General features: G+C 46.1%; 1 protein-coding gene and 1 long non-coding RNA gene across 2 annotated transcripts; both read left to right on the plus strand.

The window, feature by feature from the left end:
- Positions 1-7,369: 7,369 nt before the first annotated feature.
- LOC149337679 (uncharacterized) lies at positions 7,370-10,942 on the plus strand. Its single transcript, XM_089554486.1, has 3 exons — positions 7,370-7,549; positions 8,348-8,693; positions 10,929-10,942. Exons 1-3 carry the CDS (start codon positions 7,370-7,372, stop codon positions 10,940-10,942), a joined length of 540 nt encoding a protein of 179 aa, XP_089410612.1.
- A 22,071-nt stretch (positions 10,943-33,013) lies between these two features.
- On the plus strand, positions 33,014-44,887 carry LOC149337680 (uncharacterized). Its single transcript, XR_016284649.1, has 3 exons — positions 33,014-34,199; positions 35,309-35,382; positions 44,740-44,887. It is a non-coding gene; the product is annotated as an uncharacterized LOC149337680 (long non-coding RNA).
- Positions 44,888-72,089: the final 27,202 nt, after the last annotated feature.

Below are 72,089 nucleotides of genomic sequence, written 5' to 3' on the forward strand. Positions count from 1 at the left end.
TCCCTAACGCCACACATGCTATCATTTTTATTTGCAGAAGCGGTGTGCTTTGCCGACTAGCAGACGGAAATTGTGTTCTGGGCTCATTCGAAGGCAACTACCAGCATGAAAAGGCGGTGAACACTTCCAGCAAAGAACCCGATGACCTGTAATCCCTCATGGAACCAAACTCGTTCGGGCAAGAGGCACAGTATTGAAAAGAGATTTGTTCAGCTGCCCCTCCTGCGCCTATGTTTCAGCGAACTTTTCCGATGTCTCGAGGCACATGCACACTGAGACAGGACGAGAGCCATTTAAATGCTCCAAGGAAACTGCGGAGTTTGCGAAGTGCGAGGGTAAGAGATATATGGGGTGCCACACAGGAGGACGACTGTATTAAGTGTCTCATGTTCACTTCCGCAACTGAGGACTCTGCAACGTTAACTCGGCACGAGCGTACACACACTGCCGAAATCCCGTTCAACCGCAACACGTCTACTTTTTCCCCTGCAGAGTCCAGATATGTCACTCCGCATGATAAGACGCACACTGGCGAAAGCCCCTTCAATCACGACACGGGCAATTTTACACCTGCAGAGTCTAGATGTGTTACTCCACATGATACTGTGCACACTGGCGAAAGCTCGTTCAGCCGCAACACATGCGGCGGTACATAGGGAACAGCTGCAGTGGCCCCTGCATTACACCACTACACCATCGCCGCACCTGCACATCCCGCGTGTTTCGCTGCCAATCTCACGTGCCTCCGCGGTTTCGATGTCGCTGTTTTCGTCAACTTCTATCCGCGCGCAATGGATCCAGAGCACACCGCTATTGCATTAGGTTGCGTTAAACGGCCCCATAATTTTTTTATCACCTTGACTCTCCGTTTCGCAGCGTTTAATGCGATTATATTAGCTATCTCTAGAATATTTACACGTCCACAACACGCTGTAGATTTGGTATGGCTTCCACATAAGAAAACTCACATTAGATGTCTAGGTAGAAGGGCGGACTTAAAATAAAGCACTGCGATTTATATGTCACACCTACTGAAGACAGGTAATGGTATCTAACCTTTTCAGCCGCTCTGGTTTGCCTACCTTGGAATGCCGTCTAAGAAAGCATCGTTTTATAGTGTTCTTTTTATTTTTTTATTTATTGCAAATACCTACAGCGCCCGTGAGGCAATATTGTAGGGGATATTACTGCATAAAATAACACATGCGAATCAGATATTGGCAAACATGTCAGCAAGGAGAACACAACATACTAAAAGAAGACTAAATGACTTCACAAGTAGTATGAGTGATAACACCTCGGCACTGCGCTGGTAAACGAAGGAGACCTGGAAGAAATACATCACATTATTATTTCAACAGCACTTTCGAAATCAGGTGCACAAACCGCATCATTCGGAAGCTTATTCCAGTCTCGGTATTGTGTTAGAAAAAAACGAATAATTAAATACATTAATGCGCCATCATCAATTATCGCAGATAAAAAAAAGAATTTCAGGCTTATATGAAGTATAACAGAAAACGTAAGACCATTCCTACGCACATGACAAAGCAATTGTAATCCCTCAGTGCAGAAACAATTCCATATGTCGTTCTTTTGAGTACGATAGTGTACTCGAATTGGCCACTCACGATGTAGCCACCCCATCATCACCCGAAGCATTTTTATTTGCAGTCAGATCAAGCCAGTCGGTTTTAAGTACTTAGTTTCATTCTCGGAAAGGATGTTTTGGATGCTTCTTGCCCTGAATGTAAAAGCGGCGTTTTTTGTTTGTGTTTGTGGGCTGGTTTCTTGCGCATAAACTTGACCTTATGCCCATTTCCTTTCTTTTCCTGATGTTTCTTATCTGTCAAAGATGATTCATTTGTTACACGTTGCATACACGCTCCTGCCTTGGCTACTAAAATGCGGGGGGCAGAAGTGAATAAAAAAAATAGGAAAATAAAACACTGCGCAGCATTGTTCCTCGCGGCTGCCACATGATGGCGCCACGATAAAAACATCAGAGAGCGGGGGCGGGGTTTTCAGACGAACAGAACGGTGTGCAACAGAGAACCAGAGAACTTTTTAAGACTTGCGAAGCTGTCGAGCTGCTGCACTGGCTGCTTAGTGATGCAGTTGTAGCACGCTATATAGCGTCCACTTTACATGGAATGACCAAGCAGGACGTGTACGCCGAAGACCCAAATCTAGGGAGACCGAGCGTGAGTCTTTTTCGCACTGCGCGCCTCCTTTCTTTCGTGCTCGGGTTGCGTTATAGCTATGTTCCCAGCGCTAATATCTATTCCAGATGATATGAAATTAATAATTTGGGGGAACACAGTCTTTCTTCCGTCTATCTGTTCATATGCCCGTCGTTTTCGCTCTGGTTTATCAAAGAGTACCAGCTGTTCCTGCCCAGTTTACGTGTGCAAACCGAGCTGTGGCCTAACACGCGCCCCGCAGTGTTGCTTCTTGTTCCTTGCACTTGGTATGGCACAGCACTCAAACTTTTTCGCTCTGCCGCAACTTGTCTAGATGCTCCACAATCCGCGAACTCAAGCTATTCTACCTCGATCTGCAGCGCCTACTTTACCTTGAACGACCAAGTTAGACCGGGACGCCGACAACGCAACTTCGGGAGACCGTGCGTGAGTACATTTTTTGTCAGCACATCTCGCGGAAAGCCGCATGCTTTCCTGCCTGCCACATACTAGCAGCCCGCGTTCTGTCTGCACATAGGCAGCCTTCATCAAATATCACATTTTCTGCTCAAAATATACCCGAGAAGTCCACAGCGGGAACAGAAGTAGAAGTAGAAAGTTCCTGGAATGTGCATTTCCTCACCTGAAGAACTGGTGCATTAGTTGTCACTCAGCGAACCGATTCGAGAGATGAAAAGACGGCATACATTTTTACCTGCGGCTGGCGGAATTCTAGAGCGTGAAAACAGGAGAAAGAACCTGTGCCATTATTAGTGTGCTGATTGTATTACCGTAAATTTTTGTAACGTTTGTGGGTTCTTAACCTTGGTACGTGGCTTTATCACTCTGTGACGGTAGAGCGACGATATTTATCTCGAATTTGTTTATGCGGCTGACGTCCCAAGACCTCTTAGTCTATAGGGATACCGCAGTGAAGGGCTCCGGAAATTTGCTCCACCGGATGTTCTTTAAGGTGGATTCACACGACGGACCGAATCGCAGATCTCGCGAAACGAATCCGTGACGTCACGTCACGTCAGAGGGTCATCCGCGGGCGAAAAGCATTCACACGAGGGAGGTGAATTGCAGAAGACAGAGTGGACCGAAACGGAAGTAGCAGCCAAGCTCTTGACACCAGGTTGACGGCGAACGGCCGCCGAGACCTGTTTCGAGAGTAACAGTCAAATATTGAGGTGCTGCGGAAGCGTCGGTTCGCAGTGATCGTGGCAGTGGCAGTCAAATTAGATCAGTTGAGGTGCGTTCGCACTTGCCCGAAAATCCGGCGAGCGAAGCGGATGCGGCCGCTTTTGACGCCGATCGGGGCGGAAAGCGGCGCGGCGCGGCCGATCGGTCCAGATCGATTTCCGCCGCGCGGCGACAAACACGGCTGCGCCCTTCGAAGCCGTACCCCTCGCTTCAGACTAAATTCTAGTTGTTCCCGCCTTTTTCAATGCGCCAATGGTACGTAGACAGCGTAAATTTATGCTCTGTTCTCACTGTATCTGTGCACGCCGCGAGCGGCGATGTGGTGTTCAAAAGCGAGAAACAGCAGCGGCGCGGCTGTTCCGCCTCGCCCGGGCGTCAATAGAGGAGAACAGGTCCTAGTTTTTGCGGCGAGCTAATCCTCTACACTCGCCTGATTTCTGGACAAATGTGAACGCGCCCTTACATGATGACTTAAAGATTACTACACTAAACACTGTTACTGGCAAAGGGACTGGATTGTCAAAGTAGCCTGTATTACAAAACTAGTTGTACGAGGAGCTTTTTGATGCAGATCCAGCAGAATACCGCTGGCTGCTCCGCGTAAATGAAGAGCAATTCTTGCAGCTATTGTCACGCAAGCAATGTCGCAAAGTGTTGGGAACTGCTCGGCAAGATTAATTAAAAAAAAACGCCACGTCATCACACAGCCATGTCTCGCACGTGGAGGCAGCAGTACGAAAACGGCGAACGACCACAAGTACACAACTACACGTGCCCACGAATGCAGACGTTTCGCTTGTACACAGTGATGTTCACTCCCATGCTACTGTCGCAAAAATTTGCGCAAAAAGTGGCAGGGTGGCCAGACATTGCGGTGTTTCAGTCTGAATTCGTGTTGGTTCCCCTCCAGAATCCCAAAGCGAAAAAGCGCCTCGCATTTCCCGACCGCGTCGCCCGCGGACATGAGTCGGTTGGCCTGAATCCGTGACGTCAAGTCACGTGACGTGCGGTTCGTCCGCGAGATCTGCGATTCGGTACGTCGTGTGAATCCACCTTTAGCGTGCGCTGATATTGCAGAATACACCGGCCTCCAGCATTTTATATCCATCGAAATTCGATCACTGCGGCCGGGATCGAACCTGCGTCTTTCGGGCAGCAGCCACGCGCATAACCACTGAGCCAACGCGGAGGCGTTTTTCCTGGAATTACCGCAGTTACGTGCTACTGCTTCACCGTTGTGAAAGATAGTAGGCCTACCATTTGTACTTTGCCTCGAAAGTTCATTTGAAAGCATTAAATTTAGCGCGGCTGAGAGCAGCTGTCGGTTACTTTTCTCGACTACCATGAAAAGCGTTAGTTGCTATCGCTTCCGTCAGAGTTGTATCAGATGTGGCTATCAAGCAAGCGGCCTGATAACATGTCAACGCCCCTTCTTCCTTTCCCTTTCCCTCGCTGCAGCCGCAGCAATAAATCTATGCGCAATAAAGGACCGGGCGTCTTTTCTGGCCTAGCTACTGATGTGTCGCGTCTCTGCATGAAGCGATCGATACATGGTGTCAGAAGTGGCCCGGTGTGCCCAGCTGGATTGTTCAAGCAGACGAAGCAATGGACATCGTGAAACCGCCGGGACCACTTCAGTTGACTGGGAATGTCAGAAGAAACTGGCTAATATTCAAGCAGAAGCTGCAACTGTTCCTGACAGCGACGTCGACCACCACCCCAAAATCAGGAGCAGTCAAAGCAGCGATCCTTCTAAGCGCTGCCGGCGACGAGGCACTGGACATCTACAACAACTTCAGCTACGCGAAAGATGAGTCCAAATATGATTACGACACGCTGCTCAAGAAATTTGACAGTTACTTCGACGGAAAAGAAAACGAAGTCTACGAGAGGCATGTATTTCGTATGCGGGTACAAGGTGAGTCCGAGCCATTTGAGCCCTTTGCACGAGACCTCAGAACGCAAGCTAAGCTCTGCAATTTTGGTGGCCTTGAAGAATCCATGGTACGAGACCAGATTGTTTTCGGCACTAATAGTACCTCGCTCAGAGAAAAAATGCTACGAGATAAGAGTCTCACATTGCAGAAAGCAGAAGAGATGTGTAAGGCAGCGGAGACTGCCGCGCAGCAAAATGCTACCTGGTCCAAAGGCGACGTCCACGTTGACTACGCCGTAAGAAACGAGCCTGGTAAAGAACGGCGGATTCGATGCAAACAGTGCAACCAGGCGCACGCGCCGCGACAGTGTCCAGCTTACGGGAAGCGCTGCTACACTTGCAAAAGAATGAATCATTTCTCTTTGTGCTGCAGAAGTCGCCAAGTCAACCAAGTACAGGAAGAGGTGGAAAGCGATGAGAACTTCCAAGTTTTGGACGTCAGCATATGTGGTGTCAACAGGCAAGCAGGGCTAGATTGGACAATGCAAGGCCAGATTGCCGGATGCGTCATCAGTTTCAAAGTTGACACGGGCTCCCAGGCAAACCTTCTTCCCCTCAGCATCTTTCGACGCATCTGCAGTACAACGCCCCTGCGCAAGAGTACAGCGGTTCTTACTGCCTACAATGGCAGCGTTATCAAGCACGTGGGTGTCGCCACAGCATCAGTGCTCCTGAACAAAGCGAAGCACGAGACGAATTTTTTTATCGTGAAAAAAGGCCGACAAGCAATCCTTGGCTTTAACACATGCCTGCAATTTGGCCTCATTCCATCAGTTGTCGATGCCGTATTTAACATGCAGGATGGGCATGAAACACCAGAGCAAACGGCCCCGCACCTTTTCAGTGGAACCGGCTGCGTCAAACGACACTACAAAATGGCCCTGCGGCCCGGTGCGGTTCCAGTGGTACAACCAGCTAGGAGGGTACCCTTCTCCCTAAGGGAACCACTACGTGAAGAGCTCAACCGCATGGAGAAGGCGTCCATCATCAAAAGGGTAGACGAGCCCACCGAATGGGTGAGTCCCTTGGTCATAGTTCGCAAAAAGAATGGAAGCCTCCGGGTGTGCATGGACCCAAGAGAAATTAACAAGCACATCATGCGTGAGCACTACCCTATGCCCGGACGTGAAGACATTGAGTGCGAATTGTCAGGGGCGCGACTGTTTTCCCGCCTTGACGCAAACTCCGGCTTCCACCAAATACCGTTAGATGAGGCCATGTCGCGAATATGCACGTTTGCGACTCCGTTCGGCCGCTACAGATTCCTTCGGCTCCCTTTCGGTATTTCGTCTGCTAGTGAGGTCTTCCAGAAGACGCTCGCAGAGATCTTCGACGGCGTGCCAGTGGTTCATGTATATGTTGACGACGTGCTAATCTGTGGCAACAGCAAACAGCAGCATGATGAGCGCTTGCGAGCAGCACTGAGAAGGGCAGAGGAAGCTGGTCTTACGTTTAACCGTGAGAAGTGTGCCTTTGGTGTGAAGGAAATAACATTTCTTGGAGACGTCATCAGTGAACATGGCATACTGCCGAGTTCTGATCTAATTTCAAGCATTCAAGCTATGCCACACCCGAATGACAAAAATGCAGTACGCAGAATGCTTGGAGTCGTTAACTATTTCCGCAAGTACGTGCCTCGACTGAGCGATAAAACGTCCCTACTTCGCAGCTTGGTGAAGGAGAACGTCGTTTTTGACTGGAGTTCGGCTCATGAGCGTGAGTGGAAAGAGGTCTGCGAAGCATTAACAACGCCTCCTGTGCTGGCCTTCTTCGACGCGAAGAAAGAAACCAAAATTTCGGCTGACGCATGTGGGCTAGGGTTAGGCGCAGCATTGTTGCAGAAGCATGGCAGTGAGTGGCGCCCAGTCATGTACGCTTCGCGAGCGCTCACCGATAGCGAAACACGGTACTCGCAATCGAGAAAGAAACCCTGGGCATTGTTTTCGCATGCGAAAAGTTTCACCAGCTGGTACATGGCCGCAAGATTGTCATTGAAACGGATCACAGACCTTTGCTGGCAATCGCGAAAAAGGCAATAGGAGATATGCCACCAAGGCTGCAGCGTTTCTTTATTCGTCTTCTTCGTTATGACTACGAACTACAGTTTGTTCCTGGCAAGGACGTGCTGTTGGCGGACATGCTGTCCCGTGCTCCTGCCGTCCGTGCCGTCCTGGAGTCAACCGAAGACGTCGACGTTCATGCTGTACAGGTCCTCTCAAGCATAGTAAGCACACCAACAAAACGGCGCCTGCAAAGTGAGACTTTAGCGGATCCATACTTGAGCAAAGTCTTGGAGCAGGTGGCACAAGGAACCAAGATTGAAGGAGAGTTAAAGCCATTTGCAGCAGAACTATCGGAAATTGATGGAATACTGCTGAAAGGATGCAAAATTGTCGTACCGAAGACAATGAGAGTGGAGATGCTGCAGAAGTTGCACGCGGGACATCTTGGACTGAATAAAAGTAAAGCCAGAGCTCGGGGCCTGATCTTCTGGCCAGGAATGGGCAGTGCCATTGAAACGCTCATTCGCAAATGCAGCGCATGCCAAAAGTACGCCTACAAGCAAGCTTCTGAGCCTTTTATTTTGTGGCCAACACCCAAGGTGCCATGGCACCGGGTGGGAATCGACCTTTTTCATTTCGCTGGTGACATGTACGTAGTGGTGTTTGATGCGCATTCAAACTTTCCAGACTGAGAAACTCGCCGTCACCACTGCGCGCGAAGTCGTTACAAAGGTTGCGTCTATTTTTGCGCGGTACGCAATTCCTGCCCAAGTGTGTACCGACACGGACCTCAGTTTGCTTCCCAAGAGTTCGCGGAGTTTGCACGGCGCTATGACTTTGTCCATATTACTTCGAGCCCTGAATTTCCGCGGTCTAATGGTTTGGCCGAGAAAGGAGTACAAATAGTGAAGCGCATTATGAAGAAAACTGCAGAGTCTCGTGACGACTTCTGGATGGGTCTTTTATCATATCGCGCGTCCCCATTAGAGGACGGACAATTACCGGGAGAATTCTTGCAGGGTCGTCGGCTGCGCACTACTCTGCCTGAATGCAGCGTCGAACAGGAGCGCCCGGTAGTCAAGCACCGCCAGTCGTCCAAGGGCAAACTACTGCCTCCACTGCAGCAAGGAGACACGGTGCGAGTTCGGGACGACCGCCAATGGTCGCGCAAAGCGATGGTTCTCCAGAAGGTGGCTCCACGATCCCACATCGTGAGAATGGACAACGACCGTCTTCTAAGGCGTAATAGGCAACATCTGCTGCGAACCCAAGAGCACTACAACGTCATCGATGACAGCGACGACGACGCGGACATCCGCTCCGAGGCTAGAAGAACTTCAAGTCCTGGTACCGCCGATGGCCAGGGTGAGCCACGTGGACTTGCCACAAGCACTCGGCTCACAGCATCAGGTGCAGCTGGTGGATCAAGCATGGACTTGCCACGTGATGGACTTGCCACAAGCACGCAGCTCACAGCATCAGGTGCAGCTGCTGGGTCAACCATGCCAGCCATTCCACGCAGGACAACCCGGCCACGCATGGAGCCTAAACGGCTAACTTATGATCACAAGTTTCGGCAAATTTCTTAGAGCATTGTCAAAACTGATCTTTTCACAGAGGAAAGAAGATGTATCAGATGTGGCTATCAAGCAAGCGGCCTGATAACATGTCAACGCCCCTTCTTCCTTTCCCTTTCCCTCGCTGCAGCCGCAGCTATAAATCTCTGCGCAATAAAGGACCGGGCGTCTTTTCTGGCCTAGCTACTGATGTGTCGCGTCTCTGCATGAAGCGATCGATACAAGAGTGTTGAGTACTGTAGCGATCCCATTTGTCTCGAGTGGACTTGCGAGCTCTGCAAATACACACTTTAGATCCGAATTGTGCCTGCGATGTCTTGTGGCAGTCATCGGGTTCGAGTTTGCTTGGTCAAATGCGTCACAAAAGTGGATGCTACAGCACTCTCGGCGGACCGTGATACAACCTTGCATGATTTGCGACTTCCGAGGACTGAGTATCCTAGTTTCTTCACCAAGGAAAACGAATGGCGACGCCTGATCCCACTGCGATGACACCGCACACAGTTTAGCGTGAAAGCGACGTGAGGCAAGTCTCAAATGACGCAAACAAGAAAAACTACGACGACATGCGCGAGCCATATTTCGATACGCGACGCAGCACTGACTCAACTCAGAGGCCAGCGTGCATTTTGATGGCAACGACCCACACTGAAGTAGAATTTCATTGCTGGAAGGTTACCGACTTCGTAGTAAAGAGAGACGACACTGCCATCAGTGGACTCTCTGCAGCCACCATGATTAAACTTAGGTTCATCCACGACGGGCTCCGAATCCACACTGCAGGAAGGCTCCTCATACGCATTAAAGGGCAACTGCACCACATCTCGAGAACTGCCCGATATTCAAAGATTCAAATCTTTATAGGCTGTAGGTAAAGCAAGCCAAGAGCTTTTCCGTTTGTATTTAAAATAGTGACGTAATCAACGGTTGGATTTTAGGCTTCTCCTCATAGCGCAGAAGAAGTGCGGGAAACTCGGTGTCACGTCACGGAAGGAAACATTTCAGATTGCCGCTGCCGTCAACCAAATGTTGCCGTGCTTCGTTTGATTCTGGCAAACAACTCTCGGTGTTGCTTGGTTGGTGTATGGGGTTTAACGTCCCAAAGCGGCTCAGGCTATAAGAGACGCCGTAGTGAAGGGCTCCGGAAATTTCGACCACCTGGGGTTCTTCAACGTGCACTGCCATCGCACAGTACACGGGCATCTAGAATTTCGCCTCCATAGAAATTCAACCACCGCGGCCGGGATCGAACCCGCGTCTTTCGGGTCAGCAGCCGAGCACCATAACCACTGAGCCACCGCGGCGGCACAACTCTCGGTGTTCTTTGCCTTTTTTGGCGTTGGCTTTTTTATTTCAAAGCAAGCGCTTACGCTTTGAAATGTACGGGTACCTTCGATGACATCATCATGAGCCCTCCCATTTGGCGCTGTGTGCTGCGGAGAAACTTGAATGCCACCGGGATTTTAATCAGCGTTTGCGTCACCATTTCAAATGCTAGCCCTAAAGAATTTAGCATGAATTACCTGAAAGTGCATGCTAAATTCTTTAGGGCTAGCATTTGAAATGGTGACGCATGCCCTCACTGTGGGGAGACCTGTGATATCTTCCACATGGTGTGGGCATGTACTCAAAATCCCCACCTCCCCCCTTCCCCTACCCCTTCCAGAGAGGCATGGGAGACTGCCCTCCTCAACTGCTCCTCGCATGAGTCCCAAAGGGCTCTGGTGAAACGGGCGAGAGAGGGGGCATTGTCATGCGGTGTCCCGGACTAGGGACGCCGACCATGTAGCGGGGCCACTCTGTGGCTCCCAAACTCTATTTCAGAAATTAAAAGTTTTCACTACCACCACCACTTGAAAGTTTCAGGCATTCGTCCCCATAAAGCTCGTCGATTTCTAAAACTTGTGCAGTTGCCCTTAAAGGATCATGTTTTGCTCGAGTGCTGCTGAACGCACGTAGTATACTTGGGCTGTCACCTTCGTAGTCCTGCGGCTGTGTTCTCAGGACCTTACCATATTCATAGGCTTCCTGCAGTGAACATAAAAAAGTCAACGACCTCAGATCCAAGCACTTCTTCGTTTCGACGGCGGACTAACAGGTGTGTTCTCTGGCGACCCTGCAAATAACATTGCTGAATTGTGCTCGATGATGGTTTATGGTTTATTGAGGTTTAACGTCTCAAAGCGACACAGCTATGAGGGACGCCATAGTGAAGGACACTGGAAATTTCGACCACCTGTGGTTCTTTAACGTGTGTTGAAGAACCGAATGATGGATAGACGTATCTCGGTGACAGCAATACAACGTTTATTTATGGGCGTACCAAGCACGCGGAGAGAAGCGATGGTCTCTAGGGCTCGAACAAGAGGAATAAAGACCACATTAATATAATGTGGAAGTGAGAACGGAGCCCAGGGGTTAGAGGTGAAGTTACCAAAGGGCTTGCTGTAGTCACCTGCAATGAAGGTTCGACTTGATAAAAAGTCCCGATTGGAGTGACGAAACCGCTTAGTGAGACCAAGAGTTTGAAGGAGGCAAGAATGATGTATCAGACTATGTTATCACATGCCTTTGTTATGTCTGTAGCGATCACGGTTCGAACAAGGAGATTCTACGAAGAGTGGTCAAGCACGTCAGCAGCCAGAGTGGCAGATCGCCCTCCACTACAATTTTTCGGCAAAAATCTATTTCGGATTCTGGGTAAGAATCCGGAGATTCCAATCACCAGGAAAACCGAGCACCGCCCGAGTCACACTCCGCAGCAATCTTCTGCGCTTGACTATATTGGAATGAGTTCGCTACCTTAGTCGCCTATCATTCATCTTATTATCACGTTTCATGCCTGCCAGTGAGCATTTCTTCTAGTTCACTTCAAGTAGGATGTCATTAGGATGCGATTATTCCCGGACCCATTCTGCCCTTTTAGAGCAGTTGCCCCACTCAGAGCAATAGTCGCTAACCATTCCATGCCTGATCTGACCTTGGTTTAATTTTGAGCAGTGCACTATAGCAATAGGTTTACTTTGAAAGAATGACACATTCAACCGATTTAGACCAAAATTGATGCCCAACCATATTCGACCTTTCCTGACATGATTTAAATTTGGCCCGGCCAACTTCAAAATTTGACCTTGGCAGATTTACACGATAGTCGATGCCCAAAGATAAAGTAAGCGCACCCACCGCAATGGCAGCCTAGAAATTTAACTCGTAAGATTGCCTGAATTTGACGTCAGCCATATCCGAAACTTTGCCCTTGCCGATTTAGACTAATTTGGACCAAAATAAAAGTCCAATCATAACTGACCGCGCCCAACACGATGCCCAGCTCCAAATGTGTCCGTGTTATTTTGAAAATTTGCCCGGGCCACTTCCCAAACTTTACCTTAGCCGATTTGAACCAAAATGGATGTCCAACCATAACTCAGGATGCCCGGCATGATGGCGACCCCGAAATTTGCTCCCGGCAATTATAAAATTCAATCGCTCGACCTTTGTGTATAACTGTAGCTAAACCTTGCCTAACTTTATTTCTGCCTGTTAAGATTAAAGCTGCTTTCCGTTAATTTGCTAACCATTCTGTCCAAACCGTTTCCAAGCCTTTTCTTTAGCGTCCATGGATGGATGGAATACTTTATTATGCAAGCGAATTTGTACCCTTCAAGGGCTCAGGGCCACCGCAGAGCCCTGCCATTACGAGCATGCATCCAGGCCACGTAGGGCCATCACACTTGCACCCCGGTTCAAACAGCGAAGATGGGAAATCCCTTCCTCCCATGTTCCCATGGCGGGCTGTCTCTGCGGGGGACGATTTGCAGGGAAGCCGAAGAGGATGCACTTTGTCGTGGCCTGTGATTCCCCGCAGAGATTGCACTCTGTGGAGACAGGGCGGAAGTAGATTAGAAGCAGTATACTTAGAAGCATACTTGTGCACATACGGCAAATTTTTTTAATGCGGCTATTTTCAATAAATTTTTTATTCCCAAATACCCGCCGCGTCTTCAATTTTCAGTTTAGATAAGCATCCATGTGCTTCAAAACTATACCGCGTTTTATTGGTATAGATTAGATGGAAATGCAAGAAACGTCCTAAATGTGACGTTTCGGGGTACAGTAATGTTCAAAAATTAAAGAGCACAAAAACCCATCCCGCTTTTCATTAAAGCTACTGAAACAAGTCTCTAGAAAGAGGCGTAAAAGACTACAAAGTAGCTTGTTTCATTATGTTCTTTAGGCCAATGCCATGCTAGCTCAAACCTGTAGCTTCTCGAGCACCCACCGGCAGGAGAGCCCAAATGAAGGGGCGGCAGCAACAAACACGCCATCCGCTGTTCTAAATTTTCCCAAAATCCTAAGTCTGAGACCTCTTCCGTGAAGAAAGAGCATGCCCGATTACATTTTTATGAACGAACACTGATCTTCTCTGGCGGATTTGGTGGCTCTGCAATCGCCGGGTGCGAATAAAAACATGGAGTGCCGACAGTGAGGCGCCATTGCCTCGTCGCTTAGATGCTAGACCGCTGTTTCTTCACTTTTATCACCCGATCAGCAGGAGATTCTGTATCTTTGTCATCTGCCTACAGAGCACACAAAGTAATGCATGCATAGGCGGAACAGAAAAGAATTTTGTTAATTTCTTGCTACCTCCACGATTCACCGGTGTAGCCTGTGCCATCAAACCACACATGGCTTAGCTATGTAATTGTTAGAATTAAAGTTTTACTTTCGTTTCGTCTGTCAGATATCTCATTTCTCTTATATTACTTTGCTAATTACTATTATATTTCTGAGCTTCTACAGGCATACATGCACAGATCCACTAAGGCTGCCATTTACACTCTAAATATTGGCAAAAAGATAGCACTATACTGACCGAACGCGGAGATATACAATATAAGTGGTTTTTAATATACCATATTGGCGCAGTAAATCACCGAAAGACATAGTTCATTCGCCGGAAAATAAACATTCGCCGTAGGAAGAGAGGTGCAACGCTGATTGCAAACCAAAGCAGCAAATCCAACATGCACCTTTGTATAATTAAAAAAAAGGTGTAAAAATGAAGAAACGAGACTGAATTGCTTTTGATATAAAAGTGCATGCATCTTCATTTTTCTTGCTAACTTTTATAATTTCCTCGCACCTTTTCTAAACTTTTCATTTTTTCTGCTCTGCTTTATGTAAACCTGGCAGTTGAGTTGCTGCGAGCTGTAGCCACGCAGTGTGAGAGCTGCTGCTTTGGATTGTTACTGATAGGACAGTATTGACCAGCGCATGACTAGATATATCAAATATGGCCTATCTGGCGTAACTGAACAGGTAATATCGAAAACGGCAGGATAAGACATATGCAAGGTCAGCTCTCCATTTCAACCGCCTGAGCAACATTGAGTTCATGGTGCATACAGTGTTGGGATATGATTGGGACTCGGTGGACGGCATTGGCCAATATATGGCAAAATGTATGTCAAGTTACCTACCCATTTATGCCGGCAGGACATTGTCGGGTGACGTATGCCAACATATACATTACCAAAAAGCCATTATGATCGGCGGGGCAATATCGACCAATGTAAGCCAGTTGATGTTCAACGCCCAGGAGCCATCAAAATTCGTGGGACAATATTGACCAGCGTAATTCTCAATGCCCATCGCAATAGGCAGTACAATGTACCAAAGCTGCACAGATAATCGGCGCAATATTAGAAATGAATGGCTCTAATGTGGTACTTTCTAGGACCAGCCTTCGCCAGTACATTTCCGATATTGGGCCGGTTAGCTGTGTTGCTGGGGTATTCACAGGGTATACAGGGTCTACAGGATACTTGTCATGATTTCTGACCCCCATATCCCATCATGTAGGCCATCCTGGCTAGCCTTGGCAACTGCCCGGACAACATTCCTCAACGTATGCCATGATCTAGCAATCCTGGCTAGCCATCAGAAGTGCCCAGACAGTATTCGCCAACGTCTTCCAGGTCAAACACAGCGTTGGTCAGTCATTTTCTGATGCTCTATTGCCAATTTTTGGAAATCAACGTCAAGACAGGGCTATTGCTGGATATGGTGTCCAATGGCATCACCAATAATTGTAACCCCTTGCGAAGAACCGACCATTCTCGTCGCCGAGAGTAGGTGATAAGTGAAAATAAATTATGGGTAAGACGGTGCATACGAACGGCTTATAGATGGTGACAGATGCACTCATTTTTCTGACAAACGATTATGAGCGTCCCATTTATACACGCTTCTTTTCATTGAAATGTATACTGTTTCATTCTGGTTATTTCTCCACCCAATTCGCTTCCACCTTTACTTATGGCTGGAAACAGCACACTGCATCCATCGCGGATTTAGGCTGTTTAGAGCCGGTTGCACAGCCCCCTGAGGTGTTGGTTCGACATCACTTTCCAGACAGCACGAATAATCAGCACAATATTGGCAGCCTGTTGGCTATGCCTGGCCTTATATAGGACCATTAATGACGTGATTGTCAGAATATCCCAAGCATGGCTACGCTTTGTTGGCTGTTTCCCCAAACTGGCAACGCCATATTATTGAACCTCGTGCGTTCGCCATATACTGGCGAAGCCATTTCACTACACCCCTGACGATAGCGCCACTTTTCCGCTGTGGCCTCATAATGGCAAAGCATATGCTTCCAACGATGACCTTATTATGTGCTATTGCCCTCACATTGGCAATGCCACCTTATTAGACCTCCGGCGATGGCCCCACTTGTTCTCTATTGCCCCCATATATCCAATGCCACTTCCTTACGCTTGCTATTATGGCTACTTATATGTTGCCCCACCATATTGGCAATGCCGCTTTAATGCTCCTCCAACAATGACCCTATATCTCCGATGTTTTCTATGCACTGGCCATACCACTCCATGACATATCCAATGATGTCCCTGCTATTTTAAAACTTGGTATTTCTTGAAGCATCTCTTTTGAATATTTGTACTTGTTTCGTTACTTCCAATTAGTTGTCTTTCATAACCAACAACCGCATCAAAGCTTGACACGAACTTGCTGAAAACTGCGATGTAAACCCGCTAAGTTATCCAAGCATGAGCAGAGGTAAGATGCGTTCACCAAGGCAGCAATTTTCAAAAGCGGCGTCTTTGCTCAGTATTGTATGTCCTGCACGATGCAGCGAAACTTGATGCTTAGAATGCTCTCGCCACAGAGCCCAGAGAAAAAAAAAACAGAAACGATCTTTTTCGTTTCCCAGGAAGCTGCATCCCTGTTTCGTTCTTTGTCCTTTTTTTCATGCAAGCTGACAGCTTGCACCATTCCTTCAATTACTGATGTCGCATCACAATGCAATTTGCTATATATTTGCAGAATGCACCGACAATTATAGGATGGAATTTTTTTATTTTTGTAATTTGTACCTCTAAGGCCTGCAAGGGGGCATTACATTGGCGGAAATGGGTTTTCAATTTTTACAGCTTTTTTAATTCGATCTAAAAAGGCATTTGAAATAGTAATATTTTTCTTTTGTGAAGATTATCTATAGTATACTTTTTTCTGTCATTGCAAAAAAGGCGTTTTCAATGAACAAAGTTACGAACTTTTCCCCATTTTCCAACTTTTACTCTGAAAATAAATAAGCTCCTGCACAGCCCTTCTTTTAAGACATTTCGTTTGAATCAAGCAAGATCCACTGCAGCGGGCCTGTCAGGGCGCGTGTAATATTTCCGTACCCTGTCCCTTTGCCTTGGCCACTTGCAGGCAGACCAGATAATGCGGAATTCCTGTTTCCAATAGATTTCACCCCAAGTTGCCCCTGATTAATAGCCCATTGACTATCAGAAGAGTGCTTTCATGTGAATCACAAGTGACTGTTCCATCTCCCATGTTAAAAAATGGCGAAGCAACGTAGATGAAATGCTTACTTTTTTCTGTACAAAGCTGCCATTAGTCACCTCACTTCAGCGCAGTTCGCAAAACTGCAGAAGCCGTCTTTGCATGCAATATTTTATCCCATTCAGAAAAAACTTTCTTCCAAGTTGTATTCACGTCCATGAGGAACATATGCTATCGCCTGTGCGATTATTTTACTTGAATAAAAAATAAGAAACCAGCTCGTAATTTACAGTAATAATTTTGATCTCAATTCTAAATATACATTCATTTCAGTAAAAAACTAAATTTATCACCTTCTGTGACATTTAATATGTGCATTTCAACTGTGACACGGCCAATAAAGATTTTAAATCAGCCATTCATTGGAAAGCAAATTTGGCCAATTCGATTCCACATTTTGCAACTATTGTGGCGGTAGTTACTCAGCACCATTTACAAATTATTTTATGAAAATGTTTTGCGAGTATCTGATTTTGCACATTCTGGGACACAAATTTCACTGTTATTAAAAAGTTTTCGTATTACTCCTCCGATGGCCGTACTTAGCTCATGATCACATCATGCATCTTTGCAGCTTCTACGTACCGCGAGGGCGTCGTGCAAGGGCTTGGCGAGCAATTTTTTTAAGACACTGCAACAATTCTCTTACAATAAGAGTGCGAGAATAAGTACCGATGTCACTCATCACTTCGATGCCTCCAAGTGCCGTGCATCTTGCTATGTGCGGCATCATAGATGGAATAAATTTTATTCCTTGAATCTCTTCTCGTCTTTTTAGCAAGTGCACTGGCTTCTTATATGTAAAAAGTTGCATATACATGATCCTGCTGGTGGAGAACAAGCTGAATAAATCTCCATTGCTGCTTATCAGTCCACGTGTGCCAAACGGCTGCTTGCAGTCTTGCAGGGAAGCCTGGCTACTGTGGCCAAAAACGAATTCCAGAATACACAGCCAGAGATGTGGAATAAAACTCGGTGTAATTCCCCATCGCATACACTTTCCAACTGGCGTTGCAACTAAGAAGCCTCTAGAAATGATATTAGCAATCCATTAGGAATGAATGTTAGACCAGGGTGAAAAAAAACGGGAACACGGGCCTAGTCCCGGTGGTGCGGACAAACACGGTTCAAGGCGACTGGCAGCGTGTGTGGCCAACTTCGCTGAAGTTCTCTGTCGTGGACATTCGGTTTTTTGGAATGCAAAAACTGTTCGCAGCATATTTTCAACAGCAGTGTGTTGTAGTCTGGTAAGCAGGATGCTTTGGAAAACTTTCCTCGACTGCACCGGACAGCCTGACGCAATGTAAAGTTACCACGGTGAGTGAGGTAGCAGAGGCAATACAAAATTGGTTCATTGAAGACGACAGGTCGACACCCCACGCCACGACACCACCACGTATTTCCATATGCATTCGTGCACCCCCGAACGCTCGGGCCATCTGCATGTTGAAGATCACTGCGCAGCGTCGTGTTCACATTTTCCCGGTCGCGAGATTTTGTCACCCACCCTTCAGACACTTCATTTCGATCTTGTGACCAGTAATGTTTTTCTAAAATGCTTAGAACTTGCATGAGATCAGCTGTGGCGCCTTTTTCATGCTACGGACATTTCCTGCAAGAATGGACAGCTTGTAGAACTTTTGATAATTTGCAGTGAAGAGGTCGGGTTCTGCTTCACTGCGTACAGCGCCTAGTTTAGCGGGTTCGTCACCTTAGAGGCGTACTCGCGGTTTATGTTTTCACTTTTAAAAAGCGGTTGTGCCAGCACACTTTCCAAAGCCGCTCGAAAACAAACCTTTCTGCAGAGAAAATTGCCAAGTGGCTTCAAAATAAATTACGAGAGATTGCGCGATTACGAGAGGATTGCGCGGTCGCAGCAGTAGCCAGCTGAATTCCAAACGCTGCTCAAGTTGGTACTCAGATGTTGAACCTTGTGGCAGACGTATGTTATATTAATGATATATGCTTGAGGCAAAAATGGAGACAACATTGTTTCAACATGACTAGTGACATGAAAATAGGCCCTGTTACGTTGACTGCAATAGGAATTCCATCAGCCTTTTTAAGCCACATAGACGACCGCAAAATGCGGTCAAGCCGCGAGCCCCTCCTAGATCGTCTTGAGGAGAGCGAACCGCCCTTTCGGCAGGAGCCTTTACCCACCATGCCAGTGAAGTTGCTTGACATAACGCGGAGCCTGGCCTTAGTCTGCGGAGGACGAGTGCGCAAAGAACTGAATTGAAATAAGAGATAGTATAAGTAAGGCAACATAATTCAGCTCATTTCAACAATTCTAACAGGTGAGCTGTTTTACCGTTTGTAGGAGTGAGCTACGAGACAGCCCAGCGATCATTCAGGCATTAGGCAAAAGAGGCCTCATTATCATACTCGTGTTTCATACGGCGCGCTGCGTTCAAGGCCCCAGATAGGCCTCTCCGTGTGGCCTAAGCCTTGGCTGAGTGGCTTTCGTGAGCTCAGGTGTTAAACGTCGCAGGCTCGAATCTTACAATAAGCGGCAGTGTTTCCCTGGAGGCGCAACGGGGAACGTACGTGTGGTGTGTGATGCGAGTGTATGTGGAAGGCCCCACGTCATTGATATTAATCCAGAGTCCTCCGCTACGGCGTCCCCAACTAGCCGCCATGCAGCTTCAGGGAGGTTAACCACTAGAGACCATACCATACCTATGCCCGAACTCTTCACATACCGCACCATTTGGGACTACCGTACCATTTTAGACATACCGTACCATTTGGTTTGCTTGCGCCCAGTATCCTGCGTGGCACTCGGAGAGGCTATTATTATAATGCTTTAGGCATGGCATGCCGCGCACGTCAGCATTTTCCTGCTATGAAATCCGTTTCAATGCAACTTGATGCAATACCAATGTTTGTGCAATATTCTCTTTTTTTTTTAAGCGTGCTCGTGCAGCGGGTGCGATCAAAAACACGAGGAGCCGAAAATAATGACTGAAGTGTGATGCGAAAAGCGTTTCCAATTATCTCCGCTATAGTCCGACAACATTTATGTAGAGCTTCCAGTGTTCTCTATTCCCGTTCACGTGCTCCTACAGAGCGTATTGGCTGCTGGAGTATGCTATACATGTATAGGATTGCAACTTAATAGGATCCAATAAATAGCACTGCAATCTGGTCTGCGCTCAGTTCTAGAAGCATGACGAACTTCGGCAAGGACGTTGGAGAGGTATGGCTTACCGCAGTCACTGATAAGGACAAGAGGGGCTCCATGGTGCAGATGTATGGCATTCATAAAGAAATGGGCAATTTCAGAAGCAGAGCCGAAAGGAACGGGGTCCGTTCCAGCGTATCTGGTTAAGTCGTCGATGGCGGTGGCGATCCAATGCTTTCCTGCTGTAGTTAACGATAAGGCACCATAGGGGTCAATTCAACGACTTCTAAGGAAGGAGAAAAGACAGGGTAAAGGATGGAGGAGGCCCGCAGGAGGAGACGTGACCCGTTTGCGCCCTTGCCAAGGGATGCAAGAGGCAATATATTTTCAAACAGAGGTTGAGGCGTGCAAAACTTCATGGCGATGAGTAAGGGATACGAGCGGTACCGAGGAGTGACCGAGGGCGCTATAATTGCGCCACAAAAGGGTGCCGTAGGCCAGCTTGAGTTTAGAGGGAGAAAAACGGGGTCGCAGGATCCCGTCGCCGGTGCACTTGACCTATACTAGGGCGGCGCCTTTAGCTGTCGCGGAAGAAGAACAACTTGTGGCAGCTGCGTCGCTCATTTTGCACAAAGAGCACCCAGAGATTATTTTTGAGCGCAGCTGCTAAATTACTAATCATTTGGGACGAGCGTCTGTTTTGAAGTGCGCTGTTTCCTCAGTCTAGTTCCGCCCTCCTGTTGCAATTGCCAGCCTAATCATGGAGCTCAGTCCGTTTAAGAGGCTGCACCTGAAATTGTGGTACAAGCAGAACACCAAACGGAGCGTGAACAGGAGCCATTGAGTCAGCTCCATTGGTTTATGATGCACGCAATAATGGTGAAGATGCTAGGTTAGCTGCCTTCTGCGTACTTTCCATAAATGCCCCTGAAGTAGGCGTCGAGTTCATCCTAAAACGTTATAATCTTGTTTATACCATGGTTGTGCGTCAGATCTTCCTTTGTATAATATAGAAAACTTCTAATTCAAGTCTTCGTGTTTCTCGCCTTAGCATCCTCGCCTACACTTCTTGCATTGCTCTGAGCAAAAATCAAAAATTGTAGCGCGTCTTTTAAAAATGATGCAACAAAGCCAGAAAAATGGCACCAATTAGTAAAACAGAACAGAAAGAATTCGTCATAGAGAACCCTATATTAGTAAAGTGTGGAAAGCGTACCAACATAACCTGTGCGGATCATGCCTGTGACACTTTTGATTATCCATTTTCGTCTATTTGCTGTTGTGTGGCGCCACTGGTGCGCCGTCTTGTGAAGCGAAAGAGAAACGAACAACTACTTCGACTCTTTCTCGGCGTTTGACGCTAGTAGTGGCAGGCTCTGAACCCCTTACAGCAGGTGCCGATCAGGAACGGAGACTAGTGCGCGAGGAGAGCAGAATAATGGGCAGTAAGAGGTGAGCTTGATTGTTAAATCACACATCTGGCTGGCATTGAAATCGAAAAGGCGTTTTGCACAGAGGAAAACTTGCTATTAAAGCGTACTTTCGATAAATGAGAAGTGCTGGGTACATGTGTGACCTTACCATCAGGTACCTGAGATCTGCGTCCTTTAAAGTGTTTTGATGTTCTATATTTTCGACGTTCAGCACCCCAAAGTGAATGAACCGGGTGCGAAACAGCAGATCCATGGAGGCGATGAGTTGCAACAGCTTGTCCTGCACGGCACCGATTATCGATCTCGTGAAAAAAGGTGTGTGAGCATTCGTATTCTTATCTATTAGGGTCAGGCTTCCAAGATTATCAATACAAAACTAGAGACCTCCAAAGAACGTGGTACGATAAAGTGTCAACCCATAAAACACAAAACGTCTTCTAAGTGCTTTAAATCAACTCCGAATAATTACAGCCGTCTTGCGCTAGGTCGAAACGTCTCACCGGTGTCGACAGACGTTTTCTAAGAAGCTTCTTTAAAACATCATCGAGAAGACGTCTCCACAGAAACCCATCTGAAATCTCTGTAGCAAGACGTTTCCTCGGAAATGTTACCAGAACGTCTAACTGGAAGCCACGCCGAGGAGACGCCCCTATACGACCAAGAAATTAGCCGAGGGGAACAACCGCGATATTGTCACGGCTTGACGTACAGGCCGGCGGCGAGAACGGGTGAAGACAGAGAGCACAGAACAAACAGGCAGGTCCACCAGCAGCAACGTCGTCGTTGGTGCGCCGCAATCGCTACTCGTCTTTTTCTTCCACTCGCGACACTATCTCCCCCTATAAAGAAGCATCGTCCCGATGCTAACACGGAAGCAAGAGCACACAAAGGAAAACCACACACGCGCCCAGCAACTCCTGCTGGCCAGTGTAAAAGGGAGTGGGAAAATCAGTTCGGGTCCAGGCGATCATCGCGCGTAATACGGCTTAAGCCGCACTACGTGCATTATTTCAGGGCGGGGTGAACGACGTGATGACGGTCGGGTTTTTTCAGGAGTCGTTTGTCGCTCATGCTGACTTTGGCCCTGTGGAGCGCTATTGATGTCCACAGATGGTGGAGGAACAGCCGAAACCATAGAGGACAAGAGCGGTGCGGCGTGCGCTTGCAGCAGATTAGTCATCTGGGTAGCTACTACCTGTGAAATGCACGTGGATACAGTTTCCATAATGCGTTCCATTGCATTCGCCACTGCTTTTTCAACCGCAGCGGTAATGGCTTGTGTCTAAGAGGCGTCCATTGCAGGTGGACATTTGGCAGCCGCACTAGAATAACATGAGGCTCATTCTTTGACTGCGGCAAAGGCCTCTCGTCGCGTGCATCGACGTTTATCTATTATCTCTAGAACTTGCACTTCTTGAGCTCGTGCAGGACAATCAGGGCAGTTGGCAGAGTGGGCACCACCACACAGGCAACATTTTTCTTGCTGTTCAGGGCATTCTTCTCTAGCATGGCTTTCACCGCATGCACAGCACCGTGAGCCCGATTTGCAGGCTTTGGCGCTGTGGCCAAATCTCCAACAGTTCTGACACTGAAGGGGACGAGAGTTAAATGCGTCAACTCGAAACACTAGTGGCCACACTTTTATCTCTGAAGGGCACACTACACCTGCGAATGTGGCTATGACGGACTCTATAGGTATTTCACCCCCTCTACCATTCTGCTGCAACGATGGACCGCAATGACGCCCGCAGACGAGAGGTTCTCCAGTGTTTCCGAAGGGCTCAATAGAGAGTCAACACCTCGGACTAAGCCCTTGGAACTTGCTAGATGAGGCGGAATAAATGCGCTCACCGGGTGGTTGGCGAAGGAGGTACACTTCAAATGTCGGCGACACAATCCTTGTCCGGTGACCTGCACAATATCCCACCTTTGCCGAACTGCCGCACATCTGCGATTCGCATGTAGTGAGGCGATGTAGTCTGAAGGGCCACCTGCACTGCTTCCGGGTTGCTCAAGCGAATCGCGCCTCCATCAGCAGGCACTAAAGCCACAGGAATGCTGGTTACTCCACTGCGAAAAAAGACATCGATTGGGAGCTGGTCCTGTGGAAGAGAGGCCGACCAAGGGGAAAGCCCTTGGCCGGGAGAAGAGGTAGATATTAAGCCGTCGTCCCGCGCCCAATCACCCTATAACAGGAGCAGGCACAGAAAACAAGGCGAAATTCCGCAAGCTAGCACAACACCGCCAGATACTCAGCCGCTACCCCGCAGCGGGCCGCTAGCGCCGCCCTTAACGCTCTTAGCGGACCGAAGGACCACCGCGCCGCAATCGCTACTCGTCTTTTTCTTCCACTCGCGACAATATAACGATATTGGAGATCGCGACAAGAGTTATCAAGCTTCGCATATACGAGACATTGAAGAAAACATGCACTATATAAGTACGGTCTACACGGTGTTACTGCGATGTTTGCGCTTGGCTTTTCCAAGAGCAGGCGCATGGAGAACAGACAGCTCTTTCCACTGAAACACTGCAAGCACGCTTTGTCTTACACAGCCCAAAATCATGTTAATCACGGGCCACATCGAGCGCAGCCAACACATCACTCGTAATGCTGGACTTTGGCAGCATGCGGTTCCTGAAAACCGGCAGTAATTACTTGAGCGAACCAATTTGTTTAACTTTGGATTTGACTGGAGAAACTTTATTGACCTAAAAGGCCAATGGGGTGGGATGAATGGCCCCCTAACGGACGATGACCTTTCCCACCCAGCCCGCAAGCTTGGCTTCCGTGTTCTTGTCAGGCTCCTTCAGGAGCCTAAGCCAGGCCTCCCGAGAGGGAGCCGGTAGAAGGTCTTTTGCAGGTGGATTTTCCTTACAGTCCAATAGGATGTATACGTCTGCTGCTATGTGACCACAATTGAAGCAGTTGCGATATATGGATTGTGTGGTAATTTTAGACACAAGAATGGGGTGATGACTGCCCCAGTTTGGGCTCTACGTAGGTTTCTGGCCTGCTGTGTGGTGAGGTCCGGGTGAGATGCAGGGTACAGTTTCCGCGCCTCACGGAGATCATTCTCATTTCTCGGTAAGTGAAAGTTTCTTTGATGTGAGACTCCGAGACACTCCCCGATCCCTCGCTCTTTGTTCGACCTCGGGTATATGGGCTCGCCTTCTCGTTTCCCGCATTTCCCTCGCGTGCGGGGACCCAGATAATTTCTACGCGGCTTATTCTTTCGCTGTGTTTGATTAGACCTGCGGCTGCAGTGCATATCAGGCCTTTGTTATAATTCTGGATCGCAATCTTAGAGTCATTAATTATTGTGCTTACGCTCTCGTCCCTGAGAGCTAGGACAATGACTTCTTCGGCCGCTGTTGCTGAAGTGGTCCTTCACATAAACTGCAGCTGGGTAGCTACTGTATTGGTTTTCGATTCCTTGAAAAAGGTTCGCTCTCCTAGCTGCATGCCTCTGCACTGTCATGTTTTTGGGGAGGGGTAGGATTTTAGTACGCTGTCTCATTGTGACCGGCAGCATCTCTCTGCAGTTAGAGTCGTACATCGGCTTTATCCCTAGCCTGTATAGTACCATACGGCCGGCAGTAGAGGCTGAGAGCCTCAATATTTGTGCTTCCTTATGCTCCTTTATCAGCTCTTCCACTGTTCGGCTAACGTAGCGTAATTGTCCTTGGTTACTACGTTCTCGATCGCAGCAATCAGCCTCCTTCCAGGAAAGTGCATGCTTCTCTGGACTCAAAACCAACGCATTCATCATCATCATCATCATTTATTACCCCTTAAGGGCCCTGGTTTGGGCATTACATAAGGGGGGGGGGGACAAGAAAGTATGGCCATGGTCATATTTATACAGACAAAAAAAACACAACGAGGCATGGTGATGTACGTGCATTTCTATGATCCGTGCATTTTGAAATATAGGGAAAACAAACAGACGAAAATTACACAGGCAGTTATGGTCCGCATACTTTTAACAAACAAAAAAACAGTATATTCACACACAAAAAGGAAAAGGAAATTACACAGGCACTTATGGTCCGCATACTTTTAACAAACAACAAAACAATATATTCACACACAAAAAGGAAAAGCAATCGGGTACTGAACAAAAAAATGCAGTGTATTAGAGAAAAGTAAAGCAAAAGAAAAATGAAATCCTATTGCTGCTCATCAGTTTATTTAGAAAAATGAGCGGATGTTAACTGCCTGAATTTTGAGCTGTCACGCTCACGGACAATAGTTGCGGGAAGTGAATTCCATTCATCAATAGCCAAGGGCAAGAATGATTTATTAAATGCATTTGTGGAACCAGTAATACGCTGCACGCTCAGGGAATTGAAGAGCCGACGGGACGTTCGTACAGGTGGTACCAGAAGGGAGGGTCGTAGGTCAGGGCGGTTGTATAATAGATTATGAAATAAACTCAGCCGTAATGTCTTCCTTTGATGAGTTAACGAGTCGAGATCAATGGATGATTTGATGGCACTAACGCTGATCCGTGTATCATATTTTGAGCAGCTGAAGTGAGCTGCACGATTCTGGATGCTTTCTAGTAAGTCAATTAAGTATTGTTGATGAGGGCTCCATATTACGCAGGCATATTCAAGTTTAGGTCTAATGTATACTTCATATGCGAGCTTACGAATGTTACTGGGGGATAAAGAGAGAGAACGCCTGATGAAGCCAAGAGTTTTAGATGTGTCCGCCACAATTTTCCAGATATGCTCAGACCAGTTCAGTTTGTCTGTGATAATAGCTCCCAGATATCGGTATGATTCTACACGTGAAATGATCATGGAGTTCAATGAGTATGAATAATGAAGGTTGGAGCGTTTTCGGGAGACTTGCATGCTCTTACACTTGGACACATTCAGTTTCATCAGCCAGGTGGCGCACCAGGTTTCTATTGTGTTGAGGTCTTTCTGCAGGAGCAACTGGTCAGATGTATTAGTGATGCGACGATAAAATACACAATCGTCAGCGAAAAGGCGGATTGTGGATGAAATGCCTGTAGGGAGGTCGTTTATAAAGACTAAAAATAAAAGTGGACCGAGGACAGAGCCTTGGGGTACGCCTGAAATGACATTGGAATTTTTGGAGCGATGGTCGCCAATAACAGTGAACTGAGTGCGGTCTGAAAGGAAGGAGGAAATCCATGATAGTCCCAAGGGGTCAAGAGAGAGGGATGAGAGTTTAAACATCAGACGTTGATGTGGGACACGGTCAAAGGCCTTAGAGAAATCCAGATAGATAATATCAGTTTGAAATGAAGAATCCAAATTGAGGTTAAGGTCCGTAGTAAATTCGTAAAGCTGGGTATCACACGAGAAACCAGAAAGCAATCCATGCTGGTTGGCAAAGAAGAAGGAATTTTTGTCTAGATGAAGAGCAACCTGTGAGTATATCATATGTTCTAGCATTTTGCAAGCAATACATGTTAATGAATTAGGGCGATAGTTTGATGGATCAGAGCGATCACCTGACTTGAAAACCGGAACAACCCTACTTAACTTCCAGTCATTTGGAATCGAACTACTTGAAATTGATTGGCTAAAGATAATTTGTAATATCTGACATGAAATTTCTCTAGTGCCTTTTAGTATTTTGGTAGGTATCTCGTCAGGTACAGGGGCGCTAGACGACTTCAAACTGTCGATAAGTTTGCCTATGCCTTCCGCAGAAATGTAGATTGGGGGCATCTGGCTGAAATGAGAGCTGTTATGGTTGAGTACATGGAGGACGGGTTCATGAGTGTAAACGGAAGAGAAGTAATTGTTCATAACATCTGCACAGAGATCTGCAGAGACATGCGAGCCATCTTGCTCACGCAAGATAATACCCTGCGGCGAGTTGTCGTTTGGCAACAGAATCTTCCAGAATTTCTGGGGGTTATTTTTAATTACGTTTTGCAAATCATTATTAAGAAATTTCTTTTTGGAGCGTCTCAAAAGATTCGTATAATTACGGAGACATTCGAAGTATTTATCCCATTTTGAAACGGTGGCTTAAATTTTGGCTGCTCGGAAAAGACGCTTTTTCTTTTTTAATAATCTTCGAAGAGAATTGTAAAAGCAATGCTTATCAGCATCTCCGCGTATGCACACAAGAGGCACATGTGACTCCATCAGCGATAGCATTTTCTGCTTGTAAAGCAACCAGCTACTATTAACTGTTCGAGAGGGAGCAGAGTTACGGAAATGACAAATAAACTTTTCTAGAACCTGGTTAATTTGAGCATAATCAGCTTTGTTATAGTCGCGAATATATTTTATTGATGGCTTGCGGGAAGGAATCGCAAATGACAAATTAAAAAATGGCAGGTTATGATCGCTAAGGCCACTGGTACACGAGGGAGACTTAAACAACTCAGGCTTCGAGACGAATACAAGATCGAGGACGTTGCTACCACGCTTTGGAGTATTAACACACTTGCCCCTTTCCTTATTCCTAGCAGTGCCTACATTATCCCCCGAACCCTCACGGCTTGCGGATCTGCACTCTCCCTCATTGCTAGCCTTAGTGCCTACACTATCACCGGAGCCCTCACGGCTTGCGGATCTGCACTGTTCGCTAGCTTCTTGACCGAAATCATCGGCCCTCGCTGCCAAAGTGGCCTTTCTTTCCTGGAGCAAACCTGTCCTATGAAGCCACTTCTGATCAGCAGCAGTGTCATCCGGGGACTGAGCTGAGCTCCTAACTCGGTTCCTGACACTCTCGCGGTGTAGCTTACTACCGTCAATTTGGCTTTCGAAATCTGCCTCCGCAAAAGCGCACTTTTAGCTATCGTATAGTTGCGGGCATCCTCGTCAGACAACCGCGCTAATACATGGGCGGCTTCACAGGGTAAAGTTCCCATCAACACAATTGGCCCATCACCCTGGTCCAGCTGCTCCTCCCTGCAAATTATCTCAAAATTTTCAAGAATTTCTGAAATTTTCGCCTTTTCTGAAAAAATTTAAGCGAGATCGCGCTCTCATTCCGCTGATCGCGTTACGTTCACGCGTGAGTTCCCGCAGCTGTCATTCGTGTTGCTGTTGCCGCTGCTCTCTTTTGCGTTCCTGAACCCGCTGCTCTCTCTCGCGCTCCTGACTTTCTCTACGTTCTAGTTCCTCCTCCTTTTTCTTTGCCAATTCCCTCTCCTCAATGGTCTCAAGGCATTCCGCAAGCTCGTCGTCTTCAGCCACTAACGCAAGAATAGCCTTCAACAGTTCTGGTTTTCTGAGTTTGTCTGAGACATCCAGACACAACTCTTCCGCAAGCTCCAGTAACTTCGGTTTGCGCAGCGTCTTCAAATCCATGGCTGCTCCGAGTGCTGCTTTCTCTACTGCCCGCTATTTTCTTGCCGCAACTAACCCGGCAGCAACGACAACCCCAATTACCAGCTCTGTTTCTGACCCTAACAAAGCCTGGCAAAACTCAGCAGAAGAAAGTCCCGCACTCACCAAACCTCGCAGCCAAGAATCCAGCGCAGTCGTTCCGCTGCAGGCAACCAGTCAACACACAGGGCTCGTTGCACTGCGCCCGACTCGCCGTTCTGCTGCTCAGCGTCCCGTTGACCGCATCTCTGCGTTGGCGTTCGTTGTTTCGAATCCCACCGCTGCCCCCAGTTTGTTAACGATGATGTAGCATGGTCGGGCGCCGGAGAGGGAATGAAGGATGTCGGAGACGAGGATGCGGAAAAAGACATGGAGAGAAGACGTTATACAATTAAATTTACATTATTTACAAGGGAGCTCGGTAACGAGACGCTCACTGCTGGAACGCTGCATGAGGAGAGCACGTGATGAGACCATCTGATGAAAGGCCCCTCGGCCGTACCGCTGCCTAGGTTTTAAAGTGTTCCCATTCCCTAGGTTCCCTAGATGGGGGCCGGGCCTGCCGAGGAAGGAAGTTCTCTGTGACACCAATCGCACACACACACTCTTGAGGGATCACACCGCCGTCACGTGTTGTGAGAGGGAGAAAGGTGCCATCCACGTAGCGCAAACGCTGAAATGTCCACGAGCGGCGTTCCCGCGCATGAAATGCGCGGGAACGCCGCCATCCACCATCCACGAAAGTGGATGGTGGAGTAAGCATTCACTTTCGTGAATGCTTAAGCTCAGTGCCAACCATCCACTTTCGTGGATAGTTGGCACTGAGCTTAAGCATTCGTACGGAAATAGGACCAGTCACTTGCATGATGCTCCAACTCCTGACTTCGTATAGCGACAGCTTTCTTGGCCGGCTTCTTCACTGCATCTCTCCGCCATGCACTGTGGCTTCATATGTAAAAAAATATCGCCGTGGTTTTTCACCCTCTTCTGCCCTCAAATGATTTCAAATAATTCACTCGCCACTCACCACCAGCTACAATCGTTAACATTTTTCAACTGCGTCGTTCATTCGCACTACAGACTCTCAAGCGACCGGTACATCATGAGTGCCCTGCCATTGCCCACTATGTTATCATAACCTTAATCTCTCAGCTTTCGTTGCTCGCACTAATGTGTTTAAATAGTTTCTTTCCGCGTACCATTGAACATTGGAATACACTGCCCGGTCCAGTGCTTTCCCTCCCAATAGACAGATTTATGCATGCCATAACTTGCTCATAACCTCTTTATTTACTGTTCCCACGCTCCCAATTTTAGTGTTACCTATGTTTAGTGTTACCTATGTTTTCAACTTTGTTTTTGTTTTTAATTTTTGCTATCATGTCTTAGAGTTTTCACAATCTACGATGTTTTGCAGAAGTCGCCTCCTGCAATAGCCACTGTAGGGGCTGCGGTATGTACGAATGTGCAAAAAAAATTTAAAAGAGAGGGGTTCAAGGGTGCCAAACTGCTCAAAGTTGGAAGCCTAGCCCACTATGCTAACACGTTATACCCTTGGGGCGAAGCTCAAGTCTCTTCTCCCATTTTTTTCATTGGTTTTTTGCTTTTTGTCTGTCATCCTTTGCGGCTTGTAGCCCTGGGCATCTTCGTGTTTTTCTTTTTTTTGTAAACGCAAGCTACGCAAAAGAGCGCACTCAGAGGTTCACATTTTTTTTTCTAATGAACCTCACACGCTAATCGCCGCTTATACCGTCCATATCTATGACCTAGTAACTGTCTCAACTCCATGCTCCTACTCTTATTCAACGTGTCGGACCAACTGGGAAAAAACTTCGCTCGGTTGAATCATATATCATCAGTTGATTGGCTAAAGTTCTCTTTGCACATTCTCTCATGAGGGGCCGAAGTTTCGTGGTTCCCATAAAGAGGAAACAACCCTTCTTAATAATTCTCTATAGTGCACACGATACACAATAAAGCCCTAGGACAAGGAAAAGAGGGATGAAAGGGGAGCGAGGTAGAACGTCGAAGTGGTGCAAACAGATACCCCCTGCGGTACACAAAGTGCTTGCAGAATTTTCTTCAGCAATAAGATGAGGAGTTTCCATTTTTTTTTTCGCGCTGAGAACAAGTCCTCAACCTGTGCACCACACATCGCCCAAAGTAACGTGTTTGGAGCGAAAGCTCCACTACGCCATGTTTTGCCAAAGGTCACCGGATGCTGTCGCTTGACCTTGAAGCTAGAGGCGTGCCGGAGGTGTGACTATGACGTCACAACTTCACCAGCTATGGCCACGTGACCAACCACGTGACTCACCGTTCGCTTAATAAGAAGACGAAGCCGCTGTTCACATTCAGTTTCGCCATGGATGAGAGCGCGGCAGGCAATGTGGCAAGAACGCCTGCAAGAACCTTTCACTCCTATGGTCTTTGCGGTCTACCATGTGTGACCGAGATAGAGACAATGGCTAATGGAGCTTTCGCTCTCTCTAGCTAGGTTTAGAAGAGTTAATCCTCAAGCATTTTTTACCTTTTTTCCTGGTCACTTTGATGCCTCGATCGAGCGAAATGTTTTGCAACACAAGACGGGTGTGTCATCAAATTTATACCAAGTGCCGCTTTTCTGTACGCTGAAGACGTATGGCAGGATTAGAGATGTGTTTTATCTTTGCGTGACAAATGAAGACGGAATATAAACGCAATAATGAGAATAATAAGCGTAAACACAGCCGCCGCGGTGGCACAGTGGTTATGGTGCTCGGCTGCCCTGTTGAAAATTCCAGCAAAAGTCATGTTGGAGAAAACGGTGGGCCGAATGGAAGTGTTGGTTTCCATGTTGGAGAAAACGGTGGGCTGATTGGAAGTGTTGGTTTCCACGCTGGGTGCTGTTGGAGCGAATGGGAGAGATGTTGGATGCACTAATGGCGACTTTGGGCCACCCTGGATTGAGTGGAAATTGTGGTGGCTGCACTGGCACTTTCAGTAAACAATATTGGGCTGAATGGAAACCACGCTGGACACTTCAGTGAACACGGTGGGACGGGATGGGCTTGGTGGTATCCATCGTGATTATCTCGGTGGGCCTGGCAGGCAACACTGGACTATGTGGAAACCACGGTGGGAGCCTATGGATGTGTACAGTCGCGAGCAAAAAATATTACCACAGATCACTGGCGATCAGAATTCGTATATCTCACCACGCGGCGCTGCGGTAGGCAGAACTGCCTAACGGGCCGTTTCCATGTTTGCAGCCTAGGGGGGGGGGGGGGGGGCGGCAGGAAGTAAGCTTTATCAAGCGTGCACCGCCCGAGCGTTGAAGTGCCAACCCTACGTGACTGTGCTTGCGGAATTTATTTTGGCTCGGTTATCATGAGCACAGATGGCTTCTTTTTATTACTGTTTTTTTATGTCCGCGATGGTTTGTCAAAAGGAACTCGCGGGAACAATAGATGATAGCGCTGCTTTTAGTCAGCAGTTTTGCTGTCCGTGGCAGTCCGCTAATTTGCTGTCCGTGGCAGTCCGCAGTAATTTTACTGTCCGTGGCAGACCCCCTTAATACTGTAGAATGGGAACGGCCCGGCACTCCCGTTATCAGCCTCTCCGCCACCCGCAGTGCCAGGCGTTGTCATTCCGGCGCTCTGGTGTTCCGTCATGTGTGCTAATCTTTTTTACCCACGACTGTACCTACTTGTTTGGCATGGCACAAACCATGGCTGTATTTGAATGGCCGATGCTGGGCAGCAGATACTGCATATGCATGTGCCTATATGGTTGACAAAATGAAACTCATCAATGCACTAACAATCTCAGTGGGTCAAATCCATCAAACGTACAGTCTTTGTCAAAAGTAACCAGGCTGCATGGTTTGCTTCTAGCTCGTACAGCGGATCCCTCACAGCTTCCCTGAAGCTGGAATGGTAGCTAAAGGTAAGGGCTGAGGGTCTTATTACCTTCCAACACGTTTTGATCCTTAGGAATAACACAAGGGCTCCTCTATACAAGCTAGAAGCAAACCATGCAGCCTGGTTACTTTTGACAAAGACTGTACACTTGGCACTTTATGCTGTTAGAATAAAAACTGCAAGACAAATTTCTCTTTTTTTATACGTGCATTTGTTGACTTGACAGTTTCAGAAAAATTTTTTAAAAAGTAACGACTTATATACTTGGGCTTAGATTATCATTAGCAAAATATTTGAGAAAAAGTTTAACTTCATTGTTCACAAAATAATAAATTGCAGGTTTGCAGAGCCCTGCATGCCTGAATCTGAACACTCAATTTAATTCAGAAAATTTTATTGAGCGTGCATTTCAAGACATATACTAATTCAATTAACAAATTGTTAACCACATAGCTGGCCACACAGCTTCTTTGTAGAAGGGTTACGAATACAAATATATACACAGAATATTTCGACAAGGCTGCACTCTTATACATGCACCTCGGTACACAATTACCAGTACAACACTGTTTTTCAAAATAGAAATGCAGATATATATAAATACAATATGAGGATATAAATTACACAGCATATTTCATACTAAGAATTGATTTGGTTTTCACGTTGGATGAGAGAACTCCACTATAAAAAATGCACACCTTCACTGTAGTCTCAAGAAAGCATATACCGTGGAGGTTGTTCTCTCGACGCGCGTTTCAACGCTGCCGCCTCTCACGTCGTGCTGCCGATCAAACAGCGTCACCATATTTTTACGACAACCTACTCTCTACGACTGCTACGTTGGGTATTTTGTTAGCCTTGCTGATCTCCCATCAATATAAAAAAAAACTTCCCCATACAAACAGAAATCGGCATGTAATTTCGTGAATGAGCAAAGCAGCAAGCCATACTGCCGTGAGAACTCAGGCATTTTTCAACCGCAGCGCAAGCAACAGGTCGTTAATTCGCGCGTTTCTACCAGTGGTAATTGCTCGCAATCGCTGCAATTTCTGTGGATGCCGATACGGCTGAATACCCAATAAAAATACCAAAAATAAAATAAAAAGTAGGATACAAGCTTTTTCACAACGAAACCGAAACAAAAACTGGTTGTCACCGCCAGGTGGCTGCCGGTAGCTGTTTTTCTGTATAACCCTCATGGCGGTTCGGGTGCTGCGTCGCGTGCATCGCGCTTCGGCGCTTGCTACAATTCGCTACTTGGATTGTGAGCCGTCGTGAACTGTGTTGTGGTTTGCGTGTGTTTCTTCTTGCTCAAGGGTGCACAATCGCGCAGTGCTGTCGACGTAGCCTATTCGAGGCAAAGTGTCATTTTTCTGGTCTCTCTAACTTTTCAGTCTGTGCGCTTCTTTGTGTAGTCCAGGATGGGTGTCCAGGCACAAAGACGCGCGGGCAGTGTCGCGGTGGAAATGTTACAAATAAGGCCCGGAATATTTTCTTCTGTGTGACTACGTGGTAGAGAGTGCCGGCTACGTAGCACTCGTGCTGAAATCTCACTGGTTGGTGTAGTGCCCGTGACACGAAGGCAAACAGCGTTCTGCACGACTACGCAATCATCTGAAAAGGTAAGCAGTACTCGTGCATTATCCGAAGCATATAATGCTGGAACGGTGACCTGTCGTAATGCTGCAGTATTCGTGTTCAATGCTATAAAAAGCGTTTAAGGCGCTTTTGTTGTCGCCGCGGTGAGTTGCTCTGCCAAGAATTGTCGCTGTCGGTACTTGTTTTGGCGAAGGGGATGCGACCGTGCGTGCGCTAGCTTTTCATGATTTTGGTATGCGCATGTTTGCGCGTTTTGTTTCTTGTTGAGCACAGATTTGTCCTCGTACATGCCTCGTTCTACGCGTTTCTGCCCATGCTTGTTCACACCACCGCGCACGTTTCAAGGACCGGCACTTTGGCTGTGCGTAAAATGTATGATTGTCTTTCAAGATAGCGTTAGCACTTTGAGGGGGATTGAAACACTTTTTATTCGCCGCGGTTTTTGCTTGGCCCTAGACTGTTGAACCTTAGGTCGTGGGGTCGATCCTGATGGCAGTAGCCGCATTTCGATTTAGGTGAAATGAAAAAAAGAATGCCCCTGTGCTGTGCGATGTCAGCTCACGTTAAGAAATTCTAGGTGGTCTAAATTAATCCGGAACCCTCCAATACGATCAGTGCCCATTTTCCGCATCTGAATTCAAACCCCACTATAAAGAAAGCACTGTCTCAGGTTGCAGTTACCAACAAAAGTTAATTTCCGGCCGTCAGGATCTAATTTTTAAATGAGTATGTGAAGATTTTTTTTTTTTTATGATACCGATAGCGTTTCTGGCTACCCAGAGTATAGGATCTTGCATTTCGATCACTCTGCTGTTTGAAAATTGGTTTCTGAGGAAAACAAGTGACGCAATAATTGTCTCAGTTATTACGATGTTTATCTACGCTTTCGAACGCAGATTTGTTTTGCTCATAGCAAGATTCCTTTACTAGTGCTAGGGGAACTGATGCATTTTAAACAGGGTAGTTTTCCTTTGTATTGAGGCGTATACTTGGGCAAGTATATTTGCGTATACTTGGGCAAGTATATTTTTCGTGATCTTTTTACATTCATGTGATATTCACTGTTGGACCGAGTTCGCATGCTTGTTTTTGTACTCCTGTCATAGTGATAATGGAAAATTGGTATCTGCAGGTGGCACATCTGTCTTCCAGTCCGAGTCAATGGCATGGATTTTGTGGCCACCAGATGAAGTCAAAAGCTGTGTTGTAAGTTGTTACTGCATTGTGCTTTGTTCTTGTGGTTGCCATGAAATGTTCTCTTACTTTCATTGCTCTTTTTCTTAATGCTACTGCTTGGAGCAGTTTGGATTGCTCTGGCCTGATATGTTTACATGTTTATATGAGTAATATTAGTTGGCTGTCAGAATGGGCCGGTTGCAGGCCATTTGAAGTTTTACATTCAATATTGCTCGTCTTTTAACCGTTGCATTCTATGCATGAAGTGCGAAATGTCTGCATGTTCTTGGCTGCATTATGTGATACTATTTGACTACGAATATTAACATTATGATGCATGTGTGTTAACTTAAATATGTGTTTTTATGCCACTCATCGCAGGTCACAGATGTAAAAGAAAAAGTGCACACATGAGACCTGGTTTCATTACTGCTGCCTTGTTTTTGCTAAGCATGGAGAGCTGAGCTAATTGGTTCTGGGTAGAATTATGAGACATCATTCCAGTGTACAAAAACACATGAACGAAGAGAGTAGACTCCATAGACCCCATACTTCAACTGAGGTTGATTCCACAACATGAGCTTTTTACATGCAAAGTGGTACTAGTGACCCCTGTGGCTGAAAAGTGTTTCCTCGACCAGGTAACAATTATTCAATGTTGCAAAAACAAAAACATAGGCGTAAGGTTAGCTTGTCACTCAAGTTGAATGCATTGGCGTGACTAAACATTGCCTACCTGGCTGACCCAACACACATTTGCGTTGAGATAATCTATTTCTTTTTCTGCCTGCCTGCTCCAGTCGCCTTACTTCGGCATTGACGCTGTCACGACTCTGTGACAGCATCAATGCGCAAGTAAGGAGACTGGAGCAGGCAGTTTTCACAGGAGAAATTGTAGCCTTAGTGGTAGAAAGCCAGGTTCGAGAGATGAAGTGTGCTGGGCAGCGCAAGCCGGAAGACAACGCACATTCGCAACAGTGACCTGTCATTGTGCCCTATTGCCATCAGGTGTCACACCGCCTCAAGAAGGCCAGTGACAAACACGATGTACATGTCGTATTTTCAGCTTGGGAAAGCTGGGATGCATGTGCCACCTGATAAATGACGTTACGAAAAAGCCTGCCTACAAAACTAAGCACACCAAACCCCTCGTTAAACATGAGGTTGACATGGTGTACAGCATCCTCCTTGCCTGTGGCAAACATTACATTAGACAGACGAGGCTTGCATCAATGAACGCTTGCTTGAACATTGCAGGACAGCTGATTCATTAAGTGGCAGAGGTCATTTAGCTGAGCACATTCGCCTTTGCTTGCACAAGCGAGCATGCAAGGCGTTTTTGAAAGAAACACATGCCTTGTGCAAGTTTAGCACTTGAAAGGGCTGGGAAATTTTTTAAGCCTTTTGTATCTCTGTTGAAAAAGAGAATTACGTCAGCAGCCCTTCTGCAGCGCTCCAGAAAAAGAAATAGATTATCTGGAGGCAAATATGTTTGTTGGGTCAGCCAGGTAGGTGATGCATAGGCGTGCCGATGTGTTTAATGTGAGTGGCAAGATACCTTTACCCCTATGTTTTTTTGTGTTTTGGTTTTTGCCGTCCTGAATAATTGTTATCTGGTGGCGGAAATACTTTTCAGCCCCAGGGATCACTAGTACCCCTTTGCACATAAAAAGCCTGTGTTGTGGAATAAACCTCAGTTGAAATATGGTGTCCATGGAGTCTACTCTCTTCATCCGTGTGATTTTGTGTGCCTGAATGATGTCTCATAATTCTCCCTTGTTTTCAGTTAATAAGGAGGGCTTCTGGTGTCTCTTTTTTTGTATGTGATGGTTATAACAAAGTGGCTACCCATAAACTGTCATTTTGGGCTTAATTGAAGGATCCTTGGGAATTTGTTTGACAGCCTATTCCATGGGCACTTTCTTCAGAAAAATCAGTTATTTGTTACCCATTTCACTGCATTAACCATTGCTTCTCATCATGTCTCGAAAGTCATTGATAAGCACAAGCTTTCGAGTACCTGAGGGCTGTGTGAGAAGCCTTCTGACATACTTTAAACTACTGAGGATATCTGAAGACAGATTTTACCAATAATTGTTAGCCAATCCAAACCTCTTGGTTCTATCCCTGACAACCTGAAGCTGACCTGTCAATAATTAAGGCTGGAAACCGTTCTGATCCCCAAACTGTTCTCCTATTTTATTGATGTGCATTTTGCATGAACTGTTAGAGCACGAAATGAGTCCGCATATTACTTGCCACCATAATTCAAACTAATATTTCTATACCACTCATCACGGCTCCCATTCTCTTTACTAATGTGCAATCCAACTTTTTGAATTCACAACAGATTTTCACCCAAATTTAGATTCTTTATTTTAGGCAAGTGTCATCGACTTGAATTTCTCCAAAGCTTTTCATGTTTGTCATTATAACCTTTTAGCTACACTCTCATGCTTGAGCCTTCATTCTTTGATATTAGTGTAGATTCATTGCTTCCTGTTCTACGGCTGGCCTTAAAAAACTTGTACTTCTTCTCTTATGAAGCCCAGCATATCAATATGCAAAATCATAAGGCGTCCCTCATCCTGAGTCACTTTGGGATGTTAAACCCCCATAAACCAAACCAAGCACATTACTAAAGTACATTAATATTAGCCGTTCAATAACAGTCTTTGTCTTTATGTCCCAACCTTGTCTTTATGACTGCATTATTCTGAAGGATGCCCCAACTATCTCAGCTACTCTGACTGTATTGACTTTTGCAAGACGGATGAATGGGCTTGTTTGTAATTCATTATGTCAAAACAGCGCAAAGAAGAGAAAGATGAGGAAGGAATGCGACGGTGCGAGTGCTGACTTTCAAGAAGGTTTATTGGAAAGCACATCAAAATATATACACTGTGGCCTAAAAAAAGAATGAAGAAAGGGTGCCTTGTAACATTCACTTTGGATCTGTCAAAAACAAAACGAAAGTTGAATATGAAGCATTTAAGAGCATGAACTCTTTCTTAGGGAGCGATAAAGAAGGCGTGTTAACACATTGATTGCGTTTTTTCTACAATTTCAGTGGCCTCGATCATCTCATGCACAAACTTTTCTGTGTCTGTCTATCACAATGCAGCACAAGAAATTACGCCTCACAGCATAAAGGATGTGGCAAACGATCGCAGTCGCGACAATGAAACATCAGATTCCCCCTGCTAGCTTTGTTCACATCGTAACGGTGGTCTTTTGACCTCTCATTGGCACCTCTGCTAGTTTCTTGCTGAAGTTGATACATTAGCCAGATGGTTCAACTTTAGATTATTACATAGTTTCTTGGCTCTGGACATTGCTATTAACAAATCAGCTGTTGTGTGACACTTGAACTCAGAATTAACTGCCTCCGTTGCCTTGGACAGAAAGACGCCTTTAGACATGACCACAAAACCACCTTCTTTATCAGCAGTTGAATGCGATAGGGCCCACCGTCTTAAACCCGTTACAGTTCAGCCTGCGGGCAAGTTTCTGGCATGGTTCAAACCACGACACCCCATCAACCAACGCCCCCTGAAACACACCTGTCACGCTCAGGTCCAGGCACAGGAAGGCAAGACGTCAAAGTATGGCAAACAGCTCCAGAATAGTCCTCTTCGAAGGAACAATGGCAAATTTTGGCCCGTATATGCTTCAAGCAGCAGACGAGGCAGCAACTCAGTGTCGACATTGTGCACCTTGTTTTCAGACACTCGTGCCTTGGCCTCTCTGCTCCGGGCTAGTGAGCGCAAAGTGGCTGCAAAGTGGCATTCCAGATGGCTTTCACCTGGTCAACGGTGCGTGACACCGTCAACCAGCCACTCCCTGGCTTGTTTTCAGGCACAAGAGTTTGACAACAAGGTGCACACCTTCAGCTTGGAGTCGCTGCCTCGTCTGGTCCTTGAAGTGCTTATGGACCAAAATTTTCCGTTCCTCCGAAGAGAACTATTGTGGAGATGCTTGCCATGGTTTGACGAGTTGCCTTTTCCACGCACAGACCTGAGTGTGACAGGTGTGCTTCGGGATGTTTTGATGCAGTGTCACGGTTTGAACCCTCTTTAGGAACTTGCCCACAGGCCGAACTGTGTCGTATTTAAGAGGGTGGGCCCTCTTGCTTTCAACTGCTGATAAACGGTGGTTTTGTGGTCGTATCGAAAGGCGCCTGTCAGTCCAAGGCCACAGATGCAGTGTATTCTGAATTTGAGTGCCACTTACTATCTGATTTGTTAAAAGCAAAGTCCAGTGCCAAGAAACATTAACAATCTAAAGTTTAACCATCAGGCTAATGCCATCAACTTCAGTAAGAAAAATTGTCCAGCTATCTTCTTTACCGCAAAGACCCATAAAGGTGACTGCTCCTTGAGGGTTGTAGTTTAAGAGAATGGAACCTGTCAGAAACAAATCGCCTTCTCTTTGCGACATAAAATTAAGTTGCTGAGCATTGATGACTCCTCTCGTGTAAGATCTGCAGAGAAAGTAACGCAGTGTCTACACAATAACTCTCGCACCAGTTTCATGGGGTGCTATGTTGACATCAAGGATTTATATTACGCCATCCCTCAATCAGGATCAATAATGTGTTGAAGAATTCATTAACCTAAATGGAGCAGTGGCATTCCAAACGTCTCAGGCGTTTTGGTGAATAATTTTGTCGCACTTTTAAGCTCATACCTTCAGTCCACCTTTATTACATTTCAGAATAGCTTGTTTTTGCAAAAAAAACTATTAGCGCCGCTGTTACGTGGCTTATTGCAGGATCTCCAATCCTGACGAAGCATTGTCTAAGGTGAGAGAGGAGTTCAGTCAAAGCCTCAGTCCACTTTGAATCACCACTGAAATTATAGAGGATAATATGTCATCACATTTATTGGATCTCAATCTTGGGTGGTTACACTTGTTGGGCTTACGAGCCAAGGGAAAACAAGCTACTTTTACCATTTTCTTCGGTTCAGTCTAAGCTGGTCAAGAGGTGTCACTAACCTTTGCTTCAAAAATTCCTTAATGAAATCCTGTTTGATTGCCATGACATCCAGTTTTGCCCAGCTCATATGCCGTTTGTCCTTTACTGGATATTTAGAACCTTTGTCAGTGTCTTTAGCCGATTGCTTTAAGCAGAAGTTGAAACATTCTTTTTGTGCCCCCGTCGAGACTGTAACTCCCAAAAGGAAGTTTGTACGTACCTTTCTCTACATCCACAATTGGTCGCACCGGTTAAATAGGCAGTCGAGTTGGCGTCGATATTGTTTTTCTAACCCTATGAAGTTTCAGTACCTGTAGTCAACCGAGATTATCCATCAGAGTCTCTTCGTGCACTGCACAGAAGACATAGTGTGTTCGAACGCCTTGAAATGCGGCTATGTTTACAGTGGGAAAACAGGCAAGTGTGTCACTGAGAGGTTTAAAAGACCACCACGACGATGTGAACAAAGCTTGCGGGAGAACTTTGATGATTCACTGTCGCAATTGCAATTGTTTGCCAGATCCTAAACGCTGTGAACCGGAATTCATGTTCTGCATTTTGCCTGACAGACACAGAAAAGTTTGTGCGTGAGATAATCGAGGCCACTGAAATTTAAAAAAAAACCGTAATCACTGTGTTAGCACACCTTCTTTACGCTTCCTAAGGAAGAGTTCATGCTCTTAAATGCTTCTTTGTCAATTTTTGTTTTGTTTTACACTCATGCAATGTGGTTGACACAAGGTGCCCTTTGTTCGTTGTTTTTTTTAGGCCACAGTGTATATATTTTGACGTGGTTTCCAATACACATTGGCGATAGTCAGCACTCATGCCATCATATTTATTCCTTCGTTGTCCTTGTCTTGTCTGCATTGTTTTGTCACAACGTATTGACCTCCTTTCCCACCTCTAGGGTTAATGGTATGGAGAAACCTTAACCAGATGCAGCCCCACATACTTGGAGCATGTCACGATACATGTTGCTGGCACCACAAGGGCACTCGGGTTTATCAGGAGATGTCATGATCTGTGTGCTCTTGCCATGCTGCGCAGTTTATGCATAAAAATTTTATTGATTCCAAACTGAAGTATTCCCTAGCTCTTTCAATTTTGCACCAAACTGTTTGATGCTACGCCACCAACTCCCTTTAATCCAACAGCGACACTTGGTACAGCATATGTGTAATCAGTCATCTCATTTGACCACCAGACATCACTGCATAAAAGGGGAAACGCTCGTTTAGGTGTGTTCCATATACTCTACAATACTTTTCCACAACTTAATGTTAAATGTTGCTGCCCCGCTTCAGACCAGGATGCCATCACAACTAAATCAAGAAATTTTTCCTGTTCCCATTGAAGAATAAATCAAATCAAAGTTTATTTCCCATCTAGCACTACAGATGGAGGAATCGTAGAAAAAAGCTGCCCTTGGGCAGCTTGACGAGTCTACAATCCTTATTATTGACAGGGAGGCAACACAAGAGTTTATACAATTTTAAAAAACAAGCACATCAAGGAAGCACCGGAGAATACACGAAACAGCAATATGCATACATAATGAAACTTAAACAATGTTATGCAAAAACAAATTATGTAGTTCATGACGTGAAAAAGAAAACAAATCGAGGTTAATGTGGATATACCTATTTAGAAGAGATGGAAGTGTGTACTGAAGGCATTCCCTACCAAGATTTAGTCGAGGTGTTGGCACTGTCCATTCTTCGCCACGTCTTGTTGGATAGACTGATTCTTTTTTCCTTAGTTCTGCAAAATTTTTAAGATTTGTTACATTCTTCTTGATTTCTGTTTTAAAAGTAACACTGAGGCGATATTTATAAAGATTATGTGCTTTAATAACTCTGGAATGACAAAAGAAAGCTGCACTGGGATGTCGGAACGGTAAATTATATGCATTTCGGAGATATCTTTTTTGCATTAAATGAATACGTTCAAGGTTAGTGAATGTTGTAGTGCCCCACACCAACTGGCAATAGTTTAAATGCGAGTTGAATATTGAATTGTATACCAGCATCTTAGTTTTTGTGGGAAGTATGTATTTTAGACGGCCTATAACACCAGTGATTTGAGCTATTTTTTTCAAGATATAATTGACATGATAATCCCATGACATACTGGCAGAAAATATGACCCCAAGGCATTTAACCTGCTCAACAATTTCTACAGCCCGCGAGTTTAATATAATATTCTCGTGCAGTGGGATAACTTTATTTTTCGGCCTAAATATGACAGCTTTGGTCTTACTCTCATTTATTTGCATCAGGTTAACTGCAGACCAGACCTCAAGAGGCATTGTGGCATTACATTGTTTGATAAGTTCATGAACATTTTCACCCGAAAAAAATACGCTCGTATCGTCTGCATAGATGGAAAACTTTGTATTATCGCTAATGTTGACAATATCGTTTCGGTAAATATTGAAGAGTAGAGGCCCTAGCGTACTGCCTTGGGGGACACCGTAGAAGAGCGGCTTCGGTTCAGACTGTATACCATTTATGTACACCACTTGCTGTCTAAACGACAAATAAGAACTTAACAATGAGAGCGCTTTTTCTCGGATACCATAGTAGTGTAATTTATTTAGTAAGATTTTATGATTTACCAGGTCAAAAGCCTTTGAGAAGTCCACAAATACACCAATGACAATAGGTTTGTTTTCAAGTTGCTTTATTATATATTCCTTTTGTTGGAGTAATGCAAGTTCAGTGGATTTGCTTTTGCAGAAGCCAAACGGAAATGGTGTTAGCAAGTTAAATTTATGGATGAAATTTGACATTCTTAGATGCAGCATTTTCACAAATGCTTTCGAAAACACTGGCAAAATAGAGATTAGTCTGTAGTTGGAGGGCGTTGCGATCTCCTTTTTTGTAAAGAACAACAACTTTTGCTAATTGCATTTTTTCCGTAAAAACTGCAGTTTCTAAACAGATGTTAAAGATGTGAGCAAGTATGGGAGCAATTATGTCAACTACATGCTTGACTGGCCGTATTTGGATATCATCAATGTCACAGCTACTGCTATTGTTAAGATTTGTTATCACCGACACTACTTCGTCTACCGTGACTGGTTGCAGAAAAATTGTTTCATCATTCTGAATTCGAACATATTTGCAAGCGTCAGATCCGGCAGCACGTGTTATAGCACGGGTAGCCAAGCTCGTTAAAAAAGTATTGAATACATTAGCCAGTTCGACGCCAGAAACTTCCTTTCCATCAATATTTAATTTTGTTAATGCAGTGCGTGAACTGTCCCGCTGCAGAAGTGTATTTAATCTCGACCATAGTACACCATTTCGAACATTCTTAACATCTAGAAGTGACACGTGATAGACTGTTCGTGTAGACCGCAGTTTTTTAGTCAATTTGTTCCTATATTTCTTAAATACCGCAAGGTCCTCAACCTTCCGGCTGCTCAAAAATTTTCTGTACAGCTTGTCTTTCATTTGTATTTCTCCGCGAAGCTCTGGCGTTACCCATGGCTTGCGGATTCTGCGACTTTTCACGCGTGTTACAAGAGGAAAGCAGTCGTGATATATCTGTTTAAAGCAATCGACAAACGTATTATAGGCAACATTTGCATCATGAAGTTCAGCTATCTTACTCCAATATACTTTCATGAGCGCATCCCTAAAGGATTTCAATGATGATTCTGTAATAGCTTGGTATGTGATTGATGTGGACTTACTTCCTATTGTACTAGCGTTCTCAATGCAAGCAAACACAGGAAGATGGTCACTAACACAACAAGATAAAACACCAGAAAAAGCATTCAACTGCATAGAGTTAGTAATAATTAAATCGAGAATAGAATGGCCTTCGCTTGTGACTCTACCTCACCACATTTTCATTGCATGTGGTCCCTCAAAATTATGGAAATAAGTGGAGCATTGACACTGGTTTGTTTTACCTTTTCTTTGCTGCTGTTTTTATTTTTTGCAACTGATGTATCAATGGATTGTATGCCTCTTTTCGTAGTGTATCGTCTGCGACATCTCAGCTGTGCTACTGCAGTCACCCTTCTGATGTTACCTTTATATTGTCCCTCTTATTAATACCCCACTAAAAGCCTTCAGAGGACAAAAAACGATGGCTTTTTTATTTTGCTCATTATGGCACACGTCAGGCTTATGTTTAGGGATATAGGAGAGGCCTTTGTCTTGCAGTGGTGCTAGTTATGCTGCTGATGATGGTACTTAATGACGAGCATATGATATATTGAATAAGAACCTCAAATTATTTTTCTTTTTGAGTGCGAATAGCTTCAGTGGTTCTTGATTTAGGCTCACTTTATTCCTGTGGCCACAATACGGAGTTTACTTTTTTAGCACTCTAATACTGGCAAGAATAAAAACTTGTGGATCCTAATTCTTTCATTTCAATCTTTTCTGCAGAGTGCATCGCCCAGTTTTCCCAAGCCCTCATGCACCGGTGGTACATCAACAAGGCTGTTTCATGGGGCCCAGCTGCATTGACAAGTGGCTAAAGAAGAGCAAGAGGAGCATGAACACAAAATAAAACTGGCTGTAGGAGCTTCATCTATTTTGAAATTTGCTGTCTCATTGCGACAGACATAACATTGCTGCATGGCCCCTGCCCCAACATCTCCCAGTTATTCCAACATGCCCAGTCATTCCAACATTACCAGTCATTCCAACATGCCCAGTCATTCCAACATGCCCAGTCATTCCAACATGCCCAGTCATTCCAACATGCCCAGTCATTCCAACATGCCCAGTCATTCCAACATGCCCAGCATTCCAACATGCCCAGTCATTCCAACGCATTTTCCATTACCATAATCCACCAAGGTTTCCAGTGTTGGTTTCCAATATTTACATCATTGCCTTTTTTTCCAATAGGGTGCTGACCCGAAAGACGCGGGTTTGATCCCGGCTGCGGCGGTTGAATTTCTTTGGAGAAGAAATTCTAGAGGCCCGTGTACTGTGCGATGTCAGTGCACGTTAAAGAACCCCAGGTGGACGAAATTTCCGGAGCCCTGCACTACGGCGTCTCTCATACCCGGAGTCACATTTGGGACGCTAAACCCCATACACCAACCAACCATCGCGTGTCGCTTTCTTCAGACCAGGCAGCATAGCGTGTGCTTTAAATACCATAATACTTGGAACTGGCGCAGCTAAGTCGGTTTGGCCTTCACGCGCACTCTCAGCCCCCTCGTTGTCTGTGCCCTCGTTTCGATTTGTAATCTAGTGCGCTCGCTGAAAAAAAATCATGGGGTGGTGGTGGTGAAAACATCTATTTAATCATAGGGAGAGGTCTTGGAGGTCGTGACATGAAAGGTCACGCCCTTACAACCACTAGGTGGGATGCAGGCACACCATTGGCGTTTGCCGCAGCCCGGGCGCGCTGCGTTAAGGCCCTTTGGGCATCGAGGGTGCTGCAACCGGACAGGGTCGCCTCCCAGTCCTCTCGGGTGGGGTTTGGGATAGGGGGTAGGAATGGGTTCTGCTGGCAGGCCCACACCATGTGGTAGGTGTCAGACACCTCCCCACAGTGTGAGCACCGCCCGTCGAATTGAGGATCGAAATGTTGTAGAGTTGCCGGGCACAACATCGTGTTGGTGAGCAGGCGCAGGAGTACCCGCTCGTTGACCTTCCCCAGCCCTTTGCACAGGGTGGGAAGGGTTTGGTGCGTGGATTTTTAATAATCGCATATTTGCTTAAAAGTGTAAATCCAATTGAAATCAAAGTCCTGGTCAGCGTTGGGTTCCGTGGGAAATGCCCGTAGAGAGGGCGCGCTGGCGACGGCGTCGGCTGCCTCATTTCCGTGGACGCCTTGGTGACCTGGAGCCCAAACGAGAGATCGGTGCGTGGGATCCGAGTATTTGGTTAATGGTAATTTTGGTAAATGCGATAAGCTAGGGGAGTAACCCACCCTTGCGTGACTTTTCGACAAGCCCCTCGCGAGTCGGTGATTATGTATTTGGAGGAGGTGTGAGAGGCTGCCAAAGCGATGGCAACCTCTTCTGCGTGAATTGCTGACTGGGCCTTGAAAATAAGGGCGCTACTGTTTTACCCTCGTGGACGATGGCGGCCGTTTAACATCCGCTGGGGTCCGGGCCGGACGCGTCCACGTAGAAGACTCCTGGTTTGCTCCGAAAATGGTGGTCCAAGGCTTCAGCCCGCGCCAGGCGCCTGCCACTATGATTCTCTTTGGACATATTGGTGAGGAGAGGAAGCACGTGGAGGGCGCGTCTCCAGTGTACGGGAAGGCGGCATCTCTCCTCTGTGTGCTGGATGTGAAGTCGGGCTAAAAGGCGGCGGCCCGACCCTGTCTTTGTGAGACGAGTGTATTGGTTGTTGAGGTAGGCCTCCCGAAGCTCCCTAAAAGTGTTCACCATCCCCAGTGCCAAAAGGCGGCTGGTAGAGGTAGAGACTGGCAGGTCAAGCGCTCGTTTCATGATTTTGCGGAGGATGACCTCGAGGGCATCCTCCTCCTGTTTCCGCAGGTGGAGGTAGGGAGTCGAATGCAAGATTCGACTGGTGACGAATGCGTTCGCCAGCCGCAAGGCGTCTTTGCATCGTAACCCACCACGCTTGTTGGAAACCCGGCGGACCATGCGGCCCACCTGGTCCCCCACCTGCCGGAGCTTGGCGAGTGTTGTGTCGCAGCGTCGCTTGTTGTGTATGAAAAGTCCGAGGACTCTGATTTCCTTGGATTCGCGAATGGGACCGCTTTGCAACGAGAGATTAATTTGGGTCGAGCATGTGCGCGAGGGACGAAAATGCACGAATTCCGATTTCTGCGTGGAGCATTGCAGACCACAGTCTCGAGCATAGCGGTCCACTATGCTGGCGGCCGTTTGCAGGCTGGTCTCAATATCTCCCAGGCGTCCTTGCATAGCCCAGATGGTGATGTTGTCGGCGTACAGCGCGTGCTGGACCCCTTCGACCGCACCCAGCAGGGAGGGTAGGCGCATCATGGCAATGTTGAATAGCAGAGGGGACAGCACTGCGCCTTTTGGAGTTCCCCTCGTGCCGAGCAAAAAAGGTCCGTGCTCTTCGTCCTGTATTCTGATGTAGGACAGTCTGTCCGTGAGAAATTGTTTAACGTTATTTATTTATTTATTTATTTATTTATTTATTTATTTATTTATTTATTTATTTATTTATTTACTTATACATACTGCAGCGCAGTTATATGCGCTATGGCAGGATGGGAAAAACAAAGCAAAATACCAAAGGAAACAAAATACAACAAAATGTACAAAGTGAGCACAATAAGGTTCAAAACACACATAAAGTAACAAACAAGAAAGGAACTGTTAATGGCACTTTAGGAATATTCAGGTATTATGTGTATTCGATGGCAGTTATAAAACTTTGAATTGGTGATGAACGAATGGATCCAGGTAAAGAATTCTATGCTTCTATTGAACGGGAAAAAAACTGAGTTTGAACAAATTAGTACGTCCAAAATATGGTACCAAATTTAGCTCGTGAGGACTTCTTGTAGATGATAATGGAGCAAAATTAATGTAGTGGTTAACTGAGAGCCTTACCGAGGAATTGACGATACAATGTAAGAATTTTAGTGATTCAGTGTGGCGACGGGCGGAGAGCGTGGTTAAATTCAATGAGAGAAGTGTAGAAGAGGGTGAGAAATCGCGATCATAACGATGACATATAAAACGCACAGCTTTCTTCTGGACTGCTTCTAACATGTTAATTTCAAACTGCTTATACGGGTTCCACACTACAGCTGCGTAATAAAGAACAGGGTGGATTAGAGATTTATACAGCAGTAACTTTGTGTCTTTTGGTGAATTTGGTAACGTGCGTCGTAGATAACCTAGTTTTTTTTAGTGCTTTATTACATACGTAATCAACGTGATTAGACCATGACATGTTATGCGTGAATATGATACCAAGATATTTATACTGAGAAACCCTATCTACCACACGGCCATTGAACGAGTAATTAAAAAGGGAAACGGAAGACTTGTTACAAAAAGACATGAGGACGGTTTTATCAAAATTAATTCTCATTTCCCAGGTGCTACACCAACTACAAAACATATTAAATGACTTGCAGATGACGATGATCATTAGGGCCATTAATTACTTCGTATAAAACACAGTCATCAGCATAAACACGAATGTTAGAAGAAATGTTATGTGGCAAGTCATTTATATATATTAAAAAGAGTAGCGGTCCAAGAACGGAACCTTGAGGCACTCCTGACGTCACATCAACAGCAGCGGAATGAGAAGAATTATAAGATACGAACTGGGAACGCGATGAGAGAAAGCTAGAAATCCAATCAACCAAGTGAGGATTGTTTAGTACAGCATTTAGTTTAGCAAGAAGTTTGGAATGTCGAACAGTATCGAACGCTTTCGAGAAATCTATAAAAATGGCATCAACTTGGTTGCCGATATCGAGGTTAAGTAATATATCATGAGTGAAATCTGTTAATTGTGTTACCGTACTAAAACCGCGCCTAAACCCATGCTGAAAGTTAGATAGCAAATTACTGGATTCAAGAAAAAGCATGATGTGTTTATGAATTACGTGTTCCAACATTTTGCATGATTGTGATGTCAAAGAAATCGGTCAATAGTTAGACAAGCGCTGCCTATCACCGGATTTATAGAGAGGGAGCACTTTGGCTAATTTCCATGAAGAAGGGACAGTAGCAGATGATAAGGACTTATTGAATATGATGGACAGGTATTTCGATGACCACATGGAGTAACGAACCAGGAACGCATTGTATATTCCATCTGCACCGGTACATTTCTTAACATCGAGGTTTAGTACAAGATTTAGGATGCCATCAGGGTTTACTACAACTTCACTGATTGCTGAAGAAGAAATTATATTGGTGAGCGGTGGAATGACATTGTTATCGGGAACGAACACTGAGTGAAAATATTTGTTGAAAGGATCTGATATTACTGCCGGCTCACTGATGACGTCATTATCTAATCTGAACGAAGTGGATGAATTATCGCGAGGTAAGATGGATGACCAAAATTTTCGGGGGTTAGTTCTGAACAGATCGCGCAGGTGGACACGAAAAAAGAACTCTTTGGCCGTATGCAACTTAAGATTAAATTCTTCTTTCGCCTTGTGAAATCTGTCCAAGGTTATGGGATCGTTGCTTCTTCTAGAACGCCTTAGCCTACGAACGCGACGAGATAAATGCAAGATGTCTCGAGTCATCCAAGGAACATTAGTATTTTTTTTCTTAGTTTTAAAAGGAACAAAGCGTTGGACACAATCTTTTACAATACATTCAAAGTAATTAACAAGAAAATTTACGTCTTGGCTTGCTGAGAAAGCAAAGAACGTATCGAAATGATCAGCTAAAACATCAATGATGGAATTGTCGTCAGCACGAGTGAAGTCAGGAAAAGTAGTAAACAAATAGGATGATTTGGAAATTGGACAAGAGAGTGAAACTAACACGCCTTTGTGGTCTGACAGTCCATCAATTACTTCGCAAGAGAAGGAATTTTGGGCCAAAGAAGCGCTTAGAAAAACTAAGTCGAGAATTGAATTCAGCCTAGTAGCACTAGATACAACCTGAGTTAGTCCAAAAATTAACGAGATGTTTATTAGTTCTCTACAAATTGCAATGTCACGGCCAAATGCAGACAACGAAGGCCAGTGGATGCCAGGAGTGTTGAAGTCTCCCATGCACATAAATCTTGATGAAGCAATGTCGATCTTGCTCATGAAGTTTGCGACAGCATGAAGGATATGAACGGAAGAGCCAGGTGGACGATAAATAACACTGATTATAATACTATAATTGTTTAGATAAACTTTACACCACAAGGATTCTGTGTCAGGGGGAGGATGTAACACTGAGAATCGAAATCCGATCTGATCAGCAATGCCCCACCGCCACCAGTACTGCCACTTCTGTCGAAGCGCACGGCAACAAATCCTGGTGGAGTGAATTCGCAGTCGTAAATTCCACTATGCAGCCAGGTCTCCGTTATGCCAATAATATGGGGAGAGTGAATAGAAATAAGGGAAAGTAAATCAGGAAATTTTTTAACAATGCTGCGAGCATTAATGTTTAAGACGACCAGCTTATCAGGACGGCCAGAGCTAAGTCAAGGAGACGATGATGCGGCAGTCAAGGACGCAGGCCCAGAACAAAGAGGATCATTATACGCTTTTACCACTGAATTAGAACTTTCATCCCAATTATAACGAACCTTGTCAATGAAGGCATGAACGAAACTTAACTTCACAACAGACCCATTGTCATGAAAAGACACTGATGCGTCCCATATCTTTTTCCGAATGGACCTAACCCTTGCAGAAAAATCCTCTGTAATGAAGAAGGCAGAGCCCTTCAGTTTAGACACGTTTTTGAAAACCACACTTCTGTCGGTGAAGCTAGAAAGATTTAGAATAACTGGACGAGTATAACCTTTGCGAGCTACATCGAGCCTGTGGAAGCGCTCAATACTGGGGCAGCTAATCTTCAACTTATCAGTAAATACACATGAGATGCAAGTCAACAATGTGTTAGCGGTTTCGTTCGGATCTTCTGAAATGCCGTGTATTATAATGTTATTTCTCTGAGAGCGATTTTCTAGGTCATCGTTTTTTTGCACCAGCTGCGTTACTTTGGAATTTAAAGAGTTAATTTCAGCCTGTAAATCACAAATTAGATTGGTATTTTCGGGCGTGGGTAAAGACTCTAATGCAGCCACACGCGATTCCAAAGCATCAAAGCGACTGGCAAAAGATTGCTTAATTTCCGCAATGTCACGGGCCAACTGATCCTGCCCTGCCAGTATCCTAGAGAACATGTCAAACACTGAGGAATTTGAAGAGATTTCACTGTCAAGATTTACAGTGGAAGCACTAGTATCGTCAACCTCCCCGAGAGTGAGACTGGAACCACTCACAGACCGGGTTAAAGGTCTGCTACCAGATTGACTGTTTTTACTGGAGTTCGCTGGCTTTGATGGGGGGCCTGGATTGAGTTCCACGTCACCACTCAGGAGGAGATGACTTGCGCAATAAAACGCGTGTACGCACCAGGACACAAGAGTATGTGGGCAAGGGTACAGCAGCAAATATCGATCATCAGATCGGATACACTCAGCGCCAGAATAGCAACATACCTGCATGAAGAGCAAGCAGCGGTTAAACATGATGCCGTTGCCACTGCAGCCTTGCCCACTGAATAGTCGGTCCATGCACATGGCTTTTAAATCCTTAGTAGGTGACGTCATAGACCAGCAGTGCACCGAGATTGGCTGGTCCAACGAGAAGTTAGCGAGGTGACTGGATTGCAGACATTTGACGAAAGCGGGAAACCCGACGCTATCACGCAGGGTATCAGCTGGCAAGTCCAAGGGCAAGCACACGGTGGTATCCACGTGCCCATCCAGAAGCGAAGAAACCAAACCGGACGAGACGATTCCGCAGGGTCCGTGGTCAGCAAAACAAGCGATGAACTGCATGAAGAGCAAGCAGCGGTTAAACATGATGCCGGTGCCGCTGCAGCCTAGCCCATTGAAGGTATTTGTGCCGCAGTGAGTTTGACTCAAATGTGTGAGTATGATCTCGTGAGTTACGTTATCGAACGCTCCTTTCAGGTCGAGCGCAAGGACAATTTTATCGTATTGGGGGAGTGTAATGGGGTTGAAGATTTCGCGGTCGAGTTGGAGCCGGACATCCTGTGCGGATCTATGTGGTCGAAATCCGAACATGGTGTCCGCGAAGGTGTTGTGTTGTTCGAGGTACTCGGTCAGCCGATCCCGCACCATCGTCTTCGTCAATTTGCCTACACACGAGGTGATAGAGATGGGGCGGAGGTTGTCCGTATCGATCGGTTTCCCGGCCTTCGGGATGAAGGTGACAAGGGCCGTTTTCCAGTCAATGGGTAGCGGGGTTTCCCCCGTCCAGATCGCATTGATGTATTCTAGAAGGCACTGGTACGCTGAATCAGGAAGGTTCACCAAAAGTTTGACGGTGACCTTGTCCCGGCCCGGCGTGGTGCCCCTCTTCATTTTGGCCAGACCTGCCGGCAGATCATGAAGTTGGAAAGGCTTGGTCGCTTCCCAGTCCTCTTGGGTAAGGTTCGGGATAGGGGGGCACTTTGTTTACCTAAAGTGCGGGGAGGCGAAAGCGTTAAGCGCGGTGTTGCTCCTTGTGTCACTGTTGTGTAGTTACGATGTCAAGCTTCGCGTCTAAGAGTGGAACGCAACCGCGTCTTTCCACGCTGCCAGGGAGTCCATAGAATGCCATCGCCCGTTCGGTGCTCGTCGGTAAATTGGTTTTTGAGGAAAGGAATAGTATCTGTTTCGCATATCTCGGTGGACACCTGAACCTCGCAGTAACGGGAACGGGGGAAGATGGGAGTGAACGAAGACATCGTATTTACTAGACGCCCCTTTGTTCATTCCAAACCATCGAGCTGGCATAGCGGAATAGTAACATATTATAACTAAAAGGCTGGTAAGGATATACATCAATCCCGCCATGCAATGTTTCTGCCACGTACCGCCTACCAAGGTGCTCTGTAAATAGTTGTTTTGTGTGTGTGTGTGTGTGTGTGTGTGTGTGTATAAACACACATATATCTATATATGTGCTTTCTATACAAAACCATGTAAATATACATGTATACCATGAAAGGAAAGAAGAGCTGGCATAGCGGAGGACAAAGACGAAGACGGCGTTCCGAACGGTCGCGTTTTTTGATGCTCTCCGCAGAAACGGATAAATCGGCCCTAGGCCGAGGTACTGTTGCGGCTTCTGCTGCCAGTAATACTTACCGTACTTTTCTTCCCCGTCTGCCTGCTGGTAAGCTGGTTTTTAACTCCGTATTTCTCCATGCGGACCTTGCTGGCCGGCCCTATCGTGCCCAGGACTTCAGAGATGTCTTACGGGGTGTCGCTGACCTCTTTGACATCAGCTCTATCGGACAGTTGCAGATGTCTCACGTATGGATGATAACATGCAAGACAGCGTTAGCGAAAGCTAAGCTCGTGAGCACTCAGGAGTTACAAGTGAAAAACCGCCGTTGTCTAGTGATTGACCCGGAACCGAAGACAGTAAAGCTCAAGATACTTTGGCTCCCTGAACATCTTGAAGATTTTTACATTCGGGACGCCCTTGTGTTTTCCATTGTGGCTAGGTTCCGCTTGAATCGAGACGTTGCCTTGACTCTTGCTGATGGCGTCACTGTCAATGACGTGCCTCACATTTTGACAATTTGCGGTGTACAATGTCTGGTTTTAGTGCCAGGAAGGCCGCCACTGTGTCTCCGTTGCCACAAGGTTGGCCATATACGCCCTCATTGCCGCACTCCTCGGTGTGATGGTTGTCGGCGTGTCGGCCATACTACAGAGGAATGCGTAGTGTCGTATGCTGATAAGCTACGCGGTGGCACCCGTGCCATGGACGACGCATTGCAGGAGCACTTGATGGACGCAACAGAAGTTTTGGATGCTGCTGGTGGCACGCCAGCCGTTGCGCCCATTGACTCAGCGACTACTGACCCGCTGTCCGGCCCGAAGCCCTCCACTACGGCGTCTCTCATAGCCTTAGTAGCTTTGGGACGTTAAACCCCATAAACCTAAACCTAACCCACCGTTCCTGCTGTGCAGCATGAGCCTACCCAGCCTTCACAGATGGAGCAGCTGTCTGCAGATGATGAGCGTCGATGCCTGGCGGAGCAGGCTCCAGCTATATGTAGTGTCAGTGATGGCGCTCTTGGCGCACGTGCCTGTGCTGTGCGTGGGTCAGAGGAAGACAAGAACGACGGTGTGGCTCCGGTGTCGAGTGTCTGCACTGCTACATCTTCTGAGGCTCCTGCCGGATGTGCCACACAGGTAACAGAGTGCCAACCTGGCACTTCACTCCCTGACGGCAACTGTGATGCCGATGAGCAAATTTTAAGTGTGGCCTGGAAGCGCGGTGTGTCTCCGAGTTCTGCCTCCTCTGAGGAGGACAGTGTCCCCGCCAAGCACAAGTCCTGCCGTCGAAAGTCAAAGAATAAACATTTTCCTCGGCGCTCCAGATCAAGGAGATCGGGCGTCAACTCTAGGGAGGTCTCACCTTCCGGAGTGATTCCCCCAGACATCGTGGATGCATGATTGAAGCTCAAGTTAGCCACCATGGCGTCTAACCAGCAGTTGACTGTCGCAACACTCAACATATGTGGACTCCGTTCAAGGCAGAAACAGGTACAGTTACACCGATTGCTTTGGGGCAATCCGCTAGACATTGTCGCTATTCAAGAAACTAAGAAAGTGAAGTGGATACAGAGATAGCCCTGCGACCTTTCCTAACAGATTACAACGTCTGTGTGTCGCACTCAGTGGGTCTTTCGGCAGGTTGCTTTCTTTTCTTAAAGAAGAGTCTACCTATCTCTGACTTTATGTACCAGGTTGACATAGAAGGCGTCTGATATGTTGTGATTTTCTACTGCATGGCGAGTCGTGGATGGTTATCAATGTGTATGCTTCAAATAATCCGGTGCAACGAGCAGTTTTTTTTCATGCAATTGAAACTCTCCTAGGATGTGATCGTTATGTCGTTTTTATGGGTGACTTCAACTGTGTGTGCGACCCACGCGATCGCACAGGTCCCAACCAAAACGCCGATAAGAGTTCTGGTATATTATTGTCTATTACCGAAAACGCAGGTTTAATTGATGCCGGATTGCCATCCGCCTTCACATACATCAGAGGAGCCTCACATTCACGCCTTGATCGCATTTACGTTTCCGTAGATCTCCTTAAACGGCACATTTCATGTGATGTCAAGCCTGTTTCTTTCTCAGATCATGCTATGGTCATTGCGCGGATTGGAGAATGCGCCCGTCCCAAATTTCAGCCGCAGTGGGAACTGTGGAAGCTTAATTCCGAGCTTCTAAATGATGAGCATTTTCAGCAGCGAGTGATGACAGCTTTGGAATCTTCCTTGGTCATGGATGTCCCATTATTTGCAGCTTGGGAGATGTTTAAGCTAGAAGTTCGTAGCATAGCTATTGAGATCGGCTCCGTGAAGTCTTATCTTAAGCATGGTGAGGAGAAACGGTTACTTCAGAGTCTTTATAATCTGCATGCGCTTGAATGTGAGGCTCCTGGCTTGTACACAGAGGAAATTGGTGCTGTTAAGCGCAACCTTCAGAAGTTTGATGCAGAACGCTATCGTGCGGCACGTGTACGATCCCGCAGCAACCGTGATCTGCACTCTGAGGAGCCTACTAGACAGGCCTTGCTAGATGAGCGTCGTCACGTGGCTGCCAAGCGAATTTCTGAGCTCTACTGTGGTGGTGCCCTGGTCACAAGTACAGATGTCATAGTTACCGAGTTTGAAAACCACTATAGCTCTCTGTTTGCTGCCACGTCTAGCACTGCTGATGATCATCATATAGCGCGATTGGTGTCCATGATTAACCCACTCACTGAGGATGAGTGCAAGGCAATAAGTGGCTCTTTAAGCTTGGGTGAATTGCAAGATGCAATTGATCAATTGCCGCTCTCGAAAACTCCGGGGCCTGACGGCCTCTCAGGAGAATTTTGCAAGGCATTTAAATCCGTTCTAGCCCCTGTCCTGCTCCAAATTTTTGAGACAAGTATTGATGTTGAATTTCTGCCTCAGTCATTTACGAAAAGTTATTTTGTCTTTATACCAAAAACCGAGGATAAGGAAAAACTTCGATTTATAGATGGCTACAGACCAATCACGCTTTCTAATGTAGATTATAAGATTTTTGCTAAAGTACTGTCAAATCGGCTGCAGCTCGCAATGTCTACTTTGATTGGGCCTCATCAAACATGTGGCTTGCGGGGACGATCAATACAATCTAACCTACATGTAGCGTGTACGGTGTTGCAGTATTGCAGTGACGCTCAAGAACAAGTAGCAATGCTGCAAATTGACTTGGCAAAGGCATTTGATCGAGTGTGCCATTCATTTCTTTTTGCACTTTTAAATCACGTGAATCTCGGTTCAATACTTTCTACTGGCATACGCCTTTGTTACAAATCCTGTACCACGCGCTTGATTGTTAATGGCTGTTTCTCGCAACCAGTCCCAATTCAGTCTTCGGTGAAACAAGGGTGCCCACTGTCTCCGCTCCTGTTCGCATTATACTTGGAGCCACTTTGCATAAGTGTTATAAACAGTAGAGCTGTCAATGGTTTCCGAATAATGGACCACGAACTGAAGGTATTGGCTTATGCAGATGACCTTGCGTTTTTTTTTGTACTGATAAGCCAAGCATCGATGAGGTTATTCGTTTAACGGAGGACTTTGGTTCGGTGTCAGGAAGTCGGATTCATCAATCTAAGAGTTGCGGTCTTTCGTTTGGTAGCTGGGGTTCGACACCTGCTGAATATGCTGGTATAACATGGACATGCAGGCCACCAAAGTACCTTGGCGTCCCTCTGAGTGCCTATAAGCATAGCGCACATTATTGGAAAGACCGCGTGTCAACTCTTCAGCGCTATGCTCAAACGTTTGTCCCCCATGGCCTCTCAATTTTTGGCAGGGCGACCGCCTGTAATCTGTTTCTCGCCACTAAAATATATTATGTACTGCAAATTATTAATTGCGCAAGACTTCCTATCCAGCGTTTTCACAGGGTTTTCGCTTCTTTTGTGTGGGATTCGTATTTTGAATCCATGAGGCGTGATAACCTTTTTCGGCCTGTAAGCACTGGCGGCCTTGGTCTAGTTCACCTGTATGTCCGACAGATAGTGTCACGTTTCATGTTTTTCCTTGACACTACACACCCAATAGTACGTTCATTCCTGCAAACAAATTTAGTTCTTGTTTTACCCAACCTCATTGTGTCTTCCAATGTTTGTGACCGTCCGTGTTTGTGGGGCATAATGCAAGAGGTGTATTTGGCTGTCCGTTTCCTACTTGTTCGTTTTTCTCCTGAGTTCCTTTTTTTAGTGTCGAGGAAAAAGTTGTATAATGATTTGTTTAGTATGCTCTTCCCTCCGCCCACGTACCGCTCTCTGTATGTTGGTTTACCGGGGCATGACGTACTCAAAAGAGTACGTAAGGTGCCAGTCTCGCCGTGTACAAAGACCTTTTTCTTTAAGTTACACACCGGTACGTTGCCTGTTAGAACATGGTTACATAAAAAGGGCATTTTTGTGTCTACCGTCAATTGCCGCCTTTGTGATGAACCAGAAACAATTTAGCATTGTTTCATCAGTTGCAAAGATGCAGTACTCTTCCGGGATATCCTGCAACGCACATTTAAAAAAAGAATTCATCTGACTCCACATTCTGTCTGCTATCTCACTGCGCTGCCATTTGTTGATGAACCCCTGGACATGTTCTTTCTTATTGGACTGCACAGCCTCTGGAAAACCGGCATGATGGACAGACACTGTGAACCTGTTGTGTCTACAAAGGATCACTTCAGTCGAATGGTTGTTCATTTAAGAGACGTGTATCCCCAGACTGAGTACGAACCGGAGTGGCACTCATTATTAATGATGTGCTCTGCATTGCCCCTTTTCTAGTGTATGTCTTTTGAATATGTATTGATTACCACTGTTTTCATAAAGGCTTGTATATAGTTCATGTACATAGAACATTACATCACTGTAATAAATACCATGTTGAAGAAAAAAAGAAAAGCTGGCATAGCGGAGTGGTAGCGTGCTCGTCTCGCACTACGAAGACCCTTGTTCGATTCCCCAACTCGACCAATTTTCTATTGGGTTTTATTTATTTATTTATTTATCGTGTCCTCTTCTCGTGACGTCACGCGGTCACGTGGTAGCGCGCCGCAGCTCCACCGGAGCGAAGGATGAACCTCCATCGATGGCAGAAAAGTGCAAGCAGTATTGCTTTCGCAATAAAAAAAAGGCGCAATAACAGGAGCGCTGCCTGCCCTGCATGCACAGAAACAGGAATGGTACAGTGGTGCTCAGTTCTCAAACTTGATAAGATGGAAGGTTCAGAGAAGAAGTTGAATATTCGTTTTTATGCGAAGCATACTACTTTAGCTACCACTTCAGCCCTTCACCGTTGTTATGCGCCTCCAAATCACGTGATACATGACGTCACACCACGTGACACGATGACGTCACGACAGTGGAGAAACGGGGGCCCACCTCGCGCCGTCGCTGTGGTTGTGCGCCTCCACATCACGTGACACGACGTCACACCACGTGACACGATGACGTCACGACAACGAAGTACGACAGTGGACAAACGGGGGCCCACCTCGCGCCGTCGCTGTGGTTGTGCGCCTCCACATCACGTGACACGACGTCACACCACGTGACACGATGACGTCACGACAACGACGTACGACAGTGGACAAACGGGGGCCCACCTCGCGCCGTCGCTGTGGTTGTGCGCCTCCAAATCACGTGATACATGACGTCACACCACGTGACTTGATGACGTTAGGACAGTGGAGAAACGGGGGCCCACCTCGCGCCGTCGCTGTGGTTGTGCGCCTCCAAATTACGCGACACGATGATGCTTCGCATTCTCCAGGCTTAACCAAGTTAAGCCTCAGCCATTTTTTTTGTGACAAAGCAATACAAGAGTAGATTTATTTCTTTTCGTTACAGCAATTTATGCCATAGTCTCAAGCTTTTTTATTTAAATGAATGCTGCATGGCGCACGAAGTGTGTCAACTCTTCGGCGTCACCGTCAAGCCGCGCCCGATCACCCAGTCGACATAGCTCCCCGAGGAGGCCCACTGCAGAGGACGCGAGCCAAACGAGCCGCTGAAACCAAGGAGCAACGAGAAGCTAGACTTGCGAAGCACCGCCACAGAGTTATCGCTCTGCATAATTAGGTTTAGAAGTGCTAAACCAAACCAATTTTTTTTCGGTTGTTTTTAGCCACAAAGCTGTATTCACAGTATTTTCTCCGTATTGAATGAAGCAGACACGATAAATTTGATTAATCATTGATTTATTATTGCCACATCACACCACGCAGTGTACAAGAGAGAATAGTGGTACGAAATGAGACCTTTCATGTAGCCCACAGCAAAAGTTTTCGTTTTCACAGCAAACGTTTTCACAGAGAAGGGTAAGCTGGTCGCGTGTTATGTATCAATATCGCAATTGTGCTCGAAATTGAGGAATGGTTTAGCAGTGCGACCGATGCAGCCTTTAAAGACACTTGATGCAAGAAAACTTGGATTTCGAGTAGGATGTCATTAACACGTGTTTGTTGCTATGTCACTCTGCCGGCTTCCGATCTCTTAACGTTACCCCTATCATTTTTCTTTTCATACCTCACTGCATTGTGCTTAACTTAAGATAAACACTTTGCGTTAGCCTTCATGTTTTTTCCCCATAGGTGAGTACCAGTAAGATTAAAAAATATTGTTTGAAAGTTAGAAAACACCATCAGCCAGCTTTTATCAACCGTAGCACGCACAATAGGAATCATCTGCTACAACGCTATATATTAAATTCCCTCAAACAAGTCACCTCAATAGAAGTGGTTTAGACCAAATTCGAATATTGTGCTTCTCACCACCAAGGTATCCACAAGCATCCGAATATGGTGCGTAAAATAGCTCAATTATCAAATACCACATAGCAAGGAGCGATTGTAAGGGGAGGATTACTGGCGTCCAACAATTTCTAACATAACTCATGATGCACGAACAGCTCTCAGTGGTGCTTTAGAGTACATCCAAGGTCCGCTTTCCTAGACATCGTAAGTTGACGCCGAATGTAGGCCGCAAGTTGTGACAGCGCCGAATACGCTTAAAGCTATCTTCTCTTGCAATTGCGACAAAGCCTCTGTGTTCGGGGAGACACTGAGGCAATAAGTTGAGATTGATGTGCTACTCCTCGTACACTCCAAACTCGTTCTGAAAAAACATTCCTGCGCTCCTATTACCTAGCTCTCCCAGCGATTAAAAGTCAATCTGCTTTACGCAATTTTTTAAAATTCCTGCAGTTATTTTTGGTTCTTCTGCGGCTTATGGCAAGTGGTCGCCATGGCGCAAACTAAAGTCACTTATCCAAATTTTATGTGCTGACGTGAGAAAGCTCAAGTTTCATGCGAGCATTACTTACTATCGGATAAGTACGGGCTGGCTGGTTTTAACTGTTGAAAAAAAAAAGTAGATTACTCGTATGAAAGCACTCCAGGTCGAGACAAAGCAACGTGTTAATTCCGCGTCATCGTAACCGGGATGTAACCGTTCACTTGCTATTTTGCAGGAATATTTTTCTTTGTGTCTTTATACTCGAGCACTCACTGAGAGTTATGCAAGTAAATACTGGCGACAAGTAATTGTGTTACCGCCTTTCCATGCTCCTTGGATTAAGGATACGGAGTATTACTGAACGAGAACCTCTCCGGCGGAAGTTCTTTTCGTTGGGTTTGAAATAAAAGTTGATAAATACCCTAACCATTATTCATTAGCAGCTCAACATTTTTGAACCAACTGTGTGAATTGCACAATACACCATTAAATCTCAAGCAACGCGTTTTTCTGGAAAAGCAAAAATCAATTTGTCTGAAACAGTGACCTTCCATAAACTTTTTACGGAGAATGTGCAGGAAAGCGTCCATCGCAAGCTGAAGAGATATAAAAGTTATTGCATTGCATGCTCACACACACGAACTTCCACGCTGTGTAAAATTCTGCATAAAATATTGGCATTTAAAAGGCTGCCAAGTAAGCTTCAATCACAGAAGATTCGCCAACGTCAACATAGATAAATATAACAAATCTTAGCGTCATCAACACAATGTACGGTCTTTCACTCCGCTGCAGGCAGAAGTAAAAAAAGAAAAAAAACTACCAAGAAATCATCCCCAACGAGAATTCTACGTCTCCCGAACTGGTATTCAAGACAGCTTTCCGCCAGAGGTACAAAATTATTGACAACTGCATCAATGCTTTCAGTGCCAAGGCAATGTTTCCGTAAAGCGCTACCGCCAGGCGCGCCATATATTAGTAGGGCGGGTCCCGGACAGAATCCACATTTCGCTCTCTGGTGAAAACGCTCTGGGGTGGGAGAATCAGGCATCGTCGCTGGTGGCGAAGAGCCGGTCTAAAACCGATTGCGACCTGCCACTATCTCAGAACCAGCTCCTTCAACGAAGTAAAATTTCGTCCAAAAGGGTTCGTACGCATTTGACCAAAGGCGTGTGAACGCTGCCTGAGTAGGCAGAGACATAGACATTTTTTTTAAGACGCGTTGGGTGAGGAGCTGGTATAATTATGCACTTGGTTGACCAGAGCGAGCTGTTTTTTATGCTGCCAGGACCACAGCCAGGCACTTCCCGAAAGGTATGGAGGGAATTGTGTGAATCCGGTGACCAGGGAAAGCGAACAGTGGAATGCGCAGAGCTCATACTAGCATAGCCAGCGGATAATTTCAAAAAGGATTGCCTAGAACGTAGTAGCATAACAAAGAGTGGCGCAGGTTTGACAGAGATATTCCACTATGTGCAGATGTGTAGATGTGTAGTACTTGTTCAGGTGATGTGCATGATAACAAGGAGACTCATCCGTCGACTTCTAGCGGCAACGTCTACACACAAATGCCACCTCCCCTGACGCCACAAAACAAAAATAAGGACCGACTGATTGCTTTGAGACTGCTGTTCAAGCTGCGCCGACTGTTGCACGGTGGTCGAAGGCACGGTGCCCACGTACCATGGAGAACAAAATTTTCTAGGAAGCGCGACCTGCGACGATTGTTAGCGATCGCCTGCTGTGGCTAACACACGTTACAGAACGCGAGTCCGACTTTCACCGCGACAAGTGTGGTCTCCAGTCCGCGGCTAATCACAACCTATCTGCGTCGGCTCTCGATGATGCGTCTGTCCCCGACAGTACCTGTAGTGAACGTGGCAGTAATGTCGATAATGTTGTGACTTCTCATCCTATGTCACCACAGCGCATCTTAACAATGCTATATGCTGCGTAATGTCCCTGATTGTGTGATTATGTTTACACCACGTCAAGATGCAATTTAAGGCTGAATACTCGTCAAATAGAACGTTGTTTTTAGATTCGTGAGTTTTTGTTTCCATAGTTTTTTTTGGTCCTTCCAGCTGAAACAATTTCACCAAGTAGCACATGTCCTGGACAGCCGAAGAGACGGTTTATAATACTCGCGAATACTGCGTACGTTTCTAAACAGTATGTGAAAACATTGATTTAATGCTAAAATAAAATCTAAAATACAAATTTTCTGCTAACAGTTCATTGGGTGATACATCAATACAATAATTCAACACTATTCAGGAAAACATTTGAGTGCAGGAAAAAAAAAACAGTATATTCGCGAAGTATTTCCTGATTTACCTAGTTTTGTCCTCGTCTGGAAAATTTAAACGGCTGTCGCATGAGCGTAAAATTTTATTCTGCAAGGGTATTCAACGTGATTGATATCGAAAGGGCGACAAAGAGCCATACAATTTCTGGAAGAGATCGGTGGCCGTCGAGCTCTAGATCTCGTGCGTATGTTTGGAGTGAGATCCCTCTATGGGGATGAATCTTGCACCGAAACATGTAGGGGCGGAAGAGAATTCGAGAAAGCAGCTACTGAAGTGCATGCATAGAGAGCAAGAGGTAAAAGGGAGTGTCAGCTCGGTTGTTCTGCAGATGTGTGCAAGTCTGCACTATAAGCATAAGATTGCAATGCGCATTTATATAGAGGGCAAATGACAGCCTAATGCGTACCCGAACAGTATAAGTAATTTACCCAATATTGGAAATTGAGAATTTCACAGTGGTCCTTGTAGGTCCGGTCCTTGCCATTGCATTTCCAATGATGGACCGATTATCTGTACTGATTGGGTACTTCTTCAAAGGTACTTCAGTGCCACTCGAGAATCAGTGACGGCGAAAAATTGACGGTAAGAGGATTTGCAGGTAGAGCAAAACTAGGGCTTGCAATAAACTGCAGTACAAGAGGAACTGAAGGTGGAGTCTCGATGGTGTAATCTGTGCAGCGCTTTAAGGAGTGAGATTGCACCATGCATCCTCTGCCGCTTCCGGGGTCAAGTTTTGCGGTGTCTTTTGTACGGGACCGTTCGTACCCTTTCTCAGCGAGCACCGCTTGATGAAAATCCTTTCGGGTTCCCTGCCTTTGCAGTGCACAGCGTGCCACAGCAGCTCACAAAGCAGAGCCATGGCCGCTGTTGCACAGCCCAGGGCGTAGACGTAGAAGAACGCGTGGAAAGGCTGTGGCGCAGGGCTGTGGTCCCTGGCGTGCACTGCCCCCTGCTTGCGATGACGAGTGGCCAACCCGGCTTCCATAACAGCCCGCACTGTGCGGCGATGCTGATACCTGCGAGAAAGGTGGAGGACAAGAAGTGGTGATGCGCACGTTCACAAAGCGCAGGAGTGAATGCCTGCGTACGCCAGTGCGTGTGTCTTTGCACTGCGGTGAGCGCCCTTCGAAACATCTACAATAGACCTTCATAAAGTCAGCGATAAAAAAATTCCAATAAGGAACGGTGTCGGGAAGGGAGACACGATATCACCAATGCTATTCACGGCCTGTTTACGGGAGGTATTCCGGGGTCTGGATTGGCAACAGCTAGGGATAAGATTTAATGTAGAATACCAAAGTAATCTGCGATTTGCTGATGATATTGCCTTGCTAAGTCACTCAGGACATGAACTGCAAAACAGGATCAATGAGTTAGGCAGGCAGAGAAAAACGGTAGATCTGAAAATTAACATGCGGAAAACCAAAGTAATGTTCAAAAGTCTAGCAAGGGAACAGCAGTTCGCAATTGGTAGCGAGGTGCTGGAAGTAGTAAGGGAAGATGTCTACATGGGGCAGGTAGTGACCGCTGATCCGGATCATGACAGGGAAATAACTAGAAGAATGAGAATGGGGTGCAGAGCATATGGCAGGTTCTCTCAGATCATGAATGGCAGTTTACCAATATCCCTCAAGACAAAACTATACAACAGCTGTATCTTACCAGTACTCACCTATGAGGCAGAAACGTGGAGGCAAACGAAGAGGGTTCAGACAGGCAGACTGGCATAGACAGGGTGTATTGGAAAGAGATGGGACAGGCCTTTGCCCTGCAGGGGGCGTAGTCAGGCTGATGATGATGATGAATGCCCTTGTTGGAGTCTGCCGACCCAAAGTGTTAGTTTTTCTCGATGCCGAAGGTAAGCACGAATTTATCAACGCATGCGAGCTACGTAGAAGAGCAGGCGAAAATATCGCCTTCTTTATGAGTAATATTGTAAGATGTTTCCCATGACATAATCCTAAGGGTGCCTTTGCGTTTTTACTTATTTTATTTATTCAGAATGCCCCCTCGAGAAGGCATTATTGCAGGGGGTTAGCTGCAGGAGGGTCATACATTGGTAAAAAGTACGCCATAAAACAGATGAACACATCTGTTAACAACACCGAAACACTGAAAGCAATTCAGAAGAGATGAGGCTTGGGCATGTTGGTATGACATACTTACATACTTAAGGGAAATAAATAGCGCAAAAGAGAAGAAGGGACAAGCGAGGAGACACAGACAAGCACTAACTTTCAACAAACGGTTTATTGCACAATCGGGAGCATATATACACATCTCCAGAAAGGCAACAAAGAAAAGGATCGAAGATAGCATCAACAAGACACACACCCCCTCAACAGCCATCTGCTTATCGTGCCAGATATGCAAGCTCTTATTTGGACAAATTAACGGAAGGTTCACTGACACAATCCGGTTCAAAACGCACGATGTTCGATGCTTCAACAATCTCCCTGGTAAGTTCGTCGCGGTGATGGTACAAGATTCCAGTATCTTCAAAAATTGGACGGCATGGAGGGTCACAGTCACATGTCTTGCAATGCAAAGCCAGATGCCCGTCGACGCCACCTCTGATTTTCTTCGCATGCTCTTTTATGCGTACGTTGAGGCATCTGCCCGTTTGCTCGATGTAGAATCTACCACAGGACAAGGAGATCTTGTAGACTACCCCCAGCCGACAATGGACGTAGGTCTGCCTATGTCTGATAGTACAGTCGGGTCTACGCATTTTGACCGGGCAACTCATTCTGCACAATCTCCCCAGCCTCTCAGGAGCCGTGAACACGACCTTAACATGAGACCGCTGACCCACCTTCTTGAGGTTTTGTGATACCTTATGCATGGAAGGTATCACCGCCAACTTTTCTTTGTCTCTTCCATCCTTTTTCTTTTTCCTGTCCTCTGCTCTTTGTTCATGACTCAGGCGAGAAGCTTCCTTCCTTTTGCGATGCAAGCATTCAGCAACCGAAGCTATCACGTGAGTCGGATAGCCCGCGCCGTGCGAACGTGCAATTTGCATGTTTAAACCCGCCTCGAACGTATGCCGGCATGACTTGTCAAGAGCATTGGACAGGAACGAAAGAACGATATTTCTTTTGAAAAGTTTAGAATGCGCTGAAATGTATGCCAAAGGGGGCTTGTTAGCTCTGGGCTCGTATATCCAAGAGGCATGGTCCTTTCGACAGGCATGGTCCTTTTGTTGATTGTTTTTACCCGTTGACATTCACGTCTGAAATGCCTGAGCATGACAGCATTAGGTTCAGAGACCTGCGGCTGCGGTTTCGAAAGGACCGTGCCTGTTGGATATACGAGCCCAGAGCTAACAAGCCCCCTTCGCCATACAGTTCAGCGCATTCTAAACTTGACAAAAGAAATAGCGCTTTTTCGTTCCTGTCCAATGCTCTTGACATGTCATGCCGGCATACGTTCGAAGAGGGTTTAAACATGCAAATTGCACGTTTGCAGGGCGCGGGCTATCCGACTCACGAGATAGCTTCGGTTGCTGAATGCTTGGATCGCAAAAGGAAGGAAGCTTCTCGACTGAGTCGTGAACAAAGAGCAGAGGACAGGAAAAAAAAAGGATAGAAGAGACAAAGAAAAGTTGGCGGTGATACCTTACATGCATAAGGTATCACACAACCTCAAAAAGGTGGGTCAGCGGTCTCATGTTAAGGTCGTGTTCACGGCTCCTGAGAGGCTGGGGAGATTGTGCAGAATGAGTTGCCCTGTCAAAATGCGTAGACCCGACTCTACTATCAGACATAGGCAGACCTACGTCCATTGTCAGCTTGATGTAGTCTACAAGATCCCCTTGTCCTGCGGTAGATTCTACATCGGACAAGCGGGCAGATGCCTCAACGTACGCCTAAGAAAGAATGCGAAGAAAGTCAGAGGTGGCGTCGACGGGCATCTGGCTTTGCATTGCAAGACATGTGACTGTGACCCTCCATGCCGTCCAATTTCTGAAGACACTGTAATCTTGTACCATCACCGCGACCAACTTACCAGGGAGATATTTGAAGCGTCGAACATCGTGCGTTTTGGACCGGAGTGTGTCAGTGAACCGTCCGTTAAGTTGTCGAAAAAAGAGCTTGCATATCTGGTACGATAAGCAGATGGCTGTCGAGGGGGTGTGTCTCTTGTTGATGTTATCTTCGATCCTTTTCTTTGTTGCCTTTCTGGACATGTGTATATATGCTCCCGATTTTGCAATAAACCGTCTTTTGAAAGTTAGCGCTTGTCTCTGTCTCCTCGATTGTCCCGTCTTCTCTTGTGCGCTATTTATTTCCCTTAAGTAAACTGAAAGCAAAATTATTGGAAAACATGACGCTTGTAGAATGATAAAACTTAACTACATATAAACAGCCGACACCCTAGTATAAGCACATAAAAAACTCAGTGAATATCAATATCAGTGAATTTCAATATAAATCGCATCAATCGCTCCATTCGGTAACTGGTTCCAGTCGTTAACTGTGTCAGGAACAAATGAATATTTAAGCACATTAATGCCGCACTGATAAGCTCTAATTCTCTTAGCATTATCTGTCCTATAGGAGGTATAATTTGTTTAGCTTATAAAAGGTTTCCAGCGTTACAAAAGGTTGAAGAGGAAAGAAAAGAACTCGCGCACACGAAGCCTTAGACATGAAATGCTTGAATAAAATTCGTGTCGACATTCAAGACCATCCACGAATGCACAGTTATATATGCTCGTCATCGTACTCGTGCATTGATTTTGGCTTTGCGTATTTTGTATTTCTTAGTAGTTTTCGGTCCATGTTGTTCCCATACCTAATTTCCGTGACAAATATCATGTCTGGCATACTGGGACAAAAATTTTTAATATTGGAAAATTTTTTCAAGATCCTGTTTTGGGAATATTGACGCTAATGATTCATTCTCCTGATATTTAGCAAAATATTTCTTTTAAAGTGTTTCCATTGATCGCATCGAACCGTTCAGGCTGCCATAGAAAACCAATGGGGAACGTTTTTGATGATAGCAAGAACGTTAATAAAAAATTCAAACTGCCATCAGGTCATCTGCGGGTATATTTATTGCTATAGTTAAATCTTGCATGATACCAAAAAATTTTTCATCAACGGTTTCCCACTCAAAAATGCTTTGGTGTAGAATTGCTGGGTATAAATTCCACATTATCATTCCTAATGCGCTAAACATTCAGAAATTTGCCCCACATCTCGTTCGTTCACTCCTTGACAAGTTCAAGCTCTAATATTCGCGTGCGTCTTTTCCCGGCACAGCACTGAAGGGAGTATCCGCTCACCCGAAAAAGATGTGACATAGTTAAGGAAAGAAAGCACTAGATATGAGGGAGAAAATTTTGAAGCACTCGATATTAAGATTTAGACAGAAAACTGCATATAGGTTATATGCGCCTGTATAAAGGAAACGTAGTATGGTTAACCCGCTGGAAGAAAGAAACTAAGAAAAAGAACAAGAATGGCTCGTGGTTTAGCTTGGCCAAGCATGAAATATTGCACCAAAGGAAAGTTTTTGCATGTGGACACTACCACCACTTACCTGAAAGCCCAGTTGAGATGTCCACTGACCCAGCGCACCAGTTATCCCTAACAAATTTTTTACACAGTCTCCAGACTGTCCATAGACTTCTGTCTGTAAAGTCTGTAGACTCGCTGTGGACATATCCTAGAGAACAGTCTATAGGGAATACAAATTCTATAGACAGTGTATAGAATGTGTATAGCTTTATGGCCGTACACTTTTAATAGAGTTTTAATAGACCTCTACTAGTTCTGCTTGCGCCATGGTCGTTCCTGCGCGACAGACTCAAATTCACCAACAAATTTCACATCGGACTACCTCTACTGGAGTAGAATTGGCCGCCCTTCTTGCGGCGGTAAAGTACATCTCAAAACAATCACCTCAAAAATGGGCTGTTTTCTGTGATTCAAAATCTTCCCTACAATGTCTTCAATATGCCTTGAGGCACAGCGACCATAAGCAACTTGTAGCGGTGATACGATATCTGCACCACCAGACAATCGATCAGGATCATGAACTCATCTTCCAGTGGGTGCCAGGCCATAGCGGCATTGTTGGTAACGCCTTAGCTGACGATCCTGCTCGATCGGCTCACGTACAACCAGCTCTGTCTGCATACCACTAACAAGAGCTGACGCAGCAAGGCACCGGCAACTGCTCGTCCGCAGTGTGACTGTACAGCCGTGGTCTACCCCTAGATGTTGGACTCTCCGCTCGCACCACTTGGACCTCTTGCTTCAACTCCATATACCATTCGGCCTTCCCCGCGGTGATACTACGCTAATGTGCCGCCTGTGGCTGGGAGTGGCGTTCACAAACGCCTATTCCAATCTCATCGCAATGGCAGACTCTCCAGCGTGTGAGCAGTGCGGTTGCGATGAGACGATCGGGCACCTCCTCTGTGACTCTCCTCGTTTTGAGCCAGAGCGTAGTTTCCTGACTGCTACTCTGTACCGCTTGGACTCGCGTCCTCTAACAGAGTCCAACGTTCTGGGGCCTTGGACACAACCTTCCTCACAAAGGAAAGCGGTGAAAGCGCTCCTGAGATTCTTAAAGGATTCTGGGTTGTATTCCCGTCTATTATCTTGAAGTTTTTAGTGCGCGCCCTCTGTCCCCGGGACATAGTGGTCGCTGGACACCCGGAAAAGTCATTTCATTGCCGCTCTTTTTTCTTTTTTGCCCTTTGTTCCCCTCCCTAAGTGTAGGGTAGCCGTCTACTGGGCATCGCCTGGTTAACCTCCCTGCATTTCCGTTTATTTCTCTGTCTCTTACCAATAGACAGTCCATAGACTATGAATAGACAAAAAGAAATATCTATAGGAAGGCAATAGAGTCTATGGGAAGTATATGGACTGTCTATAGAACATTTTCAAACATTTCATTTTCATTTTCACTGATGATGAAAAAGTTAAAGACGCGCATATATGCGCGTCTTTAACTTTTTCATCATCAGTGCCAATTTGCCCGACGTACGCCAGGGGCCTATGCTGCAGTGTCTCGTTTCTGCAGCAATATTGTGAATGCCAACGCATATTCCTCTGGTCCCACCTTTTTGCCACAACGTTGTCCCCACCAACGCATGCAGCGCGCATCTTTCTGCCACTACCACCAAAAGCCCCACTCCGCGCGAATACCAGGTTGATAGTGGCATTAGTTGTTGAATTCATTTCATTTATTTCCTGATCATTATTATTACCATTATATTTTTTCGTTATTTATTTAATTGTTTAACATTTTGAGCACCTGTCAGTCGCCGCCTGTGTTTTGGCCCGTCCCCCGCAGTGAGTACGCGCCGCGTACGCAAATGTGTTGCAGATTAACACGAGCTCCGTTCAGCTGCGGCGAGAGCCTAGTGCTCCGGCCCAGTGGCCAGCAAAGCTGACGTGTTCGCATCAGCGTAGGTTAGAATAGCTGTCGCGGATATGAATTTGACTTATTGTTATTGATTTATTTCACTTGGCACAAGCCCAAAAACGTCGGAAGATCTTGCTTGGGTTTACCCAACGGTATCGTGCTTTCGCACTAAAAGCTAACGTCATTGCGCGCGTCTGAGAGGAAGCTACGCAGCTCAGCATGCGTGAGCGGCATTGAAGGGAAAAGTTTCCTACAATGAAAAAAAAAAAGCTTAAATACAAGGCTTCGTCCTTTTGTTTAGCAAGTATCGCCTGATAAAGCACGAACTAGGTCTGCAGTTATTGCACTTTATGGGTGCATTAGGCACACTACTACAGGCTATAAAGCCCTTCGGAGAACAGTGGTTGTGGTTAACAGATCGACCAGCGCTAAAACCTGCAGGGCGCATTGAGTGCATGCCGACACACTTGCAGCCCTGGAAGAGCGGAGACCGGTCTGTGTAGCATCCGTGAGGGAAGAAGGCCGTGCACGTAAGAGAGAAAAACAGTACGAATAATCGTGACACAAAGGCGCAGGAAAGACATGGACGAAGAAAAGAGCAGGATGATAAGAGCGCTACCCTAGAACAAGGTTTCCTGGAAAGCGCGTCAAGTATATGTGAACTTCAGGCTTAAAAATCAGCAAACAAAAACGCTGTCGCAGCCGCGATAGCATGTGGATTTAAAAGGAAAACAAAAAAGACAATATGAAGGTTTCAAATGCGCTAGCCCTTTTTTGTGAGCGCCACAGGTGGGCTACTAACGAAATGATCGTGGTTGATTGAGATCTCAGCTGTCTCAATTATCTCGCACACGAGCTTTTCTGTGTGGCACCTAAGGACTGTAAAGAGCAAGGATTCTCTCTCACAGAGCTCGTATTCCTGCACGCGCATTGCTCGGTCACTTGGTGCATATTTGTGTTGAGAGGCCTATGCGGAGAAAATGAAGAAAGGCTGGGCCAATTTTGGTCGCTGTTCACCGCTGAGTTTTCGGTCGATCCGTTCCTTCTGTACAGCGCAGGGCTACTGGGATATTGACTCAAACTGCATCATCAGATGGATATACGCTGGCTGTGAGCTTTGAATGAGTTGAGGGGAAAAAAGCAGATAAAAACTTAACGGGACACTTAAGCTCCGCCTTAAATGTGAGGCGCGAAAGCGTTAAAGGGTTCCTTTAGAGGCCTGAGGTTTGTTTTTGCGTATAGCTTCGCAGGTGCGTTCACTTCTTTCTTTCACCGTCACATAACGCTTACAGTAAAATAACGCTTGAGAGTGAAATCGGGTTCCATTAGAAATGGTTTGGTTTGGTTTTGTGGGGTTTAACGTCCCAAAGCGACTGAGGCTATGAGAGACGCCGTAGTGAAGGGCTCCGGGAATTTCGACCACCTGGGGTTCTTTAACGTGCACTGACATCGCACAGTACACGGGCCTCTAGAATTTCTCCTCCAAAGAAATTCTAGCCGCCGCGGCCGGGATCGAACCCGCGTCTTTCGGGTCAGCAGCCGAGCACCATAGCCACTAAGCCACCGCGGCGGCCCATTAGAAATCCGTCCGGTGCAAGAGCTCCTTCTCGGTCGCCTAGATTGCGCGCACATGTCCATATATGCGGAACCGGTGCTTATCTGCTTAATACTCTGAGATCGCGGGGAGTACTCGTACCACTCATTGCGCAGACGTGCAATGGTTTAGTGACGCACCGCTGTGCCGGAAGGTAGCTGTTTCAAACTCAGGGTCAGGGGGGGCTAGTGAGGCCCAGATTGCTCTTCCCGACGAATATCCCGCGACAAGTCATTACTTTGTTTGCCACCTGCCACAGGAGGGCAGCTTACTACCATCTGGCGTACACTGGAAACCTGACACTGTGGGTACGTTGCGAGGACGTCAGAAGGCCAAGTGACCTAGACAGGGGTAGGAAACTCCCATATACACCACTGTCCAGCAAACACAGAGATCAGCGCCATTTCCTCCCGTAGCGCCCGGATGGAAGGATATACGTTGTTGTTGTTTTTTGTTGGAGCATCCATTCTTACTGGGAAAAGAAGGGTTTCTCTGGCAGTGATCAT

Source organism: Amblyomma mixtum, chromosome 7 (genome assembly GCF_055824585.1).
Source record: "Amblyomma mixtum isolate Tamu chromosome 7, ASM5582458v1, whole genome shotgun sequence".
Lineage (NCBI taxonomy): Eukaryota > Metazoa > Arthropoda > Arachnida > Ixodida > Ixodidae > Amblyomma > Amblyomma mixtum.

Bases quoted from the DNA above. Each gene is read 5' to 3' on its own strand.
- LOC149337679 (XM_089554486.1), top strand. From the start codon at position 7,370: ATGCCACCAAGGCTGCAGCGTTTCTTTATTCGTCTTCTTCGTTATGAC. The intron at 7,550-8,347 runs GTAAGCACACCA...GAATTCTTGCAG, and splicing joins TACAGGTCCTCTCAAGCATA to GGTCGTCGGCTGCGCACTAC.